The 72,089-nt window shown below is 41.6% G+C and overlaps 1 protein-coding gene across 1 annotated transcript; it reads left to right on the top strand.

Annotated features, from left to right (window-relative positions):
* Positions 1-23,107: 23,107 nt before the first annotated feature.
* LOC115105883 (ankycorbin-like) lies at positions 23,108-56,700 on the top strand. The gene is made up of 17 exons (XM_065007489.1): positions 23,108-23,213; positions 23,324-23,454; positions 26,851-26,939; positions 29,806-29,870; positions 33,844-33,901; positions 34,866-34,936; positions 46,633-46,739; positions 46,959-47,146; positions 47,548-47,576; positions 48,066-48,152; positions 48,541-48,630; positions 49,067-49,226; positions 49,570-49,667; positions 49,861-51,393; positions 52,032-52,193; positions 53,269-53,334; positions 53,434-56,700. Exons 1-17 carry the CDS (start codon positions 23,175-23,177, stop codon positions 53,518-53,520), a joined length of 3,060 nt encoding a protein of 1,019 aa, XP_064863561.1. The 5' UTR covers positions 23,108-23,174; the 3' UTR covers positions 53,521-56,700.
* The last annotated feature ends 15,389 nt before the right edge of the window (positions 56,701-72,089 follow it).

Here is a 72,089-nt window from a genome sequence, read left to right on the forward strand (position 1 = left end):
GACTTTTACAGCTGCTGTCTGTCTGCACTTACTGGTATCAGTATAAATCTAGGCTGATGATTTCACCAGCAGGCCGTAGTGGAAGTCGTTCAGACCAGACCCTAGACTTGGATGCTACTGTAGTATAGTGAGAATACCAGAAGCAGCAGGTATGTCTTACAGTATGTTGCTCTTATTGTGTGGAGAAGTAATCATTTAAGAATTGGCACAGTCCAGTATAGTGAGCATTGGATTGAGAACAAGTCTACATATTGGAACATTTGGGTGGAATGGCAATCCAGAACACCCCATATACTTTAGTATTGTGTAGAAAGCATATGCCTTGTTTTGCAGTATTTACAGGAATACTGATGTTGAAGGAACACACTTTCCATGGACTGCTTGATGTTGAGTTCATTGCCCTCTCCCTCTGTTATGGATTTCATCAATATGTAGAGCAGAAGAAAATCTATTGGGCTGCAGATTATGGCTTTAGTGTACTTTTGCCCTAAGGAAATTGCATCCGGGATAGAGCTTTGCAAGATGTCCTCATCTTTGTTTGACTGGAAAACAACAGTGCAATTGAAGCAGTTTCCAGAAATGCTGCATCTGCATTTCTCATGGTTAATCTCTGCTATCCAGGGAAAGCTGTGCTGCTAAACTGGTGTGACCCAGTGAGCATCATTTACAGTGTGTTTATGATGTTGGCCCAGTTGTCTGCTGTACTGTAATGTAAGTGGTACGTTATGTTTATTACATACCTGGCACAGCTAGCAGACCCTTGTATGACCTGTGGCTAAATAAGTTCTGCACTACAGTTTTTTTTAGACAGACGGCACTCAGTCTTTTGATGCGTTATTGTTATTATGTAATTAGCAACATTGGTATGTTTTTTTTGTTTTAGACTCATACTCCGGTTACTGCTTGAGAGGATGTGGAAGTCTTCTGATGTAGACATTTCCTTTTTTGATCTCCCTCTTCCTAATTTAAAAAGTGGGTAAAACTAAACAAATATGTTGAGTGTAGCTGAAGGAATTACAACTTTGCGGGCTGGGTTTGTTTTTTCTTTTGGAGACATGGGGGCCTCAGAGGACAGGAAATGGACTCTAGGACAGATTTGGAATAACATTTGATGTGAACATTTACGTTCCCCTAATTAATGTCTATTTTCTTTTAATTCTCCAGGCTTCTTAGCAAAATGCTTATGATGACTTGGGATGCATTTGTATATATGTGTTGCATTCAAAACTTATTTTGTTATTTGCTACGAGGATAAGCATTTAAAGTGATACAATGTGTCACCTAAATGTCTCCCAGAGACCAAATTGATAACCTGTTGGGGTTTTGACAGACACATCCAGTGAGGTTTACAGTTCTCACATAAAGTAGTCCTTCTGGACACCGTACTGTAACTGGACTCACCAGGGATAGAGCAGTTTGTGGAAAACATGCTCGGATGCATTTCAATAATACAATTTCAAAAATACTCTCAGGCTACTTTATGGCAAATTTAGTAGGGATGCATGATATATCGGAATCAGCTGATATTAACTAAAAATGCCGACATCGGTATCGGCCAATGTCTAGTTTAACGCCGATGTGCTAAACCGTTGTCAAAGCTGACGTGTATACCTATATAACTTAGGTACATGCCGTAATGACTCCACATAAAATGTTGCGCTATATGTGCAACACAGCATTCGTAACCTAGCCCACAATGTCTGCTGTGTGGATCGAGCAGTCATTTGAAAGAGTAAGAACATTTCAGCGAGACAATTCAAAGTGAAATCCATTAAAGCCAAGATAATACAATAAAGTAAGTAAAACATAATCAAAACCTATTTCTTTCACTTACTTACTGTGCTGTTTCGTTGTTCATTTGTTCAGTCGTTTCATTCTCAACCAGGATTTCTATGAAACGCTGTTTGGGTCTTTGCTATGAAACGCCGTTTGGGTCTTTGCTATGGAACGCCGTTTGGGTCTTTGCTATGGAACGCCGTTTGGGTCTTTGCTATGGAACGCCGTTTGGGTCTTTGCTATGGAACGCCGTTTGGGTCTTTGCTATGAAACGCTGTTTGGGTCTTTGCTATGAAACGCCGTTTGGGTCTTTTGAGATACAGTTGACGTCGGAAGTTTACATACACTTAGGTTGGAGTCATTAAAACTCATTTTTCAACCACTCCACAAATTACGTGCTAACAAACTATAGTTTTGGCAAGTCGGTTAGGACATCTTCTTTGTGCATGACACAAGTAATGTTTCCAACAATTGTTTACAGACAGATTATTTCACTCATAATTCACTGTATCACAATTCCAGTGAGTCAGAAGTTTACATACACTAATTTGACTGCGCCTTTAAACAGCTTGGAAAATTCCAGAAAATGATGTCATGACTTTAGAAGCTTCTGATGGAGGTGTATCTGTGAATGTATTTCAAGGCCTACCTTCAAACTCAGTGACTCTTTGCTTGACATCATGGGAAAATCAAAAGAAATGGTCAAATCAAAAAAATTGTAGACCTCCACAAGTCTGGTTCATCCTTGGGAGCAATTTCCAAAACGCCTGAAGGTACCACGTTCATCTGTACAAACAATAGTACGCAAGTTTAAACACCATGGGACCACACAGCCATCATACCGCTCCGGAAGGAGACACGTTCTGACTCCTAGACATTAACATACTTTGGTGCGAAAAGTGCAAATCAATCAGCAAAGGACCTTGTGAAGATGCTGGAGGAAACACACACATGAAAGCAGCGGTCTAAGACACGGCATCTCAGTGCAAGTGACGTCATTACAGTCCCTGGTTTGAATCCAGGCTGTATCACATCCAGCCGTGATACAAAAGTATCTATATTCACAGTAAAACTAGTCTTATATCGACATAACCTGAAAGGCCGCTCAGCAAGGAAGAAGCCACTGCTCCAAAACCGCCATAAAAAATCAAATCATTGAAACAATATTCCACCCCGTCATTGCCCCAGCAGGTTTTGACGGCCTCTGGTCCCATAATATGGACATTTTGTGGTGCTTTTAATAACCACTTGCAGGCCACCTGTTTAAAAAAAATTGCTTCTGAAAACTCTGATTCCAGTAGAGGGAGTCCTTAACTCACCTCAAGCCAGGTTGCAGAGAACGATACATTCCCAGATACACATTCCTCATTTTAATTTCTACCATTTTATGTCTATGATGTACTAAGTGCCTTATTGAAGATCACTATTTAAAAAATCTACTGGGGCTGACTCACTTGACCCTTTTTGCTGCAGTTTTCTGCCACACTTATTGCAGAATAATAACTTATATTTTTAACTTGACAATTATTTCTGGTGTTATCCCTAAGATCTGGAAAATGGCACAAATCCTCCCCCCTACACAAAGGCGGAGATCCTTCTGATTTCGATAACTACCGTCCAATTTCCAAGCCATCTTGCCTTGACAAATTTTAGTATCCCTGGCCAACTCTCAGCTTTTTACTTCTCATTCTGTTCTTAATGAGCACCAATCTGTTTTTAGACCTGGACATAGCAAAGTTTCAGCGGCTACACTTTTATTAGATGATGTGCCTTATTGTTTAGACTTTAGACCATAAAAATCATGTACTGCCTCATTTATTGACCTGTCGAAGGCGTTTGATAGGGTTGATCATTTCTTATGGTTGTCTGAAATAGGCTAGATTAGGCATCTGGCAATTTGTTCATGGACAGTCTAACGGACAGGACACAATGTGCATACCTTTTTTTTTACGATGGTTTTCTTCTTCAAACAATGCCAAACAAACACATATACAAGACAGCATACAAACGCACTCAAACATCAAAAGAACATGCCCAGACCCACCTGCTCACAACCCCATCTCCAGCGTCCTCATCACTCTCTGCCACATTTATTTAATTTTATTTATTTAACCTTTATTTAACATGGCAAGTCAGTTAAGAACAAATTATTATTTACAATGACGGCCTACCCTGACCTCAAGCTCCACCATTTTGTTTCTCGACGTCACCCCCAGAAGGCATGGATTATTGAGTCATTGTTAGTTTTACACTTAAGACATGAATCTCCGTTGTGCTGTAGAATGATAATTTTGTCTCGTATAATACATTCTATACATTAATTTATACTGGATTAAGCATACATTTTTGTTAATTGTAATTTTGTTAGTTATGTTCCAACATTCCCTCCATCTTGTTCCAATATAATTTATTTTTAAGTCTTTGTTCCAATAGTTTAAAAAAATGTCATATGAATATCCTTTTCTGACTCAAATAGGATTCCTTCAAGATTGCTCTGATGTCCAAAAGATTTCAAATATAAATTTCATCATATGTTAAGTTGCATGTATTTGAACATTTTACATTGGTCAGTCCAAAATTGCTTTTTAATTCTATCATGAAAATAAATGTATTCATTAACAACAAATGTACAGTTTCTACTATGTCTTTAGTTTTCCATGTGGACCAATGTATCAGTGAATCCTTTAAACCCATCCAAGGATTGTTCCATAGGATTGTGTTTTTAGGGAGTGATATTGGTTCTTGTAGAAAATAAGTTTAATTTTCTTCCATATTGGGGGTGGCAGGTAGCCTAGTGGTTAGGGAATTGGACTAATAACCAAAAGGTTGTAAGATCGAATCCCTGAGCTGACGAGGTACAAATCTGTCGTTCTGCCCCTGAACAAGGCAGTTAACCCACTGTTCAAAGGCCATCATTGAAAATAAGAATTTGTTCTTAACTGACTTGCCTATTTAAATTAAAATATATTGTTATAGTGTTCTTAAGTAGGAAGTTGTTAATGTTCTTAGCTCCATCCTTTGAAAATATACACGTGAAAAGTTTTTGGAGGTGAGCATGCACATCTTCAAATGTACCCATTGTTCCTCTTTAGTTGATTCAACTATATGTCTCAAGTAAAAGCCTTGGGTGGCGAGTTCATGCAATTACATATCTGGAAGGTTAAAACCACCCTCGAACTGTCACGCTCTGACCTTAGATATCTCTGTTTTCATTATATTTAGGTTAGGTCAGGGTGTGACGAGGGTGGGTATCCTAGCTTTCGTATTGTCTAGGGTTTTTGTATGTCTATGGGTTTTGTAGGTCTAGGTATTTGTATGTCTATGGTGGCCTGATATGGTTCCCAATCAGAGGCAGCTGTTTATCCTTGTCTCTGATTGGGGATCATATTTAGGTAGCCATTTCCCTTTTGTGTTCGTGGGTTCTTGTCTATGATTAGGTGCCTGTCAGCACTAGTTTGGATAGCTTCACATTTAGTTTGTTCTTTATTGTTTTTGTTCGGCATTCATTTAATAAATAGAGAATGTACGCATACCACGCCGCACCTTGGTCTCCTTCGTATAACGAACGTGACACAGACTTTATTCTATGAGTTTTAGTTGCCCATATAAAGTCGGTTATGACCAAGTATACACTACCGTTCATAAGTTTGGGGACAATTAGAAATGTCTTCATTTTTTAAAGAAAAGCACATTTTTTTGTCCATTAAAATAACATCAAATTGATCAGAAATACAGTGTAGACATGGTTATTGTTTTAAATGACTATTGTAGCTGGAAGCGACTGATTTTTAATGGAATATCTACATAGGCGTAAACAGTGAAGAGGTGACTCTGGGATGCTGGCCTTCTAAGCAGAGTTCCTCTGTCCAGTGTCTGTGTTCTTTTGCCCATCTTAATCTTTTCTTTTTATTGGCCAGTCTGAGATATGGCTTTCTCTTTGCAACTCTGCCTAGAAGGCCAGCATCCCGGAGTCGCCACTTCACTGAGACTGGTGTTTCGCGGGTACTATTTAATGAAGCTGCCAGTTTAAGACTTGTGAGGTGTCGGTTTCTCAAACTAGATACTAATGTACTTGTCCTCTTGCTCAGTTGTGCACCGGGCCTCCCACTCCTCTTTCTATTCTGGTTAGAGACAGTTTGCTCTGTTCTGTGAAGGGAGTGGTACACAGCGTTGTCCGATATCTTCAGTTTCTTCCTTTCTCAGAACAAGAACACACTGACGAGTTTCAGAAGAAAGTCCTTTGTTTCTGGTAGAGGTCGACCGATTATGATTTTTCAACGCCGATACCGATTATTGGAGGACCAAAAAAAGCCACTATCGATTAATCGGCCTATTTAAAAAAATATATATATTTTTTGTAATAATGCCAATTACAACAATACTGGATGAACACTTATTATAACTCAATATAATACATCAATAAAATCAATTTAGCCTCAAATAAAAAATGAAACATGTTCAATTTGGTTTAAATAATGCAAAAACAAAGTGTTGGAGAAGAAAGTAAAAGTGCAATATGTGCCATGTAAGAAAGCTAACATTTAAGTTCCTTGCTCAGAACATGAGAACATATGAAAGCTGGTGGTTCCTTTTAACATGAGTCTTCAATATTCCCAGGTAAGAAGTTTTAGGTTGTAGTTATTATAGGACTATTTCTCTCTATACGATTTGTATTTTGTATACCTTTGACTATTGGGATGTTCTTATAGGCACTTTAGTATTGCCAGTGTAACAGTATAGCTTCCGTCCCTCTCCTCACTCCTACCTGGGCTTGAACCAGCAACACATCGACAACAGCCACCCTCGAAGCATCGGTACCCATCGCTCCACAAAAGCCGCGGCCCTTGCAGAGCAAGGGGAACAACTACTCCAAGTCTCAGAGCGAGTTACGTCACCGATTGAAACGCTATTAGCGCGCACCCTGCTAACTTGCTGGTTACACCAGCCTAATCTCGGGAGTTGATAGGCTTGAAGTCAGAAACAGCTCAATGCTTGAAGCACAACGAAGAGCTGATGGCAAAACGCACAAAAGTGCTGTTTGAATTCATGCTTAAGAGTGTGCTGGTGCCTACCATCACTCAGTCAGACTGCTCTATCAAATCATAGACTTAATTATAACATAATAACACACAGAAATACGAGCCTTAGGTCATTAATATGGTCGAATCCGAAAACTATCATCTCGAAAACAAAACATTTATTCTTTCAGTGAAATACGGAAACGTTCCGTATTTTATCTAACGGGTGGATGCCCCCCCCCCAAAAAAATATAGTCTAAATATTCATAATGTCATATAACTATGTAAAATTCTGGCAAATTAGTTCGCAACGAGCCAGGCGGCCCAAACTGTTGCATATACCCTGACTCTGCGTGCGATGAACGCAAGAGAAGTGACACAATTTCACCTGGTTAATATTACCTGGTAACCTGGATTTCTTTTAGTTAAATATGCAGGTTTAAAAATATATACTTCTGTGTATTGATTTTAAGAAAGGCATTGATGTTTATGGTTAGGTACAGTTGTGCAACGATTGTGCTTTTTTTCGCAAATGGCTTTTGTTAAATCATCCCCCGTTTGGCGAAGTTGGCTGTCTTTGTTAGAAAGCAATAGTCTTCACACAGTTTGCAATGCGCCAGGCGGCCCAAACTGCTGCATATACCCTGACTCTGTTGCAAGACAAGTGACACAATTTTCCTAGTTAAAAGAAATTAATGTTAGCAGGCAATATTAACAAAATATGCAGGTTTAAAAATATTTAGTTGTATATTGATTTTAAGAAAGGCATTGATGTTTATGGTTAGGTACACATTGGAGCAACGACAGTCCTTTTTCGCGAATGCGCACCGCATCGATTATATGCAACGCAGGACACGCTAGATAAACTAGTAATATTATCAACCATGTGTAGTTAACTAGTGATTATGATTAATTGTTTTTTATAAGATAAGTTTAATGTTAGCTAGCAACTTACCTTGGCTTCTTACTGCATTCGCGTAACAGGCAGGCTCTTCGTGGAGTGCAATGGAATCAGGTGGTTAGAGTGTTGGACAAGTTAACCTTAAGGTTGCAAGATTGAATCCCCGAGCTGACAAGGTAAAAATCTGTTAATCCACCCTTCCTAGGCCGTCATTGAAAATAAGAATGTGTTCTTAACTGACTTTCCTAGTGGTTAGAGCATTGGATTTGTAACCGAAAGGTTGCAAGTTCAAATCCCCAAGCTGACAAGGTACAAATCTGTCATTCTGCCCCTGAACAAGGCAGTTAACCCACTGTTCCTAGGCTGCCATTGAAAATGAGAATTTGTTCTTAACTGACTTGCCTAGTTAAATAAAGGTAAAATTAAAAAATAAATAAATAAAGGTGTAAAACAAAAATACCGATTTCCTATTGTTATGAAAACTTGAAATCGGCCCAAATTAATCGGCCATTCCGATTAACTCTAGTTTCTGGTCATTTTGAGCCTGTAATTGAACCCACAAATGCTGACGCTCCAGATACTCAACTAGTCGAAAGAAGGCCAGTTTTATTGCTTCTTTAAATCAGGACAACAGTTTTCAGCTGTGTTAACATAATTGCAAAAGCCTTTTAAAATGATTAACTTGGATTAGCTAACACAACGTGCCATTGGAACACAGGAGTGATGGTTGCTGATCATGGGCCTCTGTAGATATTCCATAAAACATCAGTCGTTTCCAGCTACAATGGTCATTTACAACATTAATAATGTCTACACTGTGTTTCTGATCAATTTGATGTTATTTTAATGGGCAAAAATATAGTTTTTCTTTCATAAACAAGGACATTTCTAACTAACCCCAAACTTTTGAACAGTAGTGTACTTTTTAAAATAATGTATTCGTTGGGGTAATTGGTATTACCGAGAATAAATATAACAGTGTGCTTACTGACGGTATCAAATCTACTCTATTCTGGTTAGAGCCTCAATATTACGATTTTGGGCCCTTGCTCTCATCACTATTTTATAAATAATATTGGTATTTCTGTTACAACCTGTAACATTCATGTCTATGTGGATGGTATTTATTTACTCCCGTGTCCTCTCAGTACAGCAGGCCATTCATGACCTTCATGGTTTTGACTCAATTCAAAAATCGCTTACTGTTCTTAAACTAGTACTAAATGCTAAAAAAAACAACTATGTTGTTCTCTAGGTCTTGCTATATTGACCTTGAGGACCTGCATATTTGCACATTGAAGGGAGCCCAAATTGAACACGTTCCCCATTATAAGTACTTGGGTGTTTGGATTGATAAGCATTGTAAATAAGAATTTGTTCTTAACTGACTTGCCTAGTTAAATAAAGGTTACATTTAAAAAAATAGACCACACCTGTTGTTTAGGGTGGGGGTTATGTTTGTCCCATGTCTTTCTTTTCCCTGTCCGTCATTTTAGCCACACAAGCCCCTCTTGATAATAATGTTGAGTGTTTCTTGTTTTTCCAGGGCCTGGCCCGACTCAAAAGAGACCTGGGCCGTTTTACACAATCTCTCTCTGGGCTTTCGGTTTCTGAATTGATGTAGCTAATCTTGGTTCAGTTTTATATGCATCCAAAACTAATTGAAAATCTGTTCAATTGTTTACCCTTTCACTTTTGCATTAGTTTGAGTCTAAGCATATGCCTCGAACCCCACTCAAACTGATCACCTGTCTCCCTGTTCATGTTAGACAAAAAAAGCATATTCTAGCCCGAGTCGACCCATGCCGACCCATCACTAATGTGATCCATGTCATTCTACTGATCTGTAGCTAGTGTTTCCATGCTGTTTGATGGGGCTCCCCTGATGCAGCCGGATACGGTATTCTGAGTTAAGAGTTCATTTGGTAAACTCTGGATTAGCCGTTGCTCCAGATTTGTTTTAAATGCGTGTAAATCTGCACTGGTCCCCTATAAGTCAGGCCCTAAGCTCTGAGCAGGGAGGAATTTCGTCCCTCTCACGCCTCGTGCAAGAGCTGATGGAAGATGGCGCCGACAGACATGGCAGCTCTGCTTCTAACTCCTAAGCAACTTTGCAGTATTTTGTTTTTGTGTGTGTAATTTCTTACATTATACAAGCATTTCGCTTCATCTGCTAAATATTTGTATGTGAGCCCCCCCCCCAAAAAAAAATATTTTGATTTTAGTTTAGTGACTGAGTGTTCTATAAGTAAAGTGTGAATACTTTTTGAAGGCACTGGTAAGTGTGTATTACTGTGCTCTAGCATTTGCAAGCACTAATATTACATTTAATTGCGGGGTTTACTGTTGTGCATTTTATGGCAACACAGCATCCAGTCATGACAATATTACAGTGGTTTTGAATTCCATTCCATGGAATGTCACTTCCTTTGAAACTTGAGCATTGCATTCTGCTTTACTTAGTGCTCTACTGTAGATCTGTCAAATATAATGTTATTAAGGCTTCCACATACTGTACCACTGCAGCAGTAGCCCTCCTCCTGTGTGTCTGTCTCATCTACCGTATTACGTAGTACAGTTACACGATATTGTTCAGTGTTCTGTTTGGTCAGTTCTGGAGCACATTAGTCTTTTTAAGTTTTATGGTGTTCTTCTCTGTTCAGCTGCAGTTTGAGTAATGCTGGTGCAACCACAGTTCCACAGACATCCCCTGGGTGCAAATTAAAGTAAACGGTGAACTCTGGATGTGGATGTAGGTCGGAACGGCAGAGTTTTGAAACTGTGATTTTTTTTCTTCTTCTGTTTCTTCTCATCAGAAGAAACACAGTATATGCAAAACAATTAATAATAACTGTGAAACAACTTTCTTATATACCTTTTTCTAAATGTGAACATCTAGATGGAGTGTAGGCCTAATGGTCAGGGAGCTAATGTGGTCTATATGTCAGAGGTGTTAGAGAATAGAGCAGAGCAGGCCTGTCACCAAATACAGTAGCTACACTGTGTATCTTTATTCATCTGTAATCCTTGTGGTTAGTGTTAACCCTCCTACACATTCTGTCTGCAGCCGCTAGTCCCTTTATCTGGCTGTCTGGTTCACTCCCTTACTTTACTTTACACTGACCGAGTCTGTTACTGTCTGTCTTGTTCTGGTTCACCTCATTGCTGCAATACCACCTACTACTGTTTTTTTTACTATACTGACCGATCAATCAAATGTATTTATAAAGCCCTTTTTACATCAGTGGTTGTCACAAAGTGCTTTTACAGAAACCCAGCCTAAAACCCCAAAGAGCAAGCAATGCAGATATAGAAGCACGGCGGCTAGGAAAAACTCCCTGGAAAGGTAGGAAGCTAGGAAGAAACCTAGAGAGGAATCAGGCTCTGAGGGGTAGAGATTATAAGAATACATGGCCAGTAAGGCCAGATTGTTCTTCAACATGTTCAAATGTTCATAGATGTCCAGCAGTGTCAAATAATAATCAGGGTGGTTATAGAGGGTGCAACAGGTCAGCACCTCAGGAGTAAATGTCATTTGGATTTTTCATAGCCAGGCATTGAGGTCGGTGAACAGGTCAGGGTTCCATAGCCACAGGCAGAACAGCAGAAACGAGATCAGCAGCACGACCAGGTGGAACATGTGGACTGGGGACAGGGACAGCCAGGAATCGTCAAGACAGGTAGTCTTGAGGCATGGTCCTAGAGCTCAGGTCTTCTGGGAAGGGGAGTAGAGAGAGGGAGATGGGAGAATTAGAGGGAGCATACCTAAGATCACACAGGACACCAGATAAATTACACCAGATAGGACAGGCGACCCTAGCCCCCCGGGACATTGACTATTGCAGCATAGATACTGAAGACTTAGATGGGACCGACAGCCCCTTGTGCCTCCCTCCCCCAAAATCTTGGGGTTTCTGTGGCCGCGGACCCCGGTGTCGTCGCTGTCCTCCTATACTCCCGCCAAAGAAGGGTCTCGCATCCACCCATTATTTCCTCCCATGTCCAGCTCTAGTAGTGTGGTCCTCCCATGTCCTATAGTGGTGGGATATTCTGTCACGTTCGTTGCATACATAATGAGCGGACCAAACGCAGGTGGAAAAAGGACCACACTACGTATGATCCCCAATTAGAGGCAACGATCATCAGCTGCCTCCAATTGGGAACCATACTCACACCAACATATAAATTCAAGACTAGAACACCCCCTAGTCACGCTATGACCTATTGCACCATAGAGAACCCCAAGGGCTCTATTGTCAGGACGTGGCACTGGAGCATCATCATTTGATAACAGGCTAAAAATGGCCAGAAACAACAAAGGACATTCTTCTGAAACTCATCAGTCTATTCTTGTTCTGAGAAATTAAAGGCTATTCCATGCGAGGAATTGCCAAGATACTGAAGATCTGGTACAACGCTGTGTATTACTCCCTTCACAGAACAGCGCAAACTGTCTCTAACCAGAATAGAAAAGGAGTGGGAGGCCCCGGTGCACAACTGAGCAAGAGGACAAGTACATTAGTATCTAGTTTGAGAAACAGACGCCTCACAAGTCCTCAACTGGCAGCTTCATTAAATGATACCCGTAAAACACCAGTCTCAACGTCAACAGTGAAGAGGCAATTGCGGGATGCTGGCCTTCTAGGCAGAGTTCCTCTGTCCAGTGTCTGTGTTATTTTGCCCATCTTAATCTTTTCTTTTTATTGGCCAGTCTGAGATATGGCTTTTTCTTTGCAACTCTGCCTAGAAAGCCAACATCCCGGAGTCGCCACTTCACTGTTGACGTTGAGACTGGTGTATTCTTGATAGACAAGATCTAAACCAGGCAGGAACTTGTCCTCGTATACCTATTAGGGTTTTCAAAAAATGTGGTGAACAATGGGGTCGAAAGTGGCGCGAGGCATGAGGACAGACGCCAGAGCCTTGGTCTGACGCCAGAGCCTTAGTCTGTGTCTTGATCAGGCTCACTCCCTCACTGAACTGACTGTTAGGACTGGCACAATAATTGTATAATAGAAAATTATGTGCAATAATCGTGAACAAAAAAAATGTATACATAGATTGGGGTTAAGGACCGGCGTTAGACTAGCGTCCTGGCCAGGGGGTGTACTTGTACATCAAGTTGCCACACGCTAGAGAAACAGGAGATAGGTTCCTGCCCTATGAGCTGTCCCAGCTCGCACAAGGCTCGTGCAAGGCTACTTACTTAATACATTTTAGGATGGGTGGGCTTCAACTTTACTTTCAAGTAGATATAGTTTAGAATAGCAGTTTTTTATTCATGTAGAGGCTCAAATTTGTTATAATTTTATGAACATAACAGCGTGGTCAGGAGAATCTTAATTTACAAAAGTTCCAAGTTGTCAAAACCATTTTATTTTTGAGATGTCACCAAAGTATTCATTATGTATGTTGTAGATACTTTTCAAAGATGCGTTATGATACATTACAAGCTAGCAGACACCCAGCCCCTCTACAGTATCTATCAGAGCTGACCTCGCTGCTCTACTTTCCCCTGGCCCCTGCTGTGGCCCTGCTGTGTACAAACTGCAGGTCACAAGGTCCTTCACCAGCACGGCTCAGATAGTGTTACAACCGCAAGGGATACATTAATTTATAAACCAAGCACTGTCCGCAGTAAGCAGTGAACACCACTGTTCAATCACAACACATGGACAAATTCATGTGGTATAAAAGCATTTTTGTGAGTACATGCAGTGTCTTCAGAAATTATTCTCAACTTTTTCTAAATGTTGTTTTGTTACAGCCTGCATTTAAAATGGAGCCTACGCACAATACCCCATAATGAAGGAATATGAATAAATGAATAAAAAATGAAAAGCGGACATGTCTTGAGTGAATAAGTATTTAATAACCCCTTTGTTATGGCAAGATTAGTTTTGAATAACTACCTCGTCTCTGTACCTCACACATACAATTATCTCCAAGATCCTTCAGTCGAGCATTGAATTTCAAACACAGATTCAACCACAAAGACCAGGGATGGTTTAAAAAAATTGAATCAAACTTTTTGTCACATGCACCGAATACAACAAGTGAAGACCTTACCGTGAAGTGCCTACTTACAAGCCCTTAACCAACAAGTTCAAGAAGAGTTATGAAAATATGTACCAAATAAACTAAAGTAAAAAAATAATAAAAAGTAACACAATAACATTACAATAACAACGCTATATACAGGGGGTACCGAGTCAGTGTGCGGGGGTACAGGTTAGAGGTACTTTGTACATGTAGGTAGGGGTGAAGTGACTATGCATAGATAATAAACAGTATCAGCAGTGTATAAAACAAATGGAAGGGGGTGGGGCGCGTCAATGTAATAGTCCGGTGGCCATTTGATTAATTGTTCAGCAGTCTTATGGCTTGGGGGTAGAATCTGTTAAGGAGCCTTTTGTTCCTAGACTTGGCACCCCGGTGCCGCTTGCCGTGCGGTAGCAGAGAAAACAGTCCTCTGACACCGCCTATTATATAGGTCCTGGATTGCAGGAAGCTTGGCCCCAGTGACGAACTGGGCCGTACGCACTACCCTCTGTAGCGCCTTACAGTCAGATGCCGAGCAGTTGCCATACCAGGCAGTGATGCAACTGGTCAGGATGCTCTCAATGGTGCAGCTGTAGATCTTTTAGAGGATCTGGGGACCCATGTGTTTTGTCGTGCCCTCTTCACGACTGTCTTGGTGTGTTTGGACCATGATAGATTGTTGGTGATGTGGACACCAAGGACATTGAAACTCTCGACCTGCTCCACTACAGCCCCATTGATGTTAATGGGGGCCTGTTCATCCCGCCTTTTTCCTGTAGTCCACGATTGTCTTGGTGTGTTTGGACCATGATAGATTGTTGGTGATGTGGACACCAAGGACATTGAAACTCTCGACCCGCTCCACTACAGCCCCATTGATGTTAATGGGGGCCTGTTCATCCTGCCTTTTTCCTGTAGTCCACGATTGTCTTGCTCACATTGAGGGAGAGGTTGTTATCCTGGCACCACACTGCCAGTTTTCTGACCTCCTCCCTATTGGCTGTCTCATCATTGTTGGTGATCAGGCCTACCACTATTGTGTCGTCAGCAACCTTAATGATGGTGTTGGAGTCGTGTTTGGCCACACAGTCGTGGGTGAACAGGGAATACAGGAGGGGACTAAGTACACACACCTGAGCGGCCCCAGTGTTGAGGATCAGCGTGGCAGACGTGTTGTTGCCTACCCTTACCACCTGGGGGCGGCCCAGCAGGAAGTCCAGGATCCAGTTGCAGAGGGAGGTGTTTAGTCCCAGGGTCCTTAGCTTAGTGATGAGCTTTGTGGGCACTATGGTGTTGAACGCTGAGCTGTAGTCAATGAACAGCATTCTCACATAGGTGTTCCTTTTGTCCAGGTGGGAAAAGGCAGTGTGGAGTGCGATTACAATTGTGTCATCTGTAGATCTGTTAGGGCGGTATGCAAATTGGAGTGGATCTAGGGTATCCGGGAGGATGCTGTTGATGTGAGCCATGACCAGCCTTTCAAGGCATTTCATGGCTACTGATGTGAGTGCTGGGGTAGTAATAATTTAGGCCCGCTGGCCCCGCGGGTTTATGAATTGTTGACCTGATTTAAAGGTCTTGCTCACATCGGTATCACACAGTCATCCAGAACAGCTTGTGCTCTCGTGCCTGCTTTAGTGTTGCATAAAAGGCATTTAGCTAGCGTCACTGGGCAACTCGTTTCTGGGTTTCCCTTTGTAATCCGTAATAGTTTTCAAGTCTTACCACATCCGACGAGCGTCGAAGCTGGTGTAGTAGGATTAAATCTTAATCCTGTATTGACGCTTTGCTTGTTTGATGGATCATCTGAGCCGTAGCGGGATTCCTCTTAGGTGTCCGGATTAGTGTCCCGCTCCTTGAAAGAGGCAGCTTTAGCCTTTAGCTCGATGCAGATGTTGCCTGTAGTTCATGGCTTCTGTTGGGATATGTACGTACGGTCACTGTGGGGACGTCGTCATCGATACACTTCTTGATCAAACCGATGACTAGGGTGGTATACACCTCAATGCCATTGGATGAATCCCGGAACATATTCCTGTCTGTGCTAGCAAAACAGTCCTGTAGCGTAGCATCCATGTCATCTGACCGCTTACATGTTGAGTGAGTCACTGGTACTTCCAGCTTTAGTTTTTGCTTGTAAGCATGAATCAGGAGGATCGAATTATGATCAGATTTTCCAAATGGAGGGTGAGGGAGAGCTTTGTATGCATATCTCTGTGTGGGGTAAAGGTGGCCCTCTGGTTGCACATGTGAAAACCTGGTGAACCTGAAAAACCGGCCACTAGGAGTGCCACTTCTGGGTGAGCATTTTCTTGTTTGCTTATGGCCTTATAGAGTTGGTTGAGTGCGGTCTTAGTGCCAGCGTCGGTCTGTGGTGGTAAATAGACTGCTACGAATAATATAGATGAGAACTCTCTTAGTAGATAGTGTGGTCTACAGCTTATCATAAGGTACTCTACCTGAGGCGAGCAATACCTCAAGACTTCTTTAATATTAGATGTTGCACACCAGCTGGTATTGACAAAAAGACACCCCCACCAGACATGGCTTCTCTGTTCTGCCGGTGCATTGAAAATCCCTCCAGCTCTATGTTATCTTTGTTGTCGTTCATCCACGACTCGGTGAAACATAAGATATTACAGTTCTTAATGTCCTGTTGGTAGTGTTAGGTTCTTATTTTTCAGAGTAAATAACCCACGGACACTAGAGAAGCTTTAACCAAGTTTAATTCTTCCCAAAGGTTCTGTACAGCTGTAATCAGACGGCAAAACATTTCTCTCCATTGGTTATATACATCCTACTTAAGACACTCCCTCTCTCCAATCCTTAGTTTATGCCCAAGAGAAATAAGGTAACCAGATGCTAACTCTGATTACTTCCTTAAGGGGAACTGACCTCACCCCTCACCCTCTGACCTCAACCCCTCATTCACCTAATCCACAGATATCCATCTGTCTGCCCTATATCAACACATCACTCTCCTCTCCTCCATCAAACACATTCCAAACCCATCTGGCTTTCTACAGAGAACCCTTAACTTCTGACACAAAACCCATTCTCTTCCACTCTTCCACTCAATGTTCAAAGTTTAGCCGATTCCAACAGTAGGATAATCGTACCTCATCAATTTTATTTTCCAATGATTGCATGTTATCAAGTAGAATTGATGGCAGTGGGAGTTTACTCGCTCGCCTACGGATTCTCAAAAGGCAACCGATTTGCATCCTTTTCCTTAGTCTTTTCTTCATGCAAATGACAGGGATCTGGGACTGTTCCCAGGAGAACAGTATATTTTTCTCATTGGACTCGTTAAAGGAAAAATATTCTTCCAGTTCATTTTGAATAATCCCACTTCTGATGTTCAAATTTATTTTCGGTCATTTGAGACATTATGTATGTACAAAATGTTTTGGCACAATTGGTTATGGGCATGTAAAACGTCAGCTATCCTCTTCGGCGCCATCTTAACAGATCCTGTGTGTTTTCCAATGCCTTGCAAAGGGCACCTATTGAATATTCCTTTGAGCATGGTGAAGTTAATTACACTTTGGATGGTGTGTTAATATACCCATTCGTTATTTATTTCATTTAAAAAAAATTGTTGAACCTTTATTTAACTAGGCAAGCCAGTTAAGAACACATTCTTATTGACAATGAGGGCCTACCAAAAGGCAAAAGGCCTCTTGTGGGGATGGGGGCTCAGATTAAAAATAAAAATATAGGACAAAACACATAACGACAAGAGAGACACCACAACACTACATAAAGAGAGACCCAAGACAGCTTCACAGCATGGTAGCAACTAGAGGTCGACCGATTAATTTTCAACGGCGATATCGATTATTGGAGGACCAAAAAAGCTGATACTGATTAATCAGCCCATTTTTTTATTTTATTTTTAATTTGTAATAATGACAATTACAACAATACTGAATTAACTTATTTTAACTTAATATAATACATCAATAAAATCAATTTAGCCTCAAGTAAATAATGAAACATGTTCAATTTGGTTTAAATAATAAGTGTTGGAGAAGAAAGTAAAAGTGCGATATGTGCTATGTAAGAAAGCTAACATTTAAGTTCCTTGCTCAGAACATGAGAACATATGAAAGCTGGTGGTTCCTTTTAACATGAGTCTTCAATATTCCCAGGTAAGAAGTTTTAGGTTGTAGTTATTATAGGAATTATAGGACTATTTCCCTCTATACCATTTGTATTTCATTAACCTTTGACTATTGGATGTTCTTATAGTAGTATTGCCAGTATAACAGTATAGCTTCCGTCCCTCTCCTTGCTCCTCCCTGGGCTCGAACCAGCAACACAACGACAATTAGCGCGCGCTAACTTGCTGGCCATTTCACTTCGGTTACACGAGCCTCATCTCGGTAGTTGATAGGCTTGAAGTCATAAAAAGCGCAATACTTGACGCACAACGAAGAGATGCTGGCAAAACGCACGAAAGTGCTGTTTGAATGAATGTTTACGTGCCTGCTTCTGCCTGCTTCTGCCTACCACCGCTCTGTCAGATACTTAGATACTTGAATGCTCAGTCAGATTATATGCAACGCAGGACACGCTAGATAATATCTAGTAATATCATCAACCATGTGTAGTTAACTAGTGATTATGATTGATTGTATTTTATAAGATAAGTTTAACGCTAGCTAGCAACTTACCTTGGCTTACTGCATTCGTGTAACAGGCAGTCTCCTTGTGGAGTGCAACAAGAGAGAGCCAGGTCGTTATTGCGTTGGACTAGTTAACTGTAAGGTTGCAAGATTGGATCCCCCGAGCTAACAAGGTGAAAATCTGTCGTTCTGCCTCTGAACAAGGCAGTCATTGAAAATAAGAATGTGTTCTTAACTAACTTGCATAGTTAAATAAAGGTGTGTATATATATTTTTAAAAATATATATATATATATATTGGCAAATCGGCGCCCAAAAATACCGATTTCCGATTGTTATGAAAACTTGAAATCGGCCCTAATTAATCGGCCGACCTCCTTGTAGCAACACTAAAAACACGTGTCCTTCCTAGCTCAGTTTCCAGAGTGGAAGGAAACTGCTCAGGGATTTCACCATGATGCCAATGGTGACTTTTAAAACAGTTACAACATTTAAAACATTACAGAGTGTAATGGATGTGATAGGAGATAACTGAGGATGGATCAACAACATTGTTGGTACTCTACAATACTAACCCAAATGACAGAGTGAAAAGAAGGAAGCCTGTACAGAATTCACCTTACAGCAGATCAATAACTAAAACACAAGGCCAAATACTGGAGTTGCTTACCAAGATGACATGGAATGTTCCTGGGTGGCCTGGTTACAGTTTTGACTTAAATCTGCTTAAAAATCTGTGGCAAGACTTAAAAATGGTAGTCTAGCAATGATCAACAACCAACTTGACAGAGCTCAAAGAATTTGAATCCAGGTGTGCAAAGCTCTTAGTGTTTTCACTTTATCATTATGAGATATTGTGTGTAGATGGGTGATAATATATATATATATATATATATAGTCCATTTTGAATCCAGGCTGTAACACAACAAAATGTGGAATAAGTCAATGGGTTTGAATCCTTCCTGAAGGCACTGTACATGCTAGAAATGTTGTATTGATATTTGATTTAACTTTTTATGTTCCTGCAGTGCACAATATGTCATATTGTACATCTATAGGAGCTTTAAAAGGGCCTTTCTCCAGACTACATACATATCAGGTTATCTACAGATCACAGCTTTCAGATGCGTTGACTAGTCTGCTGTTACAGTACTTGAGCTTGATGTTTATAAGAGGATTCATCTCTACATATAACAACAATGTCAGATCATCCTGACAGTATATCTCCTTCACCACTTAACCACTACTAAGAGCAGGAGTTCTACAGGGCAGAAACATGCGTCCACTAATTGGTACCGTTAGACTTGTCTCACCTAATGCTGTAACAGAGACTGGTCTGAGTTTATCAAAGAAAACCAGTTGTCTAAATCCAGATGCATGTTTGGGAAGTTGGAAACCAGTCAGCTGTAAAGAGGTTTCAGATTTCTTCACTTATTTGTCCACTACCAGGTCAAATAGTGCCTTTTGCCGGTGTGGAGTTGGGTAAGGTTTGTTATTCCCAGACTGTCTGTGAGTTGTCTTCTGTTACAACATTCCCAAAATTGAATGTTGTAACATAATTTAAAAAAAAATATTAGTCGTATGTACAGGATACACACGGTATACACGATCCAATAAAATGCTTTACTTGCAGCTTCTTTCTTCGACAATGCAGCAACAATAAGAAATAATAAAAGATTAGAATACGAATATAAAGTAAATTGCTCAGTGGAATAGGATAATAATTTTTGCAGAAGTATAATACAGGAAAGCACAATTTATAGTAAAATATTTATACATATATTGGGGGTCAAGTGTTTAAATGTAAAAGGGGTGATTGACTTCAAATGGGTGTGAGACCGTGATCGTCTTGGAATTTGAGGTTATGTTAATTGGCCAGGCCAATGTACATGGTCACCAACAGTACCGTTGGGGGGGGATTGGCACATATCAGACTCAAAAGAAACACTTGGTTTTTCTCTGCAACTTCACTATTAACATTACACTTCGTTATTATCAGTATCATTTCATTCTTATTATTCAAGTTACTACCTCTAAATATTAGTCTAGTATACAAATTAAGGAATGTCAGATAGGAGAGGATTTCCGAAAAAATACAGATCCCGATATTGACGCACTAAAAACCATTCACACCAAGTTCCATGCGTTTTTCCCTCCACTTTTACGAACAATTTGCATAAGGTTACCAACGTTTCTACGGTTATTCTCTGTGGCAATTCGTTGTTCAAAGTGGCTAGAGAGGATGGATGCAGTAATGAGAGAAATGATATACTACTGGAAAAATAATATGCAGCTGAGAAGATTAGAATATGGGCTATGCATCCTATAGGATGAATCATGAAAGGAGCTTGGCTACGTTTCAGTCTGTTGCACCCCATTTAATAAGAGAAGAAATTCAAAACTGGCTCCTGTCATCATTCCTAGCACATATGCAGACAAGACACCACTTTTTTTCTATCTGATTAAAGAGATGAAGTCCAGACAGTCTAGGCCTATTTCAGGGAAACTTTCTGAATGGATATAGAGAATTAGTGAACTCATACATGCTCACCCACCCACCTAAAATTACCCATCAATCAAAGCCACCTGTAGCACATCTCACTCAGACACGTAAGCAAATCAAATTTGTCCTTTACGAAAAACATATTAAAAACTTAGCTTCGAATCCTTTCTGTAGGATAGGAAAAAAATGTTCTACATTATAGGATGATGCTACATCAATGTAGCCTATCATATACACTGCAGAGAAAAGTTAAGGGTGATATTCAACGAGTGTACAAAAGATTAGGAACACCTTCCTAATATTGAGTTGCACCCCCTTTTGCCCTCAGACCAGCCTCAATTAGTCAGAGCATGGACTCTACAAGGTGCCGAAAATGTTCCCCAGGGATGCTGGTCCATGTCGACTCCAATGCTTCCCACAGTTGTGTCAAGTTGGCAGGATGTCCTTAAAGTGGTGGACCATTCTTGACACACCATTCCCCCATTCAAAGGCACTTCAATATTTTGGCTTGCCAATTCAGCCTCTGAATTAGACACAAAATCCACGTCTCATTTGTCTCAGAGCTTCTGTATACGTCTGATATACCATTTCTGTCAGCCAATCAGCACTCAGGGCTCGAACGTCCCAGTTTATAACATACTGTATACCAAACCGTATACTAATGGATTAGCTGCTGGTGCATCAAACAAATGTTGGAAAGAGGAGGAGATGTAGACAGATTAAGTTAGCAAATAAATAGCTTATAATCATTAGTAAACACTCCCGCTATTAGGTCAAGTTTATCTACATGTTAATACATTTTTTTTTTTTATGTAGGCCTTTAAACAGTTGACTTGTTTTATTTCCATGGCGGTCTTTATCCGTAACCGTCAGTTACACAGTTATTCAATACCCATCACAGCCCTAACCCTCTGCTCTTTCTGCAGCTCATCTCTGCATACCTGAGTTTACAGGCCCCTTCCTCACGTGGCAGTGTAGAGATGGTAGAACTAACAACATAGCTTAACTTTGAAATAGCGTAGGAAAGGACACCATGGAGTAGCATCTCCTACCATTCATATACTTTAAAACCTCTTGGACTTGTGAAATGTGTCTCATAGAAATCTTGACTTATGATGACACTTCTATTGAAGGATCATGGCCCTAAAAAAAACTGAATTGATGCGAGCTACCAGACAGTTTATTACAAAGCAGCACATACAGGTGCACCATCCTGATTTGACCCTGCTTCTCACAGCAGGAAAATAATCTTGCAGCAACAAGAAACGTAAATTTATATGTGGACTATTACATTTTTGTAGGGGTTGGGGCAAATCAAGTCATTAGGGCAAATTTTTAGATTTTGCATTTCCTACTGTGCAGGAAAATTCTATGTGACAAATTAGTGATCAAATAAAGATGTCAGATCTGTAAAGCTCAGTACATGCGTCATGCACCTTACTTTCCCTCCTCCTTTCTCTCTCTCTGTGTGTGTGTGTGGAGAGAATAGATACTCTTTCCCCCCGGTTCATAACTCTTCTCTTTCAGACTGAGCCTCCCATCATCCTAACAGTTAAGCCAGTGCCTTAACCCTACGAATAGATGGAAGTGAATGGGTGCATGGCTGCTATAATCAAGCCTGTGTGTATGAGCATGCCAGGCAGGGTAGGACAGAGTCCGTGAAGCCAGCCCGTCACCTCAAGAAGGAACACACAGCCCTCACTAGGAGGTCAGGCTGGAGCCCTGTATGTCTTGACAGTCAATCAGGGTTGCAAATGTGGGAAATTCGTTGTGAAAATGGACTGCAACTGAGTTTAGGACATTAGTCATTTTCGGTGCATTTCAACCGTTCATGGGCTCCGGTGAAATTCATGCCCATGTAAATCTCTGCAGAGAAGCTTTCATTTGAGGCATTGATTTCATGGTTTAGGTGCAAGGGGATGCTGGCTTCCTTAGGCATTGTGTTCTCACAGAAATACGATCCAATGGTTTTAGGTGAGAAAGCAAAGTACAGGCTAAGCGTTTCGAACTGAATGACTCGTGTCATGACTGGCCACGGTCTTCAAGGTTGAAAATATGTTGAAAGTGAAACAATCTTCTGTTGATGGTGTTGAAACAGAGGTCTGGTTCAGCATGCCTAATGCCTATATGCCATAATGAAACGTGTTTTCCTCAGGTTATGTAATGGGAAGCTCCCTACTTAAGGATTAAGCCTAAATGGGATAATCACCCTCTAGACTAGAGGTTACCAGAGAGACATGGCCGTCCGCGTTCACAGGCTGAATTGCATTAGGTTCACGGTGGAGTAAAACCAACAAACAGCTATGACGTCTTTCATCTTTTATGCTAATTGTCTACAACGGGTAAGGGGCTGTGGTTTTCGCCACACCAGGTTTGAACAGTAATGATTCAGTAATAGATATATTCAACTGTGAATGAGAAGCATTAACCTCTGTTTTATATCTCTCCTCAGGCCCATGAATGGAGCAAAAATGATGAGCGCCTCATGGCAGCTGTGGAACATGGGGAGGTAGAGAAGGTGGCCTCCCTCCTCACCAAGAAAGGAGCCAGCGCGTTCAAACTGGACAGTGAGGGCAAGTCAGCGTGAGTATCGTGTTGAGGGACAGGGTTTGGTCAGACACAGATTAGAAACAGGGAATTGGGACCGCTTAGGATGTGTGTTGTGCAAACTGAATTGAGGGACAATGTGGAATATCAGTATAGTAATGTTTATTGTTAAAATCAATCACATTTCTGCTCATCTTCCCTGAAACATCTAACATTCCAATATTGATACCTTTTGAGTGCAGCAATGAAGTTACAGTACTTAGATATTCCCTCAAAGTTATATAATGACACATCTACAATAGTTGATAGTGATATAATTGCCCCCAGGCAAATGTTCAGATCGATAAGCCATAGTCCCTGTCACTATTGGAGATGCTACTGTACTGAACTGAACTACCCTAGATACAGTATCTTGAGACGACTTCTGTTGAAAAAGGACTCAGTCATGTGGAGTTAGATTAGTTTGAGATTTTATCATGGTTAGAGACCTGTGATGGTCAATGGCCTTTCATTGATAGCCTATAAAACAAATATACAATTCCCATAATGAAAATGAATTACTTAAAAATCATACGATGTGATTTTCTGGATTTTTGTTTTAGATTCCGCCTCTCACAGTTGAAGTGTACCTATGATAAAAAATTATAGACCTCTACAACCCTTGTAAGTAGGAAAACCTGCAAAATCGGCAGTGTATCAAATACTTGTTCTCCCTACTGTAGTTCACGTTCTGGTAATCAGTCTTGTGAATGTTGACCTGTTTAAAGGTCTTATTCACATTGGCTGTGGGGGGTGTGATCACACAATCGTCCAGAATAGCTGGTGCTCTCATGCATGTTTCAGTGTTATTTCCCTCGAAGCAAGCATAGAAGTAGTTTTGCTCGTCTGGTAGACTCGTGTCACTGGTTATCTCTTGGGTGTGCTCTTGGGTGTGCTTCCCTTGGTAGTCTGTAATTGTTTGCAAGCCCTGCCACATCCGACGAGCTTCGGAGCCGGTGTAGTACGATTCGATCTTAGTCCTGTATTGACACTTTGCCTGTTTGATGGTTCGTCAGAGGGCAATGTAGGATTTCTTATAAGGTTCCAGGTTAAAGTCTAGCTCCTTGAAAGTGGCAGCTCTAGCCTTTAGCTTAGTGCGGATGTTGCCTGTAATACATTGCTTCTGGTTGGAGTATATACGTACGGTCACTGTGGGGACGACGTCATCGATGCACTTATTGATGAAGCCAATGACTGATGTGGTGTGCTCCTCAATGCCATCAGAAGAATCCCGGAACATATTCCAGTCTGTGCTAGCAAAACAGTCCTGTAGCTTAGCATCTGCTTCGTCTGACCACTTTTTTATTGACCGAGTCACTGGTACTTCCTACTATAATTTTTGCTTGTAAGCAGGAATCAGGAGGATATAATTATGGCCAGATTTGCCAAATGGAGGGCGAGGGAGAGCTTTGTACTCATCTCTGTGCGTGGAGTAAAGGTGGTCTAGAGTTTTTTTCCCTCTGGTTGCACATTTAACCTCTCTGGGATATGTGGGATGGTAGCGTCCCACTTGGCCAAAATCCAGAGAAAATGCAGAGCGCCAAATTCAAATAAATTCCCATAAAAATCAAATCACACATGTAAGATACCAAATTAAAGCTACACGTGTTGTGAATCCAGCCAACATATCAAATTTTAAAAAGGCTTTTCGGCGAAAGCAAACAATGCTATTATCTGAGCATAGCACCATAGTAAACGAAAGAGAGAACATTTCAACCCTGCAGGCGTGACACAAAACGCAGAAATAAAAATATAAATCATGCCTTACCTTTGACGAGCTTCTTCTGTTGGCACTCCAATATGTCCCATAAACATTACAAATGGTCCTTTTGTTCGATTAATTCCATCCATATATATCCAAAATGTTCATTTATTTGGCGCGTTTGATCCAGAAAAACACCGGTTCCAACTTGCGCAACGTGATGACAAAATATCTCAAAAGTTACCTGTAAACTTTGCCAAAATATTTCAAACTACTTTTGTAATACAACTTTAGGTATTTAAAAAAAGTAAATAATCTATAAAATTGAAGACTGGATGATCTGTGTTCAATACAGGAAGAAAACAAACTGAAGCATGCTTTCTGATCTTGCACCTCTATCAAACAGTACACATGAAGTGACACTTTTTCAAGATGGCCGTACTTCATTACACAAAGGAATAACCTCAACCAATTTCTAAAGACTGGTGACATCCAGTGGAAGCGGTAGGAACTGCAAGCAAGTCCCTTAGAAATCTGGATTCCCAATGAAACCTCCTTGAAAACAGGGTGACCTAAAAAAAAAAATTCTGAATGGTTTGTCCTCGGGGTTTTGCCTGCTACATAAGTTCTGATATACTCACAGACATGATTCAAACAGGGTTTGAAACTTCAGAGGGTTTTCTATCCAAATATACTAATGATATGCATATCTTATCTTCTGGGGATGAGTAGCAGGCAGTTGAAATTGGGCATGCTTTTCATCCAAAATTCCAAATGCTGCCCCCTATCCTAGAGAAGTTAACATGCTGATAGAAATGAGGTAAAGCAGATTACAATTTCCCTGCATGGACCTTGCAATTGATGTACTTGAGGAAGTGTAATTGGTGTTGAAATGTGGGCTATCTGAGGAAGCTGTTGTAGAAAACAGAATTACCCCTGAAAGTTATCGGTCTGTGCCAGGCATATCAAACATGTTCGTCAGGCAAGTGTGTTTTAAATTGCTTTCCATTCTGAGGGGAATACATTTCATGAGAAAGGTCAATGAAATAGTCTTAACACTTGCTTTTCTCACTATTCCTATATTAGATCATCTCTGTTCATTAAATAAGTGCCAACTATTTGGAAGAAATGGTTTTGCTTTCTCTTCCAAATCTGTTATGCTGTTTCCTGTTTCAATGTAGTGAAGACATCCTCTATAGCAGTGGTAATTGCTCTGTCTTCAAGTTCTTCAGTGGAGGGGTCCTATGGGTAACCCAGCTGCCTGTGTTAGCTCTGTGTGTGTGTTAGCTCTGTGAGTCTGCGTGATGGCCTAGAGAGCAATGCTCATTGATCCACAACAGTGCACTAACCCTGTTCTAACAACACATGTGAAAGGCAAAGCTCAGAACATAATCAGTACATTGGCGCATGCTGAATAAACTCATTCTTTAGCACAGAATTCAATAGTCCCCACACTACTTAACATTTTCTTGATGTTTCCACCTTAATTAAAGAAGCAGATCTAGCCAGTGAAAATTATATTGCCCGATGTCAATTACCTTAATTTTCTTTTTATAGAAGGAATTGTAGGGATTTCTTTTTTCAGATTTGATTGCTGTACTTTCTGTTTATTCATCCAATGACCTGTTGAATCTCCCTTGTATTAGACTGATCATGTTGTTGCTCTGTGCTGTCTCTCTCTCCCCATACAGTCTCCATGTGGCTGCCACCCGTGGTCAAACTGAATGTCTGGCAGTCATGCTGGCCCATGGAGCAGACACATCTGTCATAGACGCCTCAGGTTAGTGGACTACAAACCTGGTACTGTGCCTGCCCAACAATGAATCAAAAGGCCACCCAGACTATTTGCATTGACACCCACCCCATTTATTTTTAAACTGCTGCTACTCGCTGTTTATCATCTATGCATAGTCACTTTACCCCTACCTGCATGTACAAATTACCTCGACTAACCTGTACCCCCACACATTTACTTTGTACCGGTAGCCCCTGTATATAGCCTCGTTATTGTTATTTTATTGTGTTACTTTTTATAATTTTTGGTTTATTTGGTAAATATTTTCTTAGCTGCATTTCTTGAACTGCATTGTTAAGGGCTTTTGAGTAAGCATTTCACTGTAAGGTGGACACCTGTTTTATTCGGCGCATGTATTTGATTTGAGATCCAGATGAATATTTGAAGGCAGAGCTACTTACATAACGTGAGTCTATCCTGAGCATACTGTAGGTGAACATTCCCTGTAGAACCAATCTGCCCAAAAACTTTTCTCAAGTATGATTTTACTAATAGTTGTTACATATATTACTGCTAGTGGATACAGATATGACTGCTAGTGGCTACAGATATGACTGCTAGTGGTTACAGATATGACTGCTAGTGGTTACAGATATGACTGCTAGTGGTTACATATATTACTGCTAGTGGATACAGATATGACTGCTAGTGGCTACAGATATGACTGCTAGTGGTTACAGATATGACTGCTAGTGGTTACAGATATGACTGCTAGTGGTTACAGATATGACTGCTAGTGGTTACAGATATGACTGCTAGTGGTTACAGATATGACTGCTAGTGGTTACAGATATGACTGCTAGTGGTTACAGATATGACTGCTAGTGGTTACAGATATGACTGCGAGTGGTTACTGATATGACTGCGAGTGGTTACTGATATGACTGCGAGTGGTTACTGATATGACTGCGAGTGGATACTGATATGTCTGCGAGTGGTTACAGATATGACTGCGAGTGGTTACAGATATGACTGCGAGTGGTTACAGATATGACTGCGAGTGGGTTACAGATATGACTGCGAGTGGTTACAGATATGACTGCTAGTGGTTACAGATATGACTGCTAGTGGGTTACAGATATGACTGCTAGTGGGTTACAGATATGACTGCTAGTGGGTTACAGATATGACTGCTAGTGGGTTACAGATATGACTGCCAGTGGGTTACAGATATGACTGTGAGTGGTTACAGATATGACTGTGAGTGGTTACAGATATGACTGTGAGTGGTTACAGACATGACTGCTAGTGGTTACAGATATGTAATCGCACTCCACACCTGGATGTAACCTGCCTAAATGACTACCGACCCATAGCACTCACGTCTGTAGCCATGAAAAGCTTTGAAAGGACTGTCAGGGCTGACATCAACACCGTTATCCCAGAAACCCTAGACCCACCCCAATTTGCATGCCGCCCTAACAGATCTACAGATGATGCAATCTATATTGCGCTCCACACTGCTCTTTCTCACCTGGACAAAAGGAACACCCATGTGAGAATGCTGTTCATTGACTACAGCTCAGCGTTCAACACCATGGTGCCCACGAAGCTCATCACTAAGCTAAGGACTCTGGGACTGAACACCTCCCTCTGCAACTGGATCCTGGACTTCCTGACGGGCCACCCTCAGGTGGTAAGAGTAGGCAACAACACGTCTGCCACGCTGATCCTCAACACTGGGGCCCCTCAGGGGTGTGTACTTAGTCCCCTCCTGTATTCCCTGTTCACCCACGACTGCGTGGCTGAACACGACTCCAACGGCATCATTAAGTTTACTGATGACACAACAATGGTAGGCCTGATCACCGACAACGATGAGACGGCCTATAGGGAGGAGGTCAGAGAACTATCAGTGTGGTGCCAGGACAAAAACCTCGCCCTCAATGTGAGCAAGACAAAGGAGCTGATCATGGACTATAGGAAAAGGCGGGCCGAACAGGCCCCCATTAACATTGACGGGGCTGTAGTGGACCGGGTCGAGAGTTTCAAGTTCCTTGGTGTCCACATCACCAACAAACTATCATGGTCCAAACATACCAAGTCGTGAAGAGGGCATGACAAAACATTTCCCCCTCAGGAGACTGAAACGATTTGGCATGGGCCCCCAGATCCTCAAAAGTTTCTACAGCAGCACCATCGAAAGCATCCTGACCAGTTGCATAACCAGGCAGTAATGCAACTGCTCAGCATCTGGCCGTAAGGCGCTACAGAAAGTAGTGCGAACGGCCCAGTACATCACTGGGGCCAATCTTCCTGCCATCCAGGACCTATATAATAGGAAGTGTCAGAGGAAAGCCCATAAAATTGTCAGACTCCAGTCACCCAACTTATAGACGTTTTTTTCTGCTACCGCACGGCAAGCAGTACCGGAGCATGCAGTCTAGGACCAAAAGGCTCCTCAACAGGTTCTAACCCCAAACCATTAGACTGTTGAAAAATTAATAAAAATTGCCACTGGACAATTTACCTTGACACTCCCCCCCTCTTGTACACTTCTGCTACTCGCTGTTTGTTTGTTACCTATGCATGGGCACTTCGCCCCTACCTACCTGTACAGATTACCTCAACTAGCCTGTACCCACGCACACTGACTCGGTACCGGTGCCCCTCATTATTGTTATTCTTATTGTGTTACTTTTTATCATTGCTTTTTATTTTAGCCTACTTGGTATATATTTTCTTCTTCTTGAACTGCACTGTTGGTTTAAGGGCTTGTAAGTAAGCATTTCATGTTAAGGTCTACACTTGTTGTATTCGGCGCATGTGGCAAATCAAGTTTGATTTGATTTGTACTTGGGAGTTGAATGCAACGAAAATATGTCTTACCTGGATGTCTTTTTCTCCTCAGGTTTTAGTGCTTTACACCTTGCTGCCAAAAACAACCATCAGGAGTGTGCCAAAAAGCTTATACAGGTAAGATGGAGCTACTGAATGAATGAAACTGCAAACATAAATGGTGACCGATAACTCACTCACTGACTGTATCGGATGAAGCCATTGATTTGTTCTTGGGTAGTTCATTATCACCCTTATTGATGGGTGATTTCTATGCCGGAGAGCTAAAACAGTTGTGCTTGTTGTTGAATCACAATTTTAAAAATGCACTCTGACCAATGTGAAGATGAGTTCACTGACTGACTGTAACACAACTTGTGATGGGAGGCATGTGATATCTGTCTGTGTTCTGCCTGGTGATCCTCCTGTCTGTCCTAATGTATCTGCTGATCTAACACGTGAACCCCTCTATCTTCCACACAACCCTGATATGACCTCAGTTTAGCCATACATAAAATAACACTATAAAAGGCTTCTGCAGGAGCAATATTTATAGCTTGTGGAAAACAGTACAGTACACAGCTGGTTCAAGTCCTATTGTAGTTCAGGTATTTTTGTGTAGTTCCGATATTAAGAACACATTATCTGTGCATGAACTGTTAGTTAGTATTATTCAGCATGTCATAACTGTGGTACAGTGAGGGTAAAAAGTATTTGATCCCCTGCTGATTTTGTACATTTGTCCACTGACAAAGAAATGATCAGTCTATAATTTTAATGGTAGGTTTATTTGAACAGTGACAGACAGAATAACAACAAATAAATCCAGAAAAACGCATGTCAAAAATGTTATTAATTGATTTGCATTTTAATGAAGGAAATAAGTATTTGACCCCTCTGCAAAACATGACTTAGTACTTGGTGGCAAACCCCTTGTTGGCAATCAGAGGTCAGACGTTTCTTGTAGTTGGCCACCAGGTTTGCACACATCTCAGGAGGGATTTTGTCCCACTCCTCTTTGCAGATCTTCTCCAAGTCATTAACTTCTTGCGTCGAGCCATCCCGGATCCGGTATCGTGACTACAGACTCAAGCTCATTACCATAACGCAACGTTAACTATTCATGAAAATCGCAAATGAAATGAAATTAATCTATTTGCTCTCAAGCTTAGCCTTCTGTTAACAACACTGTCATCTCAAAATATGCTTCTCAACCATTGCAAAACAAGCATTTGTGTAACAGTATTGATAGCTAACGTAGCATTTAGCGTAGCATTTAGCGTTAGCATTCAGCAGGCAACATTTTCACAAAAACCAGAAAAGCATTCAAATAAAATCATTTACCTTTGAAGAACTTCGGATGTTTTCAATGAGGAGACTCTCAGATGTTCAGTTTTTCCTGAAAGATTATTTGTTTAGGACAAATCGCTCCGTTTTCTGCGTCATGTTTAGCTACGGAAAAAAACCTGTATCCAGGATTGTGTAAATCTATCCGCAAGCTCATTAGCATAACACAACGTTAACTATTCATGAAAATCGCAAATGAAATGAAATTAATCTATTTGCTCTCAAGCTTAGCCTTTTGTTAACAACACTGTCATCTCAGATTTTCAAAATATGCTTTTGAACCATAGCTAAACAAGCATTTGTGTAACAGTATTGATAGCCTAGCATAGGATTATGCCTCTCTTTCAGCATGCAACATTTTCCACAAAAAAACAGAAAAGAATTCAAATAAAATCATTTACCTTTGAAGAACTTCAATGAGGAGACTGTTAGATAGCAAATGTTCCGTTTTTACAAAAAAGATTATTTGTGTCGACTAATCGCTCCGTTTTGTTCATCACGTTTGGGTAAGGAAAAAAGAAAAAGAAAATATTAAGTCATTAAAATGCGAACTTTTTTCCAAATTAACTCCATAATATCGACAGAAACATGGCAAACCGATGTTTAGAATCAATCCTCAAGGTGTTTTTCACATATCTATCGACGATAAAATCCTTCGTGGCAGTTGACTTTCTCTTCTGAAGAAATGGAACGCGCATGGACCTACAGATTACGCAATAATTTCGACGCGGGACACCAGGTAAATGTAGTCTCTTATGGTCAATCTTCCAATGATATGCCTACAAACACGTCACAATGCTGCAGACACCTTGGGGAAACGACAGAAAGCGCAGGCTCATTCCTGGCGCATTCACAGCCATATAAGGAGACATTGGAACACAGCGCCTTCAGAATCTGGGGCATTTCCTGTATGAAACTTCATCTTGGTTTCGCCTGTAGCATTAGTTCTGGGGCACTCACAGATAATATCTTTGCCGTTTTGGAAACATCAGAGTTTTGTCTTTCCAAGGCTGTCAATTCCATGCATAGTCGAGCATCTTTTCGTGACAAAATATTGCGCTTAAAACGGGCACGTCCAATAATGACATAGCGCCCCCATAGGTTGAAGAGGTTAAGGTTTCGAGGCTGACGTTTGGCAACTCGAACCTTCAGCTCCCTCCACAGATTTTCTATGGGATTAAGGTCTGGAGACTGGCTAGGCCACTCCAGGACCTTAATGTGCTTCTTCTTGAGCCACTCCTTTGTTACCTTGGCCATGTGTTTTGGGTCATTGTCATGCTGGAATACCCATCCACGACCCATTTTCAATGCCCTGGCTGAGGGAAGGAGGTTCTCACCCAAGATTTGACGGTACATGGCCCCGTCCATCGTCCCTTTGATGCGGTGAAGTTGTCCTGTCCCCTTAGCAGAAAAACACCCCCAAAGCGTAATGTTTCCACCTCCATGTTTGACGGTGGGGATGGTGTTCTTGGGGTCATAGGTAGCAGTCCTCCTCCTCCAAACACAGCGAGTTGAGTTGATGCCAAAGAGCTCCATTTTGGTGTCATCTGACCACAACACTTTCACCCAGTTGTCCTCTGAATCATTCAGATGTTCATTGGCAAACTTCAGACGGGCATGTATATGTGCTTTCTTGAGCAGGGGGACCTTGCGGACGCTGCAGGATTTAAGTCCTTCACGGCGTAGTGTGTTACCAATTGTTTTCTTGGTGACTATGGTCCCAGCTGCCTTGAGATCATTGACAAGATCCTCCCGTGTAGTTCTGGGCTGATTCCTCACTGTTCTCATGATCATTGCAACTCCACAAGGTGAGATCTTGCATGGAGCCCCAGGCCGAGGGAGATTGACAGTTCTTTTATGTTTCTTCCATTTGCGAATAATCGCACCAACTGTTGTCACCTTCTCACCAAGCTGCGATGGTCTTGTAGCCCATTCCAGCCTTGTGTAGGTCTACAATCTTGTCCCTGACATCCTTGGAGAGCTCTTTGGTCTTGGCCATGGTGGAGAGTTTGGAATCTGATTGATTGATTGCTTCTGTGGACAGATAACAAACTGAGATTAGGAGCACTCCCTTTAAGAGTGTGCTCCTAATCTCAGCTCGTTACCTGTATAAAAGACACCTGGGAGCCAGAAACATTTCTGATTGAGTCAAATACTTATTTCCCTCATTAAAATGCAAATCAATTTATAACATTTTTGACATGCGTTTTTCTGGATTTTTTTTGTTATTCTGTCTCTCACTGTTCAAATAAACCTACCATTAAAATTATAGACTGATCATTTCATTGTCATTGGGCAAACGTACAAAATCAGCAGGGGATCAAATACTTTTTTCCCTCACTGTACATGAAATTCAAAGCTTTGGTGTAGCAATTATGTACTAAAGCTATTTTTGTGATTGATATGTAGCCTATTTCCAGTGGGTTAATTTTATGTCTATCTATGCTGAGATTGAGACCATTTTCTGATCAGTTGGGAAGCTGAAGTCAGATGTAATACATATCCTTCCCTCTCTGGTCATACCTGTCAAATGAATGGCCAGCTAAGCCATTGTCCATACAGATCGACTTGACACACTGTCGGAAATCTGATGCAAGGGCACTATCATTAACTCCAAATTAAAATGCATCTCAAAAACGTCTGACATACTCTTAGCAAACACAGTTCATTAAGGCTCAGTCACATTTTTCAGATCAACCATCACAGTGATAAATAAATAGTATGGTCATATAGATGTTGACCTAAACCTGTGTTTTCCCACCAGAGTAAATGTGTGTTGGATACTCTGGACTGCTCAGGGAAGACAGCCCTTCACCACGCAGGTAAGACTTGGTTAGAAATAACTTGAGTGTTATGAGTGTTATACCTATGATTAAGGGCTCTATAATGCCTACATAAAGGTATGAAAAGTTATGGCTGGGAAATTGTCATTTAACCTTTAATTAAAGATTCAACCTGAAATTAGATTAATTTGTATTACTTAAATTGACATCCATCAAACTAGGAGGATAATACGTCTCAATGATTCTTCTTCTTAGGCGCAAAGCAGCAGATAGCGTATCTACTAAGCACCTGATCCCCATTCCCCTCTTTCTGTTGCGGTCCTCCAGCTGCAACTATGACAGTACCAATCTATCTGACCATCCATCCATTGTACCCTGCTGTACCTCAGCTAAAAGGCCTGCTGATGATTACCGAAGATTAGCTGCAGCTCTAACACCAGACTACCCATTATGTGTCTCCATACAGTAGATGACAGGAATGTTTCTAAGCCTGGAGTGAACTCTTGAATGGCTCAAAGAAGAACATCTTTCGCTGTACACTCACTGTGACACTAGTCAATGAATAGGCCACTTAGTTAGACAGATATTAGATACAGGAGTGCTGTTCCAGTTGTTAGTGTTTGTGAAATTGGAGGCATACTGGAGAGTTTCCTACCATTTTAGAGAGCTTTCAGCCGGCAGGGGGTGCTTTTATCTTTGGATGAAAGACCTGGATCAAAGAGAACTGTATAAAGGACCATATCAATTACACAGGAGACTCTCTATTGCCAGGTTCTGCCTAATTATCTCCAGGGTCCCAACTTCCAGCTATGAACAACTGCAGGATAATTCCACCATGTTGGACACAGTGGGGTTCTATTCAGGCAATGAACGGCTAGATAAGTAGTCATGCCTGGCTCCTGTGGGAGATCAAAATGTGTTGTTTTGTATTAGTGCCATATATAACTCCATGGTAGACAAGGCATTTTAGGTGTTCAAATTATTATTTTATTTTCTCCCTCAGCTGCCAGTGGAAACATTGTGATTGTCCAAACCTTATGTGAGCGCAAGTGTCCAGTGAACGTCAGAGACATGGTATGTATGCCATTCAATCAGATACAGTCCAGTTCCCTCATTCAGTTCAAGTTATTGTTTGTATAGGGCTTCTTTGAAGGTCTTCAACTCAAACTAAAGAAATAGGGCAAATACTTCCACATAAATGCAGCATGCAGTACTATTGTTCTGGTTCTGCTGTGCCTTAAACATGACAAACAAACTAACATCCTCTGACTGACTGTGTGCATGTGAGTGTGTGTTTCTTTGGTTGATGTCATGTTATTGTGGTGTTAACTGTGTGTGTGATGTGGGTTTGCTGTGTGTAAGAGGCATGCATTGCGTATTTGTGTTGTGGTAGCTGGGCTGCATCCCGACTAAAAAAGATCTTGGTTGACCGAGAGTTATCCTGTCTCTCGACCAATCGATTGGTTGAAATGTATAAACTTATGTGTCCATATATAGACAGACACACCCTATGTGTTTGAATAAAATTGCCTACATATGCTTGTATGATGCTTTAAGCACACTGTTTGATTAAATAATTAAGACACACAAATGACTCAAGAAAGAGACCAATGGTCACATTGTTTTAAAAAATTACAGCGAATTACTGTGTGACTGGCGCACGTTGTCTCGCTCTCCTCCCTACTTCAGCGAAAAGGCACCACAGCACAGCAAGTGTATTGCGCTGTCCATGCTAAAGCTGCAACATTATTTCAGCCATTTAGTTTCTTATTTGTTTCTGACTGAAAAGTTCTGTTTCCGAAATCCCTATTTATTTTAGGAAAAACATTCCCTATTCCCTCAACCCTTGCTCTCTTTACGTGAAACATGTTAACCATCGCATGTATGTGACCAATAGGGCCTGACATCAGTAAATTGATTATTACAAACTCTCAAAAACAGTAACACGTGACAGCAAAATGGATGCGGAGCATGTGAAAAAGAAACTTGAAATGGGCAAATGTTTACTGGTTGCTCAGGAGGGAAAGTGGAAGTCAGATCTGTGGAAGACATTTGACTTAGTTGTGGAAACTACTGGAAATCAAGAAAAAAGGAGGGTATAGGAGCAAGCCTTGCACGAGTATTATGTGTGCCAAACCCTGTTGGAGAGCCTTCTGCATGTACTCCTCCATGGCCTCTGTCTCAGCCACCAAGAGAGGGTAGACGCGGCTGTGCAGCGTCGCCGAGCCTTTTAGAAAGTCGATGGCACAGTCCCAGGGGCGATGAGGAGGGAGACAGGTGGCTTGAGTCTTGGAGAAAACCTCCTGAAGATCCTGGTAAACCTCCGGGATGTCGGGCTGGAGGGCAACCACAGGATTCTCAACCTCAGAACAAGGGAAAACAGGTCTTCTGGCATCCGGGTGACCAGTTGGTTATTTCTGTCCTCAACCAGGAGATGGTGGGATCATGACGAAGGAGCCACGGGAGGCCGAGCAGGACTTTGTGTATTGGTGCGGTGATGATGAGGAAGGGAAGGCTCTCCTGGTGCATGGATCCCATGGTGAAGGTGAGTGGTGCTGTGACGTGGGTGATAATGCCGGATCCCACTGGTTGATTATCCAGAGCGAGGACTGGAAGAGGAGAGGAGAGTGGGTACGAGGAGAGTTTCATGAAGGAGACGTGGGCCTGGTCGATGAAGTTCCCTGCTGCACCGGAATCCACTAGAGCGGTAGACGCAACACATGTGGGACACCCAACCAGTGAAATGGGAACCAGGAGCGGTCTTTCGGAAAATGATGATGACGGAGTACTTATGCCTTTCCTGGTAGTCGGATGATCAGCCCCTCTGCTCTTATGGATCCCGGGCTGGGACGCAGCAAACATCGCTGGAGTTGGTGCCCTTCCTTATCACTATATGTGCAGAGCCCCAGCTGTCTCCCATTCGACGCAGCTCTGCTGCAGGGAGGTGTGTGGACCCTATCTTCATGGATTCAGGCTCTCTCTCTGGATGGACAAAGGAGGTGAGCACTGGCGCTCCCGAAGAAGGTGATCTAGACGGTGGCCATCGCGAGGACTGCATCCAAGGATGTCCTGCCGACACGCCAACTCCATCTGGACCTCTTTGCACAGCCCTCTCCGGAATAGATTTTACAATCTCGGTTGACCAACAGCCTATCGACCAAACAATCGACCAGCCGACTAAATGGGGTCAGTCCTAGTAGCAGCGAACTTGTGGTCTCCATTGGGGCGAGGTTACATGTCTGTGGTTTCTTTCAGCTCTGTGTTGTTTTTCCTCCTCCTCTTTGGGATGTGTGAGGCCACATCCCTGCTGTTCAAGATGTCTCCCTCCCTCTCGCCAGCTTCACTGACCAACTCTCCCAGCACACATTCATTGACATCTAAAAATGCCCATGTTTTTTCCCAATTACATTAATTGCAGCACAGGGGTCTTATAAAGAGCTGTGAGGACTTTTATGTTTTTATTTTTTACAGTTATTCTGATTCAGTAATCTACAATGGAGATACATGTTTAAGAATGTATAACTTGGTATTATGAACTGGGTGGTTTGAGCCCTGAATGCTGATTGGCTGACAGCCAGGATATATTCAGACCATATACCACAGGTACGACAAAATATTTATTTTAACTTAACTGCTCTAATTAAGTTGGTAACCAGTTTATAATAGCAATTACGCACCTCGGGGGTTTGATATATGGCCAATATCCTCTTACAGCTACCCCCCTACTATTTTCAATTTCCGCCTGAAGACATACCCAAATCTAACTACCTGTAGCTCAGGCCCATAACCAAGGATATGCATATTCTTGGTTTCATTTGAAAGAACAAACTTGGAAGTTTGTGTAAATGTGAATTGAATGTAGTAGAATATAACACAATAGATCTGGTTTAGATAATACAATGAAAAAAACATACAACAATTAAAATAAGAAATGTATCTTTAAAATGAACAAGACAAAACAAACATTCATATAGGATGATGGACAATTTCAGTGAAAATCATAAGAGGGCAACAGTACCTGTGCAAAGTTTCAGAATGATAACTTCCAAAATGAGTGTGCTACATGACATTTAGCATGAAGTCACCCAGGTGTCCCACCACACAAGTTGCCCAAATGTACCCAAGTGGCCAAATTGGTGAAGTTATACATTTTGAATGGAATAACTATATACAAAATACCAAAATGGTATTCTAACACCCCCCCCCCCCCCCCCCCCCCCAAAAAATGGAGAAAAAAAAATATATACATTTACAAAATAGCACTTTCAATATTTGGAAAGACCCTCAGTCCTCTACACAATATTGTGCTGCTGATGCCAGGTGCCATAGCAGCCTCTTTCTGCTGTAAAGCAAAGGGTCACCAAGCATGTGGTGCAGGTGATGCAGAAATACATATGGGCAGATGAACACCACTTGTGGCAGGAGCAGAAGGGACAGCGGTAGAGGGGCCAGAACATGGTGCAGTGGTGCTGTAGCCAGCAAGCTCCTTGATGAGCAGCTCTCTGAAGGCTAGCTGTGAGATGGGGGGCTTTCCACAGCTCTTAGCCATTTCCTTGTGTAGGATGAATTTCATCGTCTTTCATCGTCTTATGGAGAACATTGTAATAGCCTATCAGCGCATCTGACAGGTCCACACCTCCCATGCTCTTGTTGTAGTCCTTTATTGCAGTTGGAATGGGGACATTTTTTGCGGTCCATGCCCCAGTAGCGCTGAGACAACAGGTGTCCGGCTGGATGAACCAGCTTCAGTAGGTGATGGACACCTTGTCACTGGGGGATCCCATTCGGAGTCAGTGTCACTGTGAAAGAAAATGTTCAGTTAGAATAGTTTCACATATGAGCCCTGTATCAACAGGTATATTAAACAGATATATATAGAGTACAGGGAACATAAGGTTGAATATATTATTATAGACCTGCTAGATCTACTGTCTCATTTATATTATGACAGACCAGCTAGATCTGTCTATTTTATATTATGACATTTCAGCTAGATCTACTGTCTCTATTATATTATGACAGACCAGCTGTATCTACTGTCTCCATTTCACTTCGGCCATTGTTGTGGGCCTGCCCTCCCCCCAACAGCCTCAAATAGGCTATTTCATGTGGGGGTGGGTGGGATGGAGCGGCAGACACGCATCTCGGCCATGCTCCCTCTAATCCACAATATGTATATATACACACACAAACATAGGCCATGGGTCATACACATACATACAAACATACCCCCACCCACAATGTATAGTCAATGTGTACTTTACACATTTCATTACATTTTTATATATTGCGACTAAAATTTTAAAAAAATCACAAATATTTTACATTATTAATTTCAAACAACTGCATTAGCATGAGAAGAACTTACCAGTCCAAAACGATGTCCTCTCCGTTCAAACAATATTCCTCCATTTGGGAATCAAAGCTATGCTAGTTAAATGAATCGTCCTCCAACAATCTCTCACTTTCCCGATCAATTTCTTCTAAAATTGTGTGTACATCTGTATATCTAGACTTAGATTTAGCTTTCCCTGACTTAGTCGCCATACTGATTGATATATAAACAGCTGAAGATGCGCTTTACCAAAATAGTGCTGTGCGTAACATGCGTGGCTTCTTCCAGTATGAATCTTCAATGGCGAATGACCCTCTTTACGCCGGAGTTTACTACATGGGTTGGTCTTCCAACACATAACCATTACATATTGCCATTTACCTCAGCTTATTGGCTATCGACCAAGCCAGATTTCAAGACGATCAGTGGTCATTGAGTTAAAATACAGTCAATCAACGAAACAGCGGTCATATCATTGGTGCACAATGATGTCATTACTTGTTGTCTGCAAATTGGTTTCTTTCAGTCAATACGTCCCGCGAAATGACCCATCATGTTTGGTTGTGTTACAAACAGCCAGTTGATTGCAATGAAACCAAACATGACTGGATAAAGTCACGTTTAGTGTGTGTATTTACAGCCACAGTCAAAGATTTAGACGGAATTCACGACACAAGCGGTTCACAAAATATTTCATGTTAGGCTATAAAAATGGATTTTATCAAACAAAAGACCATTGTGTAACAATGAGCATTGGGATTGCAAACAGAGGAAGATCATCAAAGGTACAAATTTATTTTATTGCAATTTGTGATTTTGTTGCGCCTGTGCTGGTTGAAATCGTTTTTTTTATGGGGCTCTGTCCTCAGATAATCGCATCGTATTCTTTCGCAGTAAATCCTTTTTTAAAAATCTGACAACGCAGTTGGATTAGCAAGATTCTAGGCTTTCGAAACATGTGAGACACTTGTACTTTCATGAATGTTTAATATGACTATTTATTTCGGTGCGCAGAGAGGATATTCCATGGCTAAGGGCTGTGTCCAGGCACTCCGCGTTGCGTCATGCATAAGAAAACAGCCTTAGCCTTGTTATATTGGCCATATACCACACCCCCTCTGGCCTTATTGTTTAAATAACCAATACAGCACATTCAGAACCTCTGATTAAACTCTGCCATAGAGATTCATACTCTTCCTTTAGTGAGGGTTTGTGTTACATACAATCCTCAATACTTGATTGTTTTAAACGTTTCTCAAATCCTGCATTACCAAGTTTATAACACCTGAGAGAAAATTATACACACAACAAGATGGGAATTAGAAAACTATTTTGTTAACAAAGGAATCCATTTGGCACAATCAAAGATGTTAGCTTTTGTTGGAGAAGTATAAGAATAAGCACTTGTGTGCTGTAATGTAGATGAAAAAACCCTCTCCAATCAATCTGTGGGTTCTTATCTATCCTCCCTGGTTCTAAAATAGCAATGAACACTGTTATTCTCCAAGGAACTAACTGGGCTCTGGAGGGTCCTGAAAGGGAGTCACACACCAGTCAGAGCATTTAAGTCCATTGTTTTCTTGCCCCACTCAAAGCCGGACACGTCTTCATTACTGTGAGCTTGTTATCATGTCTGAATCGTCTAGATGGTAAACACACAAGATGACTGTGTTGTGTCTCTGTCAGAGAGCAATTGCTGCAATCAAAATGGTCTCTCTCAGAAACAATCAAGTGTAATGGTGTACTGCGCCACAGTGTGATCTATCCATCAGATATAAATGGGCTTTGATGCCATCTGAACAGAGATACTTTAGCTGTGTGGGCAGAGCCTGCTGTTCAGACAGAGAAACAGTCGGGCGGGAGATAGGGAGCAGTAGGTATCCTTGTTGAGAGGTTTTGTAACTTTACAGAGTATGACCACACTAGAAGGTGATGGAGACTCGTCAGCAAGGTCGGGTCAAAGAATGTAATTTGGCTGCATTTCACATTCAGTGGGATGAGCTGTAGCTTATGTACTGTGGACATGCACACACACACACATTTGTTTTACTATCCTTGTGGGGACCAAACAATTTATTCCCATTCAAAATCCTACTTTCCCTAACCATAATGGGTTACTTCGGGATTTTGACAATTAAGCCCTTTATCTACTTCCCCATGGTCTGATGAACTATTGGATACCATTTGTAAGTCTCTGCGCCCAGTATGAAGGAAGTTAGAGGTAGTTTCGCGGGCCAAAGCAAACTAGTGTTAGCGCAATGACTGGCAGTTTTTGGTATCTACTAGCATGCTAGCAGTTACCATAGACTTCCAGTCATCGTGCTAATGCTAGTTAGAAACTTCCTTCAAACTGCACGCAGAGACATACAAATGGTATCCACTGGGTAAGTAGATAACGGGCTTAATTGACTAATTATCCCTTTAACCCGAACATTAACCCCTAAACCTAACCATAGTTCTAACCCTAATTATAACCCAAACCCTAAACTCTGAGCCTAAAATAGCCTTTTTCCGTGTGGACCAGCAAAATGTCCCCACAAAATGTCCTTGTCACACATAGTTCTTAAACATTCACGGTCATGGAGGAGTGGATGTTTATAGTGTGGTTGTCTGTAAACCATGTTCATGTCAACGTACCGATACAACACACAGAGACAGAAGCATCTCAGTATTATACAGGATGGTGATGAGGTGTAGTCACTCATGCCTTGCCTTTCACTTGCAAGTGGGACACATACATACATACATACATACAGTGTCTTCAGAAAGTATTCAGACCCCTTGACTTTTTCCACATTTTGTTACGTTACAGCCTTATTCTAAAATTGATTAAATTGTTTTTTCCCCCCCTCAATCTACACATAATACCCCATAACAAACACATGTTTTTAGAAATGTTTGATCATTTATTAAAATAGAAAAACGGAAATATTACATTTACATAAGTATTCGGACCCTTTACTCAGCACTTTGTTGAAGCACCTTTGGTAGTGATTACAGCCTTGAGTCTTCTTCAGTATGACGCTACAAGCTTAGCACACCTGTATTTTGGGAGTTTCTCCCATTCTTCTCTGCAGGTCCTCTCAAGCTCTGTCAGGTTGGATGGGGAGTGTTGCTGCACATCTATTTTCAGGTCTCTTCAGAGATGTTCAATCTAGTCCATGTCCAGGCTCTGGCTGGGCCACTCACAGACACTCAGAGACTTGTCCCGAAGCCACCCCTGTGTTGTCTTGGCTGAGTGCTAAGGTTCGTTGTCCTGTTGAAAAGTGAACCTTCTCCACAGTCTGAAGTCCTGAGTGCTCTGGAGAAGGTTTTCATCAAGGATCTCTCTGTACTGTGCTCCATTCATCTTTCACTCGATCCTGACTAGTCTCCCAGTCCCTGCCGCTGAAAAACACCCTCACAGTATGATGCTGCCACCAACATTCTTCACCGTAGGGATGGTGCCTGGTTTCCTCCAGATCTGGCGCTTGGCTTTCAGGCCAAATAGTTCAATATTTTTTTCATCAGACCAGAGAATCTTGTTTCTCATGGACTGAGTGTCTTTAGGTGCCTTTTGGCAAACTCCAAGCGGGCTGTCACATGCCTTTTATTGAGGAGTTGCTTCCGTCTGACCACTCTACCACAAAGGCCTGATAGGTGGAGTGCTGCAGAAATGGTTGTCCTTCTGGAAGGTTTTCCCATCTCCACAGAGGAAGATGGGAAACCATCGGGTGACCATCGGGTTCTTGCTCACCTCCCTGATCAAAGCCTTTCTCTCCCAACTGCTCAGTTTGGCCGGGCGGCCAGCTCTAGGAAGAGTCTTGGTGGTTCCAAACTTCTTCCATTTAAGAATGATGAGGCCACTGTATTCTTGGGGACCTTCAATGCTGCAGAAATGTTTTGGTACCCTTCCCCAGATCTGTGCCTCGAAACAGTTTTTGCTTTGTCATTATGGGGGGCTATTGTGTGTAAATTGCTGAGGATTATATATATATTTGAATCCATTTTAGAAAAAGTCTGTAACGTAACATAATGTTGAAAAAGTAAATGGGTCTGAATACTTTCCAAAGGCACTGTAATTAATGTAACATTGTGGCTTTGCTAGGACCCTGTACCCACTCCTTCATGATTAACCCTCTCCATCTCTTTGTGTCAGGCCAGACAACCTTAGCCACAGCTCTCTGTGTCAGGCCAGACAGCCTTAGCCACAACTCTCTGTGGTGCACTGTGCTGAGTGCTAAGATTACACATGGCTTAAATGTCAGATTGTTACATAGGCTTCCTGGGCCCTGGCAGACAGCCTCTGCTCCGCTGGCCTCAATCACAGATGCCATCCTGTGGCTTTATTTAGGCATGAGGATCAGACCACCTATTTCTCATCCCCCCAGACTGCGAGAGTATGAAAACAGTCACGCTCTGCGGCTGCCAGAGCTTTGTTTTTTTGTCATATAAATCCTTAGAAACCCGCATAATAGCTGTGCCCTTTGTGATATATGTTAGTAGTGTACCATTAAGCAAGTCTGACACATTTGGTGGACTCTGACATATTTCTTATCCCCATTTAGATTCCCTAGGAGTGTCAAATGTCATATTTGTCACACCTGCACACAATGGCTAGTAATGTTTCCTCTTTCCTACCAAGGTTGATTTTGTCCTCTCTCACCTACAGACATACAAACACTTATTAAAACTGTACAGTGTGGTCTGAAAAGATTCCCATGTTATTTACCAAAGGTCATTCCAGTGAATAAGAATAAGGTATGAGGTGGAAACTGTGTGGTCTGAACATAGTAAGCAACTTCTCCTTTTGATGACTGCTTATGTTGCGTCGATATGAGTCAAACTTTTATTCTAGTGTTCAAATTGACTACAAAGTGTACATAAGATAATTTTGGTCATAAATTCAGTATCGTCCAAAACGGAGATTTGCGAGATAATTATTATTTTTTAAATGTATGTCAGAATGAATGGTAACGTAGCAGTTTTCCTTAGGTTGGTTTTTATTTAAATCCTACCCAAATACCCACAGATTGCAACACCCAACTAATCATCAGTTTGGAGCACAGCTGCACGCCACCTGATCACAATGCCGATATCCCTAGGGGGATAGTTATGGACCATCAGTAAATTACACAATATACATGGGACAACATTTTAAACTACCAATAGCTCCAAATTTCAATGACATAAAAACCACAAACAACTATAAATTGTAGGAATTCATATACAAATAAGACAACAAAAAGGTGTGCAATATGAAATAATTGTCCAATTTATCTTGTATAATTTATTGACATTCTCTAACTGACCCTACAGACAGGCTATCCAAAGTCAAACCAACTTTTGCCATGGTTGCACACTGACCGGCTGAACCTAATTGGCGAAAAAATGTGGCTAGCTTGCTAGCTAGTCTAGGCTACTTCCAGACAAGACCTGGTTAGACTGTTTCAAGTTATCTAGAAGGGTTAGTGACTAACTGTGTACTGTTTTGGTGGAGTAAAAGTACAAACGCTTCTCACTTTCAAACAAACACACAAGATACCCACATCAAAGCACGCCTCCAAAACCCAAATCTCGTTCTCATTCGCATTTCCTAATGAGAAGAATTGAAACCGATGCTAAATCAGGAAGTTCAGCCCCCCTTTAAGCAGCTCTGAAGGTTCCATTTTATACACCAAGAATCATCGGAGGTCATTCTTGGTGTTTAAGAGCTGTCAGTGTTCTCACACCTGGCTGTCAGAAGCCTCACCACGTGGACATGGCTGGTTGTCAGCATATTTGACAAGTTATTATCCATGTATTTGTGCGTCTGCATCTTTCTCACTCATCATTATTCATAGTTCATTCAGGACTTTCCCTAGTCATGGCAGCATCCACATTCATGTAGGAGTGTTTAGAAACATATTCTATTCTTATTTACAATAAAAGTGAATCCAAAATGACACTACATTATTTACCATTCATTTCTATTGGGCACAAAATAGTCTGAAAAACAACCAAAACAAACAGCAAATGCATCCAACAAGTTTGTAGAGTCACAAGCTTGGCGTTGTCATTGTGTGCTAGGAATTTGGGACCAAATCCTAAACTTTTGACTACTTCAATAGACATATAAGAGAATTTGTCCCAATACTTTTGGTCCCCTAAAATGGGGGGACTAGGTACAAAAGTGCTGTAATTTCTAAACGGTTCACCCGATATGGATGAACATACCCTCAAATGAAAGCAGACCATCTGCATTTTAACTTCATAGTTCTTTTATCATTTCAAATCCGAAGTGCTGGAGTACAGAGCCAAAACAAAATGTGTCACTGTCTCTACTTTTGGAGCTCACTGTATCACCAGAGAAATCACTCAACCTACGGGTTGTGATGTGTGGTGTGTCTCTGGGGAAAGTACATTGGTGAAATTATTTTTCAATTGGCTCCTGGTTTTAATCTATGGTAGAAGTAATGAAGTTAATTTGAAGTTGAGTATGAAGTCTAGCGTCAGCCATTAGTATTTCACATTTATGGTTGTCCTTTTAAGTGTTATTATGTCATTTTGAAACATTTTCCATCTACCAGTGAGACAGTAGATCTATATGATCCTGTTAAGTAACGAGTCAACGCCCAGTGCAGTGTGTAATGTTCCGTGAAGCGAAGACTGGGCCTGTAGATATTGCCTGACTCTGCTTTTGATGAGGTGTCAGTTTCCTGAACCTTGTTAATAAGGCAAGCCAAACCCTGGGAAAGAAAGGTAGAAATGAAAGGATATAGACAGAAAAAAACACATGGCTGGCTGACTGGCTGTGTTGTGCATTATTTGATAGTGAGGACTGTCTGTGCGTCAGAGAAGGGGCGGATGTTTGTGGAGGTGTAATGAGGGGTTTGTGTATGTGGGTGTGTGTGGCTGCCTGGTAGAGAGAGAGGGGGGTAGAGTAAAGTTTTTATTTCTCTCTTTTTCCTCTCTCGCTGAGCTGTGGGGGAGAATGGCCAACTCAGTGTGCCAAAAGGATACAATAAAAGGACTTGGCTGCTTTGCTTTCATGTGTTTCAGTGGAGGTTGGAGCTATAAAGTCATGCTTCTACTTTAGCAGGATGCTGAAGTATGTAGCCCAGCCTGTTACTGCTCATAATGTTGTCTTTGGAATTGCATTGTGGCCATGGACTACATGACTGAAACAGCTTGTTTCTAGTATGGTATGCTTTCATTGCAGCAGACCAAACAATGTACTATCTTCTAGTGTACACCAGCTGAATGTACTGTAAAGCTTACATTCCAACCACTTCTTCCTCTTCTTCCTTTCACTTCCCGAGAAACAAGGTCATGGAGCCTTTTATAGTACATTATGTGAACTTCAGTATGTCAGTACAGTATGCAAACTTCTGTTCCGTGTTACTATGGTCAAGGCATCTGTACACACTGTATGCAATATACTGGTAGTGAACTATGATGTGTGTGTGTCCTGCAGGATGGCCTCAGCCCCCTGCTGCTGTCCGCCAGACACGCCCATGCTGATGTTTGTAGCAGCCTCCTGGACTGGGGAGCTGACGTCAACGCGTGTGATAAGAACGGCAGGTAGGGAAGGAGTAATTTGTCAGATCTCACGTGCATTCTACTTCATAACTTAATTTAATCATTACAGGGGCGTCTTCAAGCACATTACATCATAATACCCTGATGGTGATGTTGTGGTTGATGGTAATGATGGTGATGAGGATGATGATGATGAAGAATATGTTAATGATGAGTAATTGTGATGATGATGATTATACTATTTCTGACTGTTTGATACAGGACAGCAGTGATGCTGGCCAGTGAGAGCAGCAGTATGTCTGTAGTGGAGGTTCTGGTCCAGAGAGGAGCTGTTCTTCAGGCTGTGGACTCTTTGGGTCATGACGTTCTACACTACGCCAAGCTGTCTGGCAGCAGTGAGATCAGGGCCGTCCTCACTGCCGAGTTGCACAGTGCACACTCAGACAGCGGTGAGATAGGAACTGTCTTTAGTACTGATCGAGCTTACTATGAGGCAATTAACCAGACACTCTAGCAGACTCCTTCAGACTTAATTTCCCTTCAAATCCATTTGAGGTGACTGAAAGTTATGAAATTCAAGCTTTCGGATGCATGTAAATGGTTGTAACATGAAGCATTGTTCTATTGTTCACTCTGTAAAGTTATAAAAAGAGAGATGCTTTGACTAGAAGAACTTCAGGCTTTTCTTTCCTTTCCTCCATAATCGACCCAGATACATCACTGACCTCCTTGTGGTCAAGCTTTGAAATACAACTTTTCAGTTGGCCTGTCATGCAGAATTTATCCAACACTGCCATCTTCAGGCTGTGTCTTGAATGTTGTTCTTCCCCTCTCTCCTCCCTATACACAGACACCCCAAAGTCCCCCAAATCTCCTCAGGTAAGTTAGGTCAGCTTGTGCAGTCTTTCTATCTTCTTCCAAGCTTCACAACTGCATCCGGTTTTTCCTAATCATTGAACCTACACACATTTAACTTGATATCAACGTGATAAATTACACCTATTAGTCTAATCAGAACGAATAGTACACATTAAACAGTCAAACCAACCTCTTTCCACTGTAGTGTCATCATTGACAACCTTATCTTGAATGAGAGGATAGCTTTGTTTAAACCTTGTTTCTTTTTACGTAATGACTCATTTTGAAATGCACCTCAAGCAGCATGTATGAGCACGAATATAACACCTTAGCTAAACAGATACATCTTCAGGGCCTTGTTACTCCTCGATAAATACCTTCTCTTTGATCACAAATTCTCCAAATGTTTGATGATTCTTCTCTTTCACTAACTAACCTAACTAAAAACTTCTGGATCGTTCTTCTGTTTTTGTTCTTCTCTTTATTCCCACTCCTTCACTCACACCTCAGCATGATCAAGTGGCTAGGTTAGGTGGCGATCGAAGCACAACTCCCAAAAAACGAAAAGCACCTCCACCTCCCATTAGCCCTGTGCAGGTAAAGGCATGTCTCTGTCTGTCTGTCTGTTGGTCTGCCTGTCTGTTTTTGGTCTGTCTGTCTGTTTTTGGTCTGTCTGTCTCCCTTCTGTCTGGTGTCTTCCTTTTTGGGTCCCTTTTGAATGGTCCTCAGCCCTGCTTGTGTCAGGTACCATTTTACTCTTAATGAAGTTTTTAAACGTTATGTGTTTACGTTGTCAGGTTCTGTTTGAATTCCCGTGTTTTTTTTCGGAGCTTCACCCTGCTGCTTTTATTCAAGGACTCTTGAATTCAGTGCTGCATTAGTGTTGTTTTTCTGTCTGTGTGAATAGATAGTAATTACTGTGTCTATGGTGCAGAATGCAGGAGTAAACCATAAGAAATGTAATTCATGTTTCCTAACTTTCTAGATGTCTAGTCCCAACTCTCCCGCATACATGACCCCAAATGAAACTCCAGTCTCCAGTAAAAGTTGTGGATTTAAAACATTTAATTATAAGGTACATGCATTTACAATCAAGAACATTTCTTATTAATCATTAGGCCTCTCATTTGGTTGTTTTCCATCATGTTTTATTTTCTGTGTCACCAACTTTTGTTTGTTGGTTTTGCTCTCTCGCTCTCTGCATATCTTTCTCGCTCGCTCTCCCTCCCTCCCTGAATATCTTTCTCGCTCGCTCTCCCTCCCTCCCTGAATATCTTTCTCGCTCGCTCTCCCTCCCTCCCTGAATATCTTTCTCGCTCGCTCTCCCTCCCTCCCTGAATATCTTTCTCGCTCGCTCTCCCTCCCTCCCTGAATATCTTTCTCGCTCGCTCTCCCTCCCTCCCTGAATATCTTTCTCGCTCGCTCTCCCTCCCTCCCTGAATAACTTTCTCGCTCGCTCTCCCTCCCTCCCTGAATAACTTTCTCGCTCGCTCTCTATCTCTTTCTGTCAGGAAGGGGAGTTGCATGGCATGTCTCAGAGGGAGGAGGTGGAGAAGCTACATGAGGAGAAGTGCATGCTGCTGGAGACTATTGAGAATCTGAAGCAGATTGTGGACCAGACTGTGACTATAAACCAGACTGAGACGGAGCCGGGGCAGGAGCCCAAGGCGAGTTACATCTACAGCGCAGGCCTTTAATATCACTGGCCTGCGCTGCTTTGATCCCAGTCCACTAGCTTTCTCGGTCCCATTTCTCTCTCTGGAATCCATTTACACAGCACAGCAGCTCAAAAACCCACACTGTAATCTAGTCAGTTACAGTACAAGTTAACCACCCGCTGCACTACTTTACTTAACACAGTCTGAAATGTTGACTAATATTACTACATGTACCTCAGATATTGCTAATTGAAGTGTGATGTAAATTTCATGAGATGTCCCAAACTCCTAACATAATATTCCCTGGTGGTCCAAACCATTGTATGTTAACTGTATAATTGTGTTGATACAGGCAGAGGACTGTGGGAAGGCAGACTCAGCTCTGGTAGTGGCCCTACATGCCAAGATTACAGCTCTGTCTCTGGAGAACCAGCAGTTAGCCCAAATACTCAAGGTAAGCCAGATACTCAATATAACTTGTCATTCCAGGGACGTAGATATCCCAATATGGTGAAATATGGTGATATCCCTGTGTGGTGTTTACTGTAATTACGCCTTCTACCTAAGAAAGATCCACTTAATAAGATCCTAAATAATCAACTAAATCTCGTTTACTTATCTTTCCCTGTATCTACATCTCTCTGTAGAAGCGTCCGTCTCCCCAGGGAGGTGAGGTTAGCCAAGAGGACTCGTCCCGCCCCAACAGTATGAACTCTAATGCCTCCTACCACATCACCCACAAGTCCCCCAGCGAGTCCCTGCTCCAGCCCCAGGGGACGGAGGAGGAGGACATGTCTGAGGGTTCTGCCCTGGAGCTCAGTAGCTCCTCCGTGAGACAAGAGGAGGAAGAGAGTGGGGAGCGAGGGAAGGAGGGAGGCGAGGAGGAGATCCGACTGCTGAGGGAGACCCTAGGGAGAGTCCACTCCAAACTGCAGGAGACGCAGAAGGAGAACCGCACGCTCCATGCCAGGCTCAAACCTGAGCAGGGGGAGGTGACAGGGAGGGAGGGGGAGGTGCTGCTGGAGAGTCTAGCAGAGCTCCAGGCCAAGCTGACGGAGACACAGGAGAAACATCAGCAGGCCAGAGAGGAGGTGCTGGCCCTCATGGCACATATTGAAAGAGGAGATGGTGGAGGAATTGAAACGACAGAGCAAGAGCTCCAGAGACTGAGAAGCTCTCTGGAGCAGGAAGTGAAAGAGCTGAGGTCCCAGCTGGCCCAGTCAGAGCAGCAGAGGGAGAGTGATGTAGGCCGGATCAGAGAGCAGGAGACCAGGCTGAAGGCAGCAGACGACAGTGGTGATCGGGAGAAGAGCCTGCTGGTGGACCGGTACAAGGAGGCGCAGGAGGAGATCAGGATGCTGCAGGAGGCTCTGAGGGGGACGGTCCCCGTGGAGGCTGCAGCTAATGACTTTGAGGAGATGAAAGGCGAGCTGGGGAGCGTGATCGATGGGCTGCAGCGCCGCCTGCTGGAACTATCCAAGTCCTACAGTGAGGCCAAGAGTGAACTGAGCTCCACCAGGAACCATCTGGAGGAGATCCGGGCTGTCAAGTCTAAGCCTGGCAGCCCTGTAGCCTCCCCAGACAAGGAGCAGGCCATGCTGAGAAGCAGAGTAGAGGAGCTGCAGGCATCGCTAGCCGACACACAGAGCAAGTACTCAGCCTCTCTGGAGGAGATTGACCTCCTGAAGCAGGAGGCTGAGGCTCAGGAGTCAGTGGCGTTATCTGACCACACCCAGATGGTGTCCTCTCTAGGCAGCACCATCAAGAACTTGGAGGCCCAGGTAGATGCTCTAAGACAACAGCTGTCCCAGAGGACCTTGCAGGTGGACACCCTACAGAACAGACTGACCATGGAGAAGGACCATACACCGGATGACTCTATATCACGGTTGGAGCACGAGCAGATGAGAGAGGGCCTGGAGAAGGAGGAGGGCAACCTGACGCAGCTCCTCCAGGGGGCCCTGAGGAAGCAGGATGAGATGGCTCTGGAGGCGGCTGCAGCGTGGCAAGAACTGAGGGAGGGGAGGAGTGAGAGGGAGGCCCTGCAGGAGCTGGCCATCAGCAGGGAGAAGGAGAACCACACTCTGAGCACCAAGCTCAGAGAAGCCCAGGATGCAATTGTTCAGCTGAAGAAACTGGTGGAGGAACATGTCAGCTCAGAGAGAGAGAAGAATAAGAAGGTTTGTTATTTACTGCTTTCTGTTGGTAGAGTGCTTTATACAATGTTCAATGGTAATGAATAGCTAGCAAATTCCCTGGTTTGGCAAAGGAAATACTTAAAGGCCCAGTGCAGTCAAACATGTGAATTTCCTGTGTTGTGTATATATTTACACACTATGATTGGAATAATACTTTGAAATTCTTAAAATTATGATTTTGCCCTTTTAGTGCAAGAGCTGTTTGAAAAGACCACCTGAAATGTCAGTCTATATGTTGGTGGGATGGAGTTTTGGCCTGCACATCACCAGGTGTTAAATGAGTTAATAGACCAATAAGAGTTCCAAACTCCTATGCCAATAATAGACCATTTTCAATTTTCCCGTCCCCACTCAGACAATTCTTGCTTGAGAAATTGCTCTTTGCTAATAAATTAATTTGTGTTTCTTTTTGAGCATTTTAATTGAAAGCAATCAGGTACTTAATTGCTACTCAGAAATGATTTCATATTGAGATAGAGAACCTCTGCATTGGACCTTTAAAGAGTTTAGAGAGGTGTCCCTCTATTTTGCTTTCTTATGACATTTTGTTTCGTCTTTGGTTATGATAGAAAAGCAGTTTTGTCCAAGCACTTTTATTGATCCCCATGTTTGTGTCTCAGATTGATGACCTGTCGAGAGAGGTGGGGAAGTTAAAGGATGCCTTAAACAGCCTATCCCAGCTGTCTTACAGTGCAGGCTCAGCCAAGAGACAGCAGACCCTGCAGCAGCAGCAGCTAGACAACCTACAGCAGCAAGTCAAGCAGCTGCAGTACCAGCTAGGGGTAAGTCATACTCATTCAAACTATATATAATATGGCTTATTCACCCAACAATCAGTATACTGCATTCAACCTCACTCAGATAGCATCAGAGACAGAAGACAGGATATACCATTTCACACAAATTCCTAAAACGAAATACTTTCCTGGAACATCTGTCAGACAGTTGGAAGCTAACAGTTGGGTGAGTTACTGTGAATCTCTGTACTGTCATGATTAGCCAATACCTTTTAGTTTTTTAGAGCCAAGACATCTAATGTCCTGATACAGGGCAGCCTCCTCTGGTCTAAGACATAATGAGTCACAGGCATGTGTGGACTGGGCCAAACTGGATCATACTCCCACTGGCCAAAAACTGGTTGAATCAACGTTGTTTCCACGTCATTTCAACAAAAACATTATATGTCATGACATTGAATCAATGTGGAAAACTGATTGGATTTGCAAAAAGTCATCAACATAAGGGAATTTCATCTTTTAACCTAAATCCAATTACATGGTGACATGTTTTGTTGATTTCACATTGAATTTACATTAGTTGACAACTCAACTAAATGTACATTTAAAATAGACGTTGAACTGATGTCTGTGCCCAGCGGGCTGTATCTCCCCATCTGTGGCTGCTTCTCACAGGCTGCAGTACACACTGCTTCTTAGTTATTGACCACCCTGTTTATTTGGAAGTACTTAGATAGCTATGACGAAAGACAATGTAGATGCTGATCTAGAAAGTCTACTGAAGATTATGCGTTTTTTCTATGTCACTGCTGGGGGTTTGCCTGAATATGCAGTCTTCATTTTTGAAGGTTATCTTTCATAATTCTGAGCAATTTCAACATGGTTTTATAGCTGATGGATATTTCACTAGCTAATTGGGTGGCAGGTAGCCTAGAGTGGTTAGGAGAGTTGGGCTAGTAATCTAAAGGTCGCTTGTTCGAGTCGGCTAGGCGATAAATCTGCCAATATGCCCTTGAGCAAGGCACCTAACCCTAATCGCTCCTGTAAGGCACTCTGGATAAGAGCGTCTGCTATGTGTAAAAATAACACACTAACCTGTTTCTGCATCTCTTTACTATAGGAGTCAAAGAGGCAGCACCATGAGATAGTGTCCGTCTACAGGATGCATCTCCTATACGCCGTCCAGGTATGTTCTTATGCATACTGTGTACTCTGTATATGATCTGATATTAAATGTTGCAGGTGTGGTTTTAATGTTATGTCACCATTACTTTATTCCTTACAGGGTCAGATGGATGAGGATGTTCAGAAAGCCTTGAAGCAGATTCTGATGATGTGCAAGATGCCAACAGAAGCCAAATTAAGTGTCTGAAATGGAACAGCCTATCTGTTTACTGACCATGCTGGAGAGGAGACGCATGGAAACTATATCCTTGGTCTCCTAACCTATCTGATTTATCACACTACAGTGCACGTGCACCCATCAAAAGCAAAGATAATGATACAAATAAAAGACATTCTTCATCTGTCTACAAATGTTGTCAGCAGGGAGCTATGAAGACAAAGGTAGGATGGCAGTCAATAGATTCGACTGCCATCCTACCTTTGAACTAGCAGTGTTCGTTTTGTAATGTTTTTTAGTTTTCTAGTCTGGCTAACACCTAACTCGAAGTCCTCCTGACTTCACAGTGTGAAAAGGCTATTTTGATGTTGTCGGCACGACCACTCACAGCCCCTGAGCGCCGTCCCTTCCAATACAACTGTTGGATTTTCAAATCCAAACAACGTGAGGTCTCAACCCCCCAGGAAAGAAGCCATTTTTGAGGGAACCAATCAAAACTCAACCCATTTCAGCGCAAATACTGCATTTACGAACAGACTCCTCTCCAGACCATTGTGTCACAGCTCTCTTTCGGCTGTGTACCATGTGAGTCGCGTCAGCCAGGCTCATGGTGTTCATGATATAATCAAAATCATTTTTTAGATCTCTGCATGCAACTTCCAAAATCAACCAAAGAAGAACACTGCTAAACGCTTTAGCGACACTTCAAATTATAAAAGTAATATTTTCAAATATATGCAAGATTTTTCAAGATACATTTATAAATTAAAACAAAGTTTGACGGTTGTACTTTTGAACAACCCTATTTGGTGGTTTTTGTATGAATTCAATATTGTGTGTGATAACCTAGGCCCTTTTTAGTGTCTGCAATCTGTGAATGTCAATTTTACCCAATTGTGGGTTTTTGTCCTCATTTACACCATATTCCCTTGGGAGTCTTTAACTCAATATGACTTTATGTACCGAATTAACTTTTAAAATAATGAAATCCACCTTTCGTTGCTTCAACAATTATATTCATTGAGCAATAATCCAGTACTTGAAGGGTGACGTGGTATCAGAGCTCTGGGTAGTCTCTCTAAGGACAGAACATACCCATGTGACTAATGCACTTTCCTCATGCTGTCCTCCTGTTCAAACTATGGTCTGCAAGAATATATGGTCTCTGCAGATTACCTGTTACACCTTTGTTTTGTGCCAGCTCTTTTTGTGTTGAAGCCTGACAGATTTGTCTTGATTATTGAAGGGTTTAAAAGTTATATTGCAGTGTTCTTCTTCCATGCTTTTGTAATATCATTATAGTGTAAGCTGTATCAGGTATTGTTTCTTGATTTTTTTTTGGGGGGATGAAACATCCAACCATTTCAGTGTTGGTATGGCAGCATGTGAGGCTCTTGGCATGTTGAGCAAGTTGCTCAGCCTCATTCAATCCACTTCATCCACCTACTTACTATACCTGAGCAGTACAGTATGTATTGTATTGCATTGTGAAAATCATTACGCATAAGTAAGAACTCTAATCTCTCGATGACAGATGCTCGTAACATACAGTAAATGGTAGTAGCATCGGTCCACAGACTGTGGGATCTGACGACTAACGAGAAACTTTGTACCGGTATGCAGATTTTATGTCACTGATCATTTGGACAAATCACGATTTCGCAGGTGCCCACATCTTTAAAATTTCAGAAGGGGAGAGGATATTTGACCCCTAGACTTGCCCGAAACTGGCTGAGAGTTTATGTATAGAGGGGCGAAGACTTTGCTAGCCTCGTTAGTACCTTTTCTAACACATCTCCCCCCAAAACTTAAACAGGCATCTGATACAATCACTCAAGATTTTAGTACAGTGTGTCCTAGATAAGTATGGCTCCGATGTGTCTGGTGCTGTTTATTGTACTGTATTACGTTTAAATCAAGTGCTGTATGATCTCATTGTAGCCTGATAAGTGTAACAACTGCACTATTTCAGCCCTTCACTTCCACTGTTGTCCTCTACAAATCATGTCTTTTCAACAGCCTAGGAAATCTGAACTCTTTTCAGTACAAGCAACTTTACGGTTGTACAACTGCAATGTTACAAGGAACAATGCAGCAGATGCATCCAATGATAAATAACTGAGTATGTTAGTGGGTTGAACACACAGGATTGTCACAATTACATGGAATGTGATACATCTTACACATAGTGTACTTCCATAGAATGATTACTGTGGTTGATGTACAATTCCATCAGAGCTGTGATATGCAGGATAGCTCCAGATATGGATGGCATACTGTACATAACCCAAACCCACCAAAGTGCTGTACTTGATGTTCTTATCATACATTTCTGCACTTATGGCTCCTCTGATGCTGCACTGTAAACATGTTTGTTTTTTTACCTGGCAGTAAGTTACTGTAAAAAGAAAAGTACAATATGTTACCATAAATTCCAAATAAACTTTGGTTTAACAGTACATACTGTACTCTTTTAGTTTTACAGTAACATACAGGTAACTAGCTGCCAGTAAGTTACTGTAAAAACAACAGGATTTTTTTTTTTTTTTACAGTTTTTGTTTACTCATGCAGCCCAATTCTGTTCTTGTCTCCAATGGAGAGAAAAAGAAAGACCAATTAGTGGCAAAATATCAGTATTGAGCTGCCTGTGTAAACGCAGCCTAAATGATTTAGGATTATGCACTACATCTTCATACTACTCATTGGAATACATTTCGAAATGATTACCGTTACAATATCTATGAGTACTTGATCTTTCAGTCTAAGTACACGGTACAGACAGGAGTGAAGTTGCCCCTTTATCGCAGGTCACTAAGGCTGTGTTTAGACAGGCAGCCCAATTCTGATATTGTTTCCACTAATTGGTCTTTGGACCAATGACATCAGATCTTTTCACATCAAATTATTTTCAGAGCTGATCTGATTGGTCCGTAGACCAATTAGTGAAAACAACATCAGAATTGGGATGTCTATGTAAACATAGCCTAAGAGTTTCTCAAATAACTCTTGTTAATAAGGTAAAAAGAAGACTCCTCCCTCAATGACAGAGAAGTTAATAAGCGTTGCCTGAATGTTTTAAATTTAGAAAGGGATAAGGAAGGATACATGTCCTTTGTGCTTCCTGTTTTCCAACTTGTTTTTGTAACTCAAACAGATTTGTGTTTGTTTGCCAATTGCTTTTCACCCACTTCAATAAATTGTGAATGCCTCGCCTGTTCCCTTATCCATAAATATGGCATTGAATGGCTGTGGTGATTACTTTTTATTTCAACCCGCCAGAGAACACAAGGGCCCTTGATCAATAATCAATTAGGATGATAGAGGTAATCAATTATGATGACAGAGGGGCTTCTGCCAAACAATAAAGAATGTCTAGGCTCTGATTTCAACACACGCACACACACACACATACACACACCACTTTTGGTGATGTAAAGCAGGTGGAAATAATTTGTTCTCTGCAAAACTAGCTTGTTATTTATAGAAGTTGTAGAGCATTAGATGGATGTTGATATGGGTAGCTGCTTAGGTTACCCCAGGCATGGATAGTTGTGTTAGATAATGGCTATTAGATAAGGATTTATCTCTACTAGCCTGACAGTAGACTGCATTTACAGCCCTGATGACATCCTCCTTTTGTATAAAAGTCTGGACCGTCACAATGCCCCATCTCAGGCATTATTCACATCTGTTCCTCTCAGGCCTAGATTCAATCAGTACCGCGGAAGATCTGCGCTATAGCGCAATTTTAATTTATATGCATTGTTCCCGTATTCGCTGAGACCGCATTCATGGTAAACTCTGCATATGTCGGCTCAATCAGAAATGACCTTACAATTGCGCTATAACACAGATCTTTCGTACAACGGGTTGAGTATAGCTCTGTGTCCAACACTTATTAGTATGTAAACCCACCCTGGAGGTTCCGATCAAACCCTTCTGACAGTGGGAAAAGCTCAAAGTATTCTATCTAGTTGATACTTTTCTCCATATTGTGTTGCTTTAGCTATTTCTTTATTATAATTAAAAATCTAGCTTTATTTATACAGCACATTTCAGATGGAATGCAAAAAAATCTGAAATATTTACTACACAACAAACATAAGAGGATAAAAAATTAAAGAATAACAATAAAAACTGCACGAAATATGTCCTCTCAGGTCCTCTGGCAGGCTGTTCCAGAGCCGTGGGGCGTAGTAACTAAAGGCTGCCTCTCCATGCCTCTTGGTCCTAGGCTTTGGACTAGTTAAAAGGCCTGTGTCAGAGGACCTGAGGGACCTACTGGGTACATAACTTAAAATCATGTCTGACATGTATTGGAGTGCACAATCGTGGATTGATTTAAAAACTAATAGACTAAAACTCACAGGCAGCTAATGCAGAGACCCTAAAATCAAATCAAATGTTATTTGTCACATGCTCCGAATACAACCTTACTGTGAAATGCTGACTTACAAGCCCTTAACCAACAATGCAGTTAAAAAAGAGTTACGAAATAAAATAAAGATATAAAATAAAAAGTAACACAATAAAATAACAATAACGAGGCTATATACAGGGGGTACCGGTACCGAGTCAATGTGCGGGGGTACAGGTTAGTCAACTGCATTGTAGGTAGAGGTAAATTGTCTCAGTGTGAGAATTGGAGCTGTCCTCCACCCCTTTTTCAGATTGCTACAGAACCCCCCTCTTTTCCCCTCCAGGAGACGGAGGAGCATTTTGAGGGCTCATGAGTCACTGACTGCTGCTGTAGCGTCACTGACTGCTAGTGTACTCTCACTGACTGCTAGTGTACTCTCACTGACTGCTAGTGTACTCTCACTGACTGCTGCTGTAGCCTCACTGACTGCTGCTGTACTCTTACTGACTGCTGCTGTAGCCTCACTGACTGCTGCTGTACTCTCACTGACTGCTGCTGTACTCTCACTGACTGCTGCTGTACTCTCACTGACTGCTGCTGTACTCTCAATGACTGCTGCTGTACTCTCAATGACTGCTGCTGTACTCTCACTGACTGCTGCTGTACTCTCAATGACTGCTGCTGTACTCTCAATGACTGCTGCTGTACTCTCACTGACTGCTGCTGTACTCTCACTGACTGCTGCTGTACTCTCACTGACTGCTGCTGTACTCTCACTGACTGCTGCTGTACTCTCACTGACTGCTGCTGTAGCCTCACTGACTGCTGATATCCCCCACTGACTGCTGCTGTAGCATCACTGACTGCTGCTGTAGCCTCACTGACTGCTGCTGTAGCCTCACTGACTGCTGCTGTAGCCTCACTGACTGCTGCTATACTCTCACTGACTGCTGCTATACTCTCACTGACTGCTGCTATACTCTCACTGACTGCTGCTATACTCTCACTGACTGCTGCTATACTCTCACTGACTGCTATTGTAGGCTCACTGTTGCTGTAGGCTCACTGCTGCTGTAGGCTCACTGACTGCTGCTGTAGCCTCACTGACTGCTGCTGTAGCCTCACTGACTGCTGCTGTAGCCTCACTGACTGCTGCTGTAGCCTCACTGACTGCTGCTGTAGCCTCACTGACTGCTGCTGTAGCCTCACTGACTGCTTTTGTAGCCTCACTGACTGCTGCTGTAGCCTCTCTGACGGAAGTCCTTTAGTCTGTGGTACAGACAGGAAGAACAAATAAGATGTTTTTGTCTTTGCTTTGACTTCTTGGAAGTCATTCTCAATTGTTTCCTGTTATCTATCACCCTCCAGCTAGCTGCTAGCGAGTCATCATGTGGCATAGGAATATATTGAGGCTGAGATGAGAATCTGATTTATCCTGAAGACATTCTATTGATAATTGAAATTGATAATGTGCTTCACAGAAGTGGAAATATTGTACCCTGCGGACATCTACTGTAACTTATGCACAGTCATGCTCCTGCTGACACACACTCATTTTATGTCCATATTATTGTGCCTTCAGACGAGCAATGACTGGTACCTGCGGTTCTTTATGATTGTAATCTACCCTGAAAGTGGTTTTCTAATAGCATTCTAATTTCTCCTGAAACTCATATTAACATCACTGCTATATCTCGGTACAGGAAAGCTGTTCTTTTAAAAGATTCAGGGAAGTTAGGAGATGGGCTGACAAGGGCACTCTACTTCCCCACAGGCCTGTGCTGACCTTAGGACATTGACAGCTCCTTTTGGTATGCACCCGACACGTCAACCGATTTTCCTTGCTGTGCCATGGTCTCAGATGTGCTGCCAACTGAATTTCGGGTAATTTATCTGCTCCATTTTCCTCTTCCCAGTGGCACGACCCTTCAGAGTTTCCTCCCCTGGCCCACTATCATCCCCCTAGGGCTAGAACAGAGAGCCACCACTATAAACCTCTGCCATATACTGACTGAATTCTCCTAGCTCCAACAGACTAGTACACATCTCATGACTCATAACAATAGATCTTTATAACCTCTCAATTTTTGTTTTTCTGGTGGGCTAATGGCTGAATTGTTGCTAGGAGAGGCAATGATAAAACCTGTAGAACTTCAAGGATTTAAGTCAACCACACTCCCATGTAGGGTTGCAAATTCTGGTAACTTTTCCAAAATTCCCAGCTTCCAAAACAGGTTTTCTGGAAAACCTTGGAAATGTGGGAAAGTGATTTTGCAATCCTACTGCCATATTTCCTCAAATCAGGCAGTTCCGTGCAGGCACTAGGCCAGGGATCATCAGCTAGACTCAGCTGCAGGCCATTTTTTTTCTTGAGTGGATGGTCGGGGAGCCGGAACATATTTAAAAATCATTTGTAGACCTCAAATTGACCGCAAGAAGCCCAAAGAGATATGTTTGACTAAAACATAATCATTTCAAACCTTGCTTACATTTGTATATGATGACGTGTCTCTCTATTTTGCATGGGAATACTTTGGAACAGATTTCTTAAATTAAAATGACTTGGTTGATTTCCTGTGTTTTTACAGTCTTTTATGTCCAACAATAAAAAATTATAATTCAAAAGAATTGTGCTCAGAAAACTTGGGGAGACAAACAAAACCACCTGCGGGCCATATTCCCCACCAGTTGGGGAACCCTGCACTAGGCCTTCCAGTGCATTGAAGCCAGTGCAAGATTGTGAGGTCCAACTCAAATTATTGGGACGAAGTTCAGGAAAATGGTTTTAGAATTATGGTTCGCATGCACTATGTTAATGGTGTCATTGACCATATATCTTTACTTCACCAGTGAAGAAGTCTACTATTTACCATATACTGTATTAAACATCTCTTTGGAAATGTGGAAACATCTTCATAGCAATTCTCTCAGCCTCTGGTAGGTGGCAGTATGGACTTACCAACATTATGGTCACACACAATATTGGCTAAATTATAGACAGAAGTTCAACTTTGTGTGAGTTATTGCTTTGTGAAGTCATCAAACTCAACCAGTAAAAGTAAGTCATACTAATCAATACCCTGTCTCTAGGCTTTGCATCTGGACTTTATAGGGACATAGTTTGGGGAAAATAAAAAATATGAAAGATGTGTTGATGAAGTTGGCAATAAAGTCAGGTAGTCTAGTGGTTAGAGCATTGGACTAGTAACCGAAAGGTTGCAAGATTGAATCCCGAGCTGACAAGGTAAAAATCTGTCGTTCTGCCCCTGAACAAGGCAGTTAATCCACTGTTCCTAGGCCGTCATTGAAAATAAGAATTTGTTCTTAACTGACTTGCCTAGTTAAATAAAATTATAGGTACAAATAAAAACTATGCTTGTAGAAAGATGATCTCTTGTCTCTGAAAAAGTTATAAAGCTGTCCAAGGGTTTGTTGTAATTCATCACCCAATAATTTATGACGTTTTCTAATCAGTCAGTGTTGCTACTGATGTGGTGTCAATATTTGATTTGGTGTCGTCTTCAGCCAAACATGCATCTATGCAGCACAGGCCCATGATTTTCCCAAACCTCCAGGGATATCTGGGCAACCGCATTTGATTGTTGAGTAATTTACTGATGTCCACAACATTTCCTGCCTCTGTTCATTATGCCTCAACCGTGCCATCAAAAGTTGTGCCTAATAGACTGGCCCAGAATCAGAACTGATTAATGTATTCACTGTACAAGACGCATGCTGCTAAATTGCTGCAAGATGGATGGCCAACTTCTTACCCATAGATCACACATAGTGTGGTGGTGCTCGCTCATGAACCCAGGTCAGGGAGATTGAGTTCCACTGCCAATTTGCAATCAGAATTTGTGGAATCCTAGAGCCTGCTCTGGTACATTTACACACAGGTAGGTATGTGAGTTATAATGTGGGTTTGAAATGATCTATCCACAGCGAATGGCAAATCTAATCATATACGGGCAAATAGCTTTCTCAGGGCAGAGACTCACTCATCACAGGTAGTGTCAGCACGCTGTGCTGCTAAACCAGGAAACCTACCATTGCCCTCTGGATCCTTAAATCTGCACACAGCATCCACATCAAGTTCTGATGAGCCTAAATCGAAACGTGCCATAACTGGTTTTCAAAACAAGTTACATTTTATTATTAATGACAAAGAGAGCTTCAACCTGGGGGGGGGGACTTCTCAAAGGCTGGGCTTAAATAGCTCAACACACGGTTTCTACTAAGGAAGTTTCTCTGAGCAGGGATAACCAGAGAATGCCTCGGATTGTCTCAGCAGTAACTGCTCAACATACAGAGCTTACCCCGATCCTAAGCCGACCCCACACACACTCTGTTAGACACATGCTGTTAACAGAGGTGCTACCGCCTTGAACTAAAACCCTGGACCCCTTTGACCTTAACCACCCGCCAAGGTGCCACTCTAACCCTAACCACACCAGCCCAATGTGCTTTGTTTGAACACAGGGTGGCACATATAAAGCAATTAGCGCACCCAACTCCCTACGAAATGGCTTCTTTAACATCCAGTCACACCTGATTCACCAAAAAGGTGTGGAAGCTGCATTTGCACCGAGTCAAAAAGCAAGCAAACAGACACCTTGGGGAAAGAGGTTTAAATGTTTGCAACCAAGTGACAGAATTCATGGGCACACTTAAGGTCTAAGAGTCTGACACCTTTGTCAAATTGTCTATGAGTGGCTTACTAAAAAGGTGAGAAGTGAGTGTCTGGAGGGGGGAATAATTGTGCTTTTAAAAAGGCCAGCAGTGTCGGTGCAGTGTTAGCAAACATGTGAAGGGAACCCAGGGAGCAAGGGTTCGCTTCTTTGGTGTGGAGGGAGACACTGCCTGGTTGGATGGGGAAGGTGGAGGGAGAAACAACGCCTGATTGGAGAGGGGAGGTGGAGGGAGATGCACCACTTGGTTGGAGGGGAGGTGGAGGGAGACACACTGCCTGGTTGGAGAGGGGAGGTGGAGGGAGACACTGCCTGGTTGGAGAGGGAAGGTGGATAGAGGCACAGACATCTGTCCAGGTAGCCATGGCCATAATTACATATGAGGACAACGAGGTCCAGACCTCTGTAATTGTTTCTATTTAAAAATATATATATATACAGTGGGGCAAAAAAGTATTTAGTCAGCCACCAATTGCGCAAGTTCTCCCACTTAAAAAGATGAGAGGCCTGTAATTTTCATCATATGTACACTTCAACTATGATATATATACACTGAGTGTACAAAGCATTAAGGACACCTGCTCTTTCCATGACATAGACTAAATAGGTGTTCATAATGTTTTGTGGACTCTGTGTATATTTTAAACACAATAAAGTAAATAAATTATGCGTCAACATTTCCCAGCATCTCCCAACATTGATTAATCCCCTAGAGTCAATGGCCCTGCCAAAGCAGAAATTAATTAGCATAATAGCAACATCCCCATCAAAATCCAGCTATTTAAGCTGGAGATATGTTTTTTTTTGCAATCCACTGCATCCACTGATTTCGCCCCTCTGCATCTGCAGTGAAAGGTGGCAGAGCTAGAGCGATGTTTGTCAGACCATGATACATTACGAAAATCATTCTGTAGTGTCTGAACGGTTAGGCCTAGAAACTATGGAAAGATGGGACTCTCATGAAAACTATGGTGTTCTCCGTTTTGCTCTACGGCCCCCACAAGCATCATGGGACTCGTCTGAAGTCGGTACAGCCGATCTCCCAACTTCTGTCTGTAGCCTTCTAACAGTTTGGACTGCACAATAATATGACCCATATATGGAAAACGAACGTCAATTGTTTTGCTCTAGGACGCACACAAGCCTCACAACACTAGTCTGAAGGTAGCTGGACACCAGTTAAAAAATGTATGGAAGTACAGTATATATAGAGATAGTTTAGTGCCTAAAACAAGGGGTTAAATACATGTAAAATATATATATACTGTACAGTACCAGCCAAAAGTATGGACACAACAACTCATTCCAGGGATTTTCTTAATTTTTTACTACTTCCTATATTGTAGAATAATAGTGAAGACAACAAAACTACGAAATAACACATATGGAATCATTTAGTAATAAAAAAAAGTGTTAAACAAAGCTAAATATATTTTATATTTGAGATTCTTCAAATTAGCCACACTTTGCCTTGATGACAGGTTTGCACACTGTTAACCTTTTGCGTGTAGGGGGCAGTATTTTCGTTTTTGGCTTAAAAACGTACCCATTTGAAACTGCCTATTTCTCAGCCCCAGAAACTAGAATATGCATATAATTGTCTGATTATGATAAAAAAACACTCTAAAGTTTCCAAAACTGTAAAAATATTGTCTGTGAGTATAACAGAACTGATATTGCAGGCGAAAGCCTGAGGAAAATCCAATCAGGAAGTGCCTCTTATTTTGAAACCTCTCTGTTCCTATGCATGCCTATCCTCCATTTAAAGAGATATCAACCAGATTCATTTTTATATGGCTTCCCTAAGGTGTCAACAGTCTTTAGACATAGTTTCAGGCTTTTATTTAGAAAAATTAGCATGAAGGATCACATTGCGTAAGTGGATAGGTGGGGGCTCTGAGTGAGTTTTGCGCAACTGAGTAAAGCGGCCATTGTTTCTCCCGCTGTTATTGAAAAAGCTACACACTCGGTTGATATATTATCGAATATATATTTTAAAAACAACTTGAGGATTGATTATAAAAAATATTTGACATGTTTCTGTGGACATTATGGATATTATTTGGAATATACGTCTGCATTGTTGTGACCGCTCTTTCCTGTGGATTTCTGAACATAACGCGACAAACAAACGTCGGTATTTTGGGTATAAAAATAATCTTTATGGAACATAAACAACATTTGTTGTGTAACTGGGAATCTCGCGAGTGAAAACATCTGAAGATCAAAGGTAAACGATTAATTTGATTGCTCTTCTGATTTTCGTGACCTAGCTACTTAATGCTTAGTGTACATAATGTTATGTTATGCTATTGATAAACTTACACAAACGCTTAGATTGCTTTCGCTGTAAAGCATCATTTCTAAATCTGAGACGACAGGTGGATTAACAAAAGGATAAGCTGTGTTTCGCAATATTGCACTTATGATTTCATGAATATTAATATTTTTTGTAATATTATTTGACTGTGGTGCTATGCTATTCAGCGGTTGCTGATGACAATTATCCCGGTACCGGGATGGGTAGCGTCAAGAAGTTAATGGGATATGTTTTAATAAATTATTAGAATATTACACTCTGAAACCATATGATTGTATGAAATTGATTAGAATCATTAGATTATTTTAATGCTATGTGGGTTTAGTCAGTAGAATTATATATCCGGGAGTGTAGTTCTTAATCAGAATGAACGTTTTGGTGACAATATGTCTAGTATCTTGATAACAGACTGTCTGAGCAAGATTCGGTGCCGACCTTGGCTGGGGGCACTGAGAACTTCCCAGGGTCTCCCCCTATCTTGAGGGAGGGTGGGAAGAAGTTATTCTCACGGACTCCCCTAATCCCTGTCGGCTGGGTAGCAGGACAGTGTGGGCGTAGGATACCTAATGTTTTGTGTGGAAGTATGTGTGTCGCTATAAAATGAAGGTCTTTGTACTGTGCACGCCAGAACGTTCCCGTGAATAAACATTTGACTATTGTAGACTGGGCCTCTGCCTGTTTTCATTTCAATCAGTATTTTACCAATCCGGATTTAGCAGACTGAGTAGTTTAATTGAATTGGTTTATGAACATTGAGAACATAATTCTCATGACAATTGGTCCTTCGACCCGGATCTCAAAACCTGCCTATGTCGTCCAAATGAACTGCTGAAAACCGTGCACGGTGGATCCAGGATCCGTAAGACAAAGACCTGACCTCTGAATTTAGGGTTTATTTCAGGCTAGTGGTGAACTGGTACATGACAGAGGTGGTGACGAGATCTAAACTACATTTATTTTCCCAGTCTATGAGACAAGGTCAGTAAATCTTTATTCACGATTTCTGGGGAATTGACGCTCGGGCTACATTCAGAAATATATTTGATTGTTTTTGTGTAGTTTAGGTGTTGATTTTAAAAATCCCACAGGGCATTCTTACCTGGTGACCTATTTTTAGAATTTTGTGTAGAGAACCCTGATATAGGTAGTATTCTAGACAATTGGAAAATAGGAATTGGGTGTAGAGCCGCCTAGGCAGCAGCAGAAGGGGGTCCGTAATGACCTAAGGTATCTGTGGCCACTACCAATAAACTATCTAATGTTGAGACCTAACCACTAAATTGGTCAAGATACATTAGCCGGTCTAACATACTAAGATCTAACAGCAATTGATCTGGAGTATATTAGCAGGAAGGTGAGAGTTAAATCTACTAATAATATGCATATCTTATCTTCTGGGGATGAGTAGCAGGCAGTTGAATTTGGGCATGCATTTCATCCGGACATGAAAATACTGTCCCGTCACCAAGAAGTTAAGATATCAACTGAACGTTTTAATAGCATGTTTAGGTTCAATTGAAGGACTAATTCATTCTAAATAGCGAGACGATTTCGATGTAATACGTTGTCTGTTCCCTAAATGGTCTGCTGGAATAACGTATAGAGAATGGAGTCGTATTTAAATTGCTGAATCATAGAAGAGACCGTTACCTAAATCTAATGAATTCTAAATAATAACGAAGAGGTAATTACGATAGAGTTGTGCCCATCAAAATGTTATTATTCTTATGGATTGACTGACACGTTATAAATTTAGGAAAGTACATAGTACTTTTAAATTTGAGTAGAGAAAGTTGTAAGGTTTGGTTTTACTCTTACGATAGTAGTAGGGGGTATATTTTTGGTTGATTTGTTGCTAAATGACGTTGTGATATCATTGCGTGTTAACGTAAAACTGCGTCATTACGTAGAATACACAATAACGTTACTCAAATTGTTTACAGTTGTTCAGGTACAGCCTCTCACTCTTTTCTGTACTTCTGCCAGTACAATTTTGATTGAAAGATGTTGAATGATGTTGTAAGTTCTGTTCAAGATCTAACATTCGTGACCAACTATATTCATTGGGTTTGGCTTGTCGAACCCGTACTACTACTGCTGCTGCAGTCAGCCTACAATGATTTGCAATTCGCTGAAATTGCTGCTGCCTGGGCACAGACTGAGCGCCTGCTGCTGATGTCACTCACAATGCACTTTTGCAGCCAGGCAATGATGTTGTGACTGAGGGTGGGACAGAGAAAATTGTTTGTGTCGTTTAGAGGGAAAATGTGTGCATTATAGCTTTGAGTCAAAAGTTTCTAAAAGTTCCAAATACATTTTTAAAAGTAGCTAAATTTGTCAGGGTAGTCTGAAAAGATGCTAAATCTAGCAACACAATTGCTAGGTGGGCATCACTGGTTGGTTGTGCGCGCTGGGCTATATTTGGCTGTAAGGGATTCAGGTCTGAATAGTTGAATCGTAAAAGTTTTGTGATAGTTTCCGGTTACTGATTTTTGGTATGATGGTTTAGGTAACACTAGTGCAATTGAACAGGAAGTTAAGGTATACTAACATTATAATCTGTTTCCATTACGTGGAACCATGACAGGTCCGCAAAGTGGATTGCAGGTTGAGTTTATTTTATTTTAAAGTGACAGTGCACATAATCACAGTTGTGTGTGTCTAATGGCAGGGTATTCCTATCAAGCATTTTGGGAGACTGTTTGCAGACAGACTGAATAGGTTTTACATATAACCATTGAGGAAATGTAAAACTAATGATTTGAGGGAGTACAGTGGAATTATCATTATTATTATTGTCATCATCTGACACTAATTAGCATAACGCAACGGACATAAATATTCCTAGAAAATATTCCTTTTCATGAAAATCACAAATTAAATATATTGAGACACCGCTTAGCCTTTTGTTAATCACCCTGTCATCTCAGATTTTCAAAATATGCTTTACAGCCAAAGCTAGACAAGCATTTGTGTAAGTTTATCAATAGCCTAGCATAGCATTTTGTCCAGCTAGCAGCAGGTAACTTGGTCACGGAAATCAGAAAAGCAATCAAATTAAATCGTTTACCTTTGATGAGCTTCGGATGTTTTCACTCACGAGACTCCCAGTTAGATAGCAAATGTTCCTTTTTTCCAAAAATATTATTTTTGTAGGTGAAATAGCTCCGTTCTTCACGTTTGGCTGAGAAATCGCCCGGAAATTGCAGTCACGAAAACGGCGGAAAATATTCAAAATTAGCTCCATAATATCGACAGAAACATGGCAAATGTTGTTTATAATCAATCCTCAAGGTGTTTTTCAAATATCTATTCGATAATATATCCATCGGGACAATTAGTTTTTCAGTAGGACCGATTGGAGTAATGGCTACCTCTGTATTTTACGCGAGAATCTCTCTGGGAGCATCAGGTGACCACTTGCGCAATGTAGCCGCCTACGGGTATTCTTCCACATAAATGCGTAAAACTATGTCACAATGCTGTAGACACCTTCGGGAATATCACTGCTCAATAGGGACGCATTGGAACGCAACGCTTTCAAAACATGAGGCACTTCCGGATTGGATTTTTCTCAGGCTTTCGACTGCAACCTCAGTTCTGTTATACTCACAGACAATATTTTTACAGTTTTGGAAACTTTAGAGTGTTTTCTATCCTAAGATGTCAATTATATGCATATTCTAGCATCTTGTCCTGACAAAATATCCTGTTTACTACGGGAATGTTTTTTTCCAAAAATGAAAATACTGCCCCCTAGTCACAAGGTTAAAGGGTTACAATCACATATGGAATATTATAAGTTTTGTTTTCTGAGTTTTAATTAAACATGTGAATTCTTTAGATAAAGGGTTCTTTAATTTGTCTAATATAGTATGGAACACAACTTTAAAAGGGTGGTATGACCTTTGCTCTCTATCATGGCTTTCCATTGTGGTCTGATCAGCCTCATGCGAGAGCCATTTGGATAATGAATTTGAGGTAATTTGTGATACTGATTTTAAGGTAAATGATAATTATGAATGAGTTTATAGCTCTTTGAGATAGTAGTAATTTGAACCAATGAGAAGAAAGAAAGGGCATAGCCTTGGACTAATGGTAGACTTATGTTAACTTCTTGACGCTACCCATCCCTTAAGCAGGATAATTGTCATCAGCAACCTTTGAATAGAATAGCGTTACAGTCAAATAATATTACTAAAAATATGAATATTCATGAAATCACAAGTGCAATATTGCAAAACACAGTTTAGCCTTTTGTTAATCCACCTGTCGTCTCAGATTTTGAAATGATGCTTTACAGTGAAAGCAATCCAAGCATTTGTGTAAGTTTATCGATCGCATGACAAAACATTAAGTACATTTAGCATCAGGTAGCTTGGTCACGAAAATCAGAAAAGCAATCAATATACCTTTGATGATCTTCGGATGTTTTCACTCACGAGACTCCCAGTTACACAACAAATGTTCCTTTTGTTTCATAAAGATTATTTTTATATCCAAAATACCTCCGTTTGTTTGGCGCATTATGTTCAGAAATCCACAGGAAAGAGCGGTCACGACAATGCAGACAAATTCCAAATAATATCCGTAATGTCAACAGAAACATGTCAAACGTTTTTTATAATCAACCCTCAGGTTGTTTTTAAAATATATAATCGATAATATATCAACCGCAAATGTCTTTCACAGTAGGAGAGGGAAAAACAATAGCTGTCCAAGCTCTGTTGCGTGAGTGAAACTCATGTGACCACCTGACGCGATGTTATCTTTCTGGCTCATTTTCAAAATAAAAGCCTGAAACTATGTTTGAAGACTGTTGACACCTTGAGGATGCGATGGGAAAAGGAATCTGGTTGATATCCCTTTAAATGGAGCAATGGGAGGCTATGGAACATGGAGTTTTCAAAATAAAAGTCACTTCCTGGTTTTATTTTTCTCAGGGTTTCACCTGCAATATCAGTTCTGTTATACTCACAGACAATATTTTGACAGTTTTGGAAACTTTAGAGTGTTTTCTATCATAATCTGTCAATTACATGCATATTCTAGCATCTGGTCCTGAGAAATAGGCTGTTTACTTTGGGAACGTTATTTTTCCAAACATAAAAATAGTGCCCCCAAGCTTCAAGAGGTTAACTTCTTATGGCTGAGATCCCGTTACCGGGAGCGATATAACAACAACCAGTGATAGTACAGGGCGCCATATTCAAAAGAACAGAAATCTCATAACTAAAATTCCTCAAACATACATGGATCTTATATCGTTTTCAAGGTAGTCTTGTTGTTAATCCCACCACAGTGTCCGATTTCAAATAGGATTTACGGGGAAAGCACCACAAACGATTATGTTAGGTCACCAACAACTCACTAAAATACACAGCCAATTTTACCAGCCAAAGAGAGAGAGAGAAAAAGCACATATTGTAACGGTTTTGACTTGAGGTTATTATTTATAGGGGTGCCAGGTAAGTTGTGCCTACCAGAGAAAACATTGGTTTCTCCTTTTAGTTTGGGTGGGAATGAGTCCCATCTGGTCCGTCAAGTCTACACCAATACAAAGGACTTATGTAAAAGTCAGGATGGAAATAAACTTTTCATAAACCCTTAAAACATTGGAAAGAACTTCAAAAACAACTATATTATTTTGCGTGGGTTGTATTAGCAACAACAATGATTACACACACACATATAATAATATCACAATGAGTTCTGGTTCCTCCAGAAATGTCCTGTACCTCGGGCCTAAAAAGAGTCCAGCCCGGTAAAGGAGTTCAGTGAACTCAAGTGACTTTTGTCACGCAATGTTTGTCCGTTCATTCAGTGTAGCGTAAACCCAGTATTAAACATACCATCAATATAACAATTATTTTACCACAGAACTTAAAGCGTATCAACTCTTACTAAGTCCTCAACTACAACTAACTACATAAATCATCACAGTATACCTCACATCAAAACAAATGAAATACCGTATACAAAAAGGTTGTAGTCAGTCGGTCAGTCAGACAATCCAATCCGCCAACAGATCTCCAGCGGAGAAAGGCCACGAAGAACGGTGTAGTCCACGGACGCAAAGAGTGGATCCGATCCTGGGTAAACTCTATTAGACTACAAAACACACGTTTTACGGCAACAAAACAACGGAATAGAGAAGCTTCGGGAACTGAGGGTTGAACACATCCTCAGTCACGTCTCCATCACAACCCCACTTTTGCGCAGCTGATGCTGGCTATTTAATTGGGAATTAAAGGGAAAGCGCCCTATTGGAAGGAGCTGCACTGAGACGGTTCAGAAAAATTCAGGGCCGTCACACACCCCCTCCCCTGGAAAAAGCCGACCATTGCCCTGGAAGGCACATCTTGGTCGGGGAAACCGAGAAAGGTCTCCTCATCGCTTTCCTCTACAAAAATATTCATGACTTTTTGGAGCTCACGCTCCTCAGCTGAGGGGTCACAGGCCTTAAGGTGTGAGACTTCTGGGTCTGGGAATCCGAGAAAAGTCGCCTCACTTTCCTCTTCAAAGATATCCAGGACCTTGCGGCGCTCAATCGCCTCCAATTCCTCAGCCGAGGGGTAACAGGCCTTAAGGCGTGAGACATGGACAATGCGCATATCTTCACCTGTGTCCTCTTTCACCACTCGGTAGTTCAAAGGGCCCATCTGCTCCACAATCCTATATGGTCCTTGCCATTTAGGAGCGAGCTTGGCCGAGAAGAATTGTTCAGCTTTCAAGTAAGGATGAGAGCGAAGCCACACCCGATCACGAAGCTGGAACTGCATGTCTCGTCTGTTCTTATCATAATTCCTCTTCTGCTTGAGTCGAGCCTGGATCATGTTCTTTGAGACAAGAGCTCTCAAGTCATGGAGATGGACTACCTGGGCATAGCAAGCAGCGTCTGGAGTAAGCTGCTGGGGCTGTAGCACCATATCCAAGGGTCCTCGGAGAGGACGACTTAGGTTCAGCTCTGCAGGTGTGACTCCAGTGGACTCTTGCACAGCAGAATTCAGAGCAAATCGAAACTCGTGAAGGTGCTTGTCCCAGTGTTTGTGCTGGGTCCCTACATAGGAAGCAATCATTGTCTTCAAGGTTCGATTTACTCTCTCAGTGAGATTGGTCTGTGGGTGATAGGCCGTGGTCAACTTCTGTCTCAGGTTCCATCTTTGGCAGGTCTCCTCAAAGAGATCAGAGACAAATTGGGAACCTCGATCAGACAGGATGTAATCA

This window comes from Oncorhynchus nerka, linkage group LG22 (assembly GCF_034236695.1).
Source record: "Oncorhynchus nerka isolate Pitt River linkage group LG22, Oner_Uvic_2.0, whole genome shotgun sequence".
In the NCBI taxonomy this organism is placed as follows: Eukaryota; Metazoa; Chordata; class Actinopteri; order Salmoniformes; family Salmonidae; genus Oncorhynchus; species Oncorhynchus nerka.

What these genes read in the sequence shown, in the direction of transcription:
- LOC115105883 (XM_065007489.1), top strand. Translation starts at nt 23,175, where the DNA reads ATGACGTCTTTCATCTTTTATGCTAATTGTCTACAACGG. An exon ending in ATGCTAATTGTCTACAACGG is followed by an intron (nt 23,214 to 23,323) that starts GTAAGGGGCTGT and finishes ATCTCTCCTCAG; the next exon opens with GCCCATGAATGGAGCAAAAA. An exon ending in GACAGCCCTTCACCACGCAG is followed by an intron (nt 33,902 to 34,865) that starts GTAAGACTTGGT and finishes TTTCTCCCTCAG; the next exon opens with CTGCCAGTGGAAACATTGTG.